Source organism: Plectropomus leopardus, chromosome 7, assembly GCF_008729295.1.
Source record: "Plectropomus leopardus isolate mb chromosome 7, YSFRI_Pleo_2.0, whole genome shotgun sequence".
Taxonomy (NCBI): Eukaryota; Metazoa; Chordata; class Actinopteri; order Perciformes; family Serranidae; genus Plectropomus; species Plectropomus leopardus.
The window spans coordinates 26,752,437-26,824,525 of record NC_056469.1 but is presented as its reverse complement, the minus strand read 5'-3'; the positions used below and the strand labels follow the sequence as shown (position 1 = coordinate 26,824,525).

The following is a 72,089-nucleotide window of genomic DNA, read 5'->3' as shown; positions in this document are numbered from 1 at the left end:
TCGGGACAAAGCCTGAGGTCAGTCAGTGCCAAACCTGTTACACACTTCAGTCTAATGGTTGCTTATTAAATCAAAGTTTCTCCAGATACCTAGGACTGTCATAGTGAGGGGACAAGGTGGACTGATTACCACAATCAGAGGGGGTCCGTTGAAAAGCCTAGAATAAAAGGTTTAGTTAGTTAGGTTAGTGCCATTGCTAAATTAATGGCTGAATCCACTTGTAGAAAGACTGAACTTCATATTGAAATAATAGCTCTCTAAGAGCCCTCTCACCCCTTAAATAGAAAATAGTACAAAATAGTTTAGTCTGCCCCTGGGCTGGGGTTTGTCTCCAAACTAAAGTCGAGACAGTAATAGACATGCCATAGACATAGCTAAATGGATGAACACTAGACTACACTGATACACTGATATCTTTTCGACAGAGTTGTTTCGCCTCTGAGCCGGCAGCGGACCTAGTAGCAGCTTTGCCAAAGAAGGCGAAATCGGGGTTCCAGAAAAGAAAAAGTAGGAAAGGAATGGGAGAGAAAGCAAACTTGACTTCGTAAAAAAAAGTTCAAAGGTGCATTAGAGACATGGCTCAAGAAAGGATGGTTGGCAGACCCATAGAGCCTGCTTTTACATAGGGTCCCAGAATTCAGTGTATGGCCGTGCTTATACATCATTGTAAATCTAAATATTGACAGCAACATCAAGTGTAATATTTCCCTACAAGCTGTTTTCTAAAAGCACTAAACACTCACAATAGCATCCGTTCAGTTCCCTGTCTGTAATTATGGCTGTCACATTTTCTGCTGGAATTATAATTTAGCGTGCTCTTCTGTCGTCTCGTTTGCTGCGGATCAAAAGATGCACTTCTGCTGATGCTTCCTTTTTGCTCTGGGCTTCAGGGTGCTGTTGGCATGCTGGTCACATATGAAATAGAAGTCTTTATACACGAGTGAAGTGGGGACTGTGTCTGCAAAAGCAGATATTTATTCTGCCTGTACACATGCCGTATTATTAGAGTTGTTATGATTGCTCAACCACTGCAATTTCACAATCAAATATAAATAATGCGTGTGCTTTCATAACACATATAGACTCTTCAAAAACACATAATCCTTCACAAAATACTTTCACCAGCGGATACATGTACCATGTTCGAATATGAGGCAATTCTTACTAATATTTCTTATCTACAGCTGCTGACAGGACATGTAAGGATGTCGCCTTTCATAGCTTTCCAGAAGGCAGCAGCTGAAGGACAGGTATTCACTTCTAATCTGCAACCTTTGATTTGTAATGCACAGTTATGTTTGCCTCATCCAATGTTTGTCTTATAAAAACAGCACCAGGCTTTTGCAAAAATAAAACAAAAAAAGATGCACTAAATACAGAAAAGGTCTTTTGGCAGTTTTTAATTTTGACAAGGTGATATCCATGGGTCACACTGGACCAAAGGTGTAGGTTTCGTATCCACGTGTGAGGGGATACATACAAATTGGGGAGAGGTTGGGAGTCCTTTGCTAGAAAATTTTGAGCACCAAATACTTCATTTCCTGCATACTGGTGAATTTTCATGCTCTTATTTATGCCCTTTCTGCTTCTAAACGTCTTAAGTATTGCATACAATGTGATTTGGGCTGTCTCAGAAGAAAGATGACCAACGTTAAAGAAATGTGGCGATATCTTAAGTCATGGCTCTGAAACAGTGATCCTACGTCGCACAGTGGAAGAGGTTCACGGATGGCTGTTGTCATGGTCTTGCGATCAAAGACAGCCGGGGATAAAATTCTGACAGTGTCAGATATTAGGAATGGGGAGCTCATCGTGTGACTGCTGTTATGACCTTTGTCAACTAATCAACCAGTAGAAATGCAGCATATAATGATGCAGCTTGACACCGCTAAATGCTGGTAGATGATAATAAATATTCTAAATTTTGCATGCCACGTTTTCCCCAGCCACGACCACATCCACATTATCCTCCTCCTCCTCTTCTTCAGACTTAGTCGACACACATAAATGCAACAACAGCATGGCCTAGATCATGTTTGTTTGTATTTTTCTCTGACCTCTACAGTGGCGTAGATGGATGACCCATGTTGACGATGTTTTGTTATTGCGTACTGATGTCGATAGACGTACGTCGTAGCCTACGATTCTGTGGTTGATGTTATCATACAGTCTACATACATCAAACCTTATATCATACCCAAGCTTATTTGATCCATGTTGCACAGTTTAGCTTGCAATACATTTATAAGATTGCTGAAATTACACAGTCTGTAGGAGGCTTTAGGTTTTGTCAAACCAGAACTCCTTTGCTCCTATTATTTTTATAATTGCAAGGAAAAAATGCAAATGTTGTAAATATTAAGGGGGATATGTCCCCTGAATCTCCCTTGAAATTTATGCCAATGCACTGGGCACTGGACAGCATGTTTCCATTCATTCTTACGCCTTCCTGATGCAAAAATTCTGACTCACTGAAAGTGCATTTGCTCAACAAACCATCTCCTCCTTTAAACATACTCCAAAACACCAGCCTCCCTCAAACTCATTGCACTAAGGTCCATGGCTGCTATGAACAGCAGGCTGCAGTAGCCCAGAATTTCCTCTGTTCTCTATACAAAACAAAAATAATTACTTCAGTCATGCAAGCAGGAGGATTACTGTATGTTGAATTGCCAGTTTATGCAATCATTTAAAGTGCATAATCAGCTTATTACCTTTGTTTTGCCAGTAGTCATGTAATTGTGCATATTAATGTAAACAAAGACATCAATCAAAATGCAGCCATTTTAATCAGGTTCATTACATAAATCATAAATTGCAAAATAATGGAACTGTATTTTGTGGTGCTGCCACATGGCACTACACATCTGGTTTCTGACACTGTTTTTGACTAAAATCCCAATGATGTGTATCATTTTAAACATAATGATAAATATTTTAGCGTTGCCAGGAATTTGATATCAGAAGGGTGAGATCTTCCCTCAGGATATAGTCTGAGAGCATGTATATTTATGTTTTGGACTTTGTATATTTACATTTTTTAAATATGTAGTTTCATTTTTAAATGAAAGTGATAACTGAACTGCCATTTTATTAGGTACACCCATGTAGGTAAACATTTGAGAGCCTCTGCATTAGAAAATGTGATTATGAGGCATATAATGGTTTATTGTTGCTGTGTCAGAGTGGTGTTGATTCACTGTTGTTGTTTCCAGTCTCTCAAGTGGTGTGGCTCTTCAGATGACAATATTGGTCCTTCACTTCGGGCCAGACTGAAATATCTCACCAACTATATACTGGATTGCAATTACAACCCAGCTCAAAGGTTGTAACAAAGATTGGAGACGAGTATGCATAGAGAAAAAGCATATTTATTTATAAATAAATCATGAATAACAAAATAAATATGAAAGTCAGTCATCAGTCATGCATGTGTGAAAAGAGAAACAGCGGCTATGCAGAAGAGGGAAGAGAGAATGATTACAAAAGGAGGGGAGGTAATTATGGGCAGAGCACAACAGGCCAAGGTGAAGCTCATCCAGCTCACGACCCTTCATTCTCGCATCTGAGCCGCGAACAGAAGTAGTAACAGACCCAAAATGAGTCTCCTGGAGGGCTCGTCACAGACTGCATTGATCGGTCCATGTGCATGTGAGTGGGGGTGAAAACAGTACATTAGAAACAGTAAGAATGCTGGAAACGCATACAATATAATGCTGTCCAATGCAAACAGGTGGCGCCGACTATAAACCTCTATCGCCCTTATATTAGTTTTGGCATAAATTGCTAGCTTTCTTCTCACAGTGATATAGAACAAACAGAACACACACCTAGCAGCTGTTTTATGTCTTAAATGTTACACAGCAAGCACTTCAATTGTTTTAAAATGTTGTAGGATTTCTTATTATTGTTGTCTGTCATTTATTCTTATTTATACATAGTTTCAAGGGCTGAGAGAGCCACGGCAGCTCCATCTCATTACATTCAAATATATTTAGTGTGTCATGTGGTGTGGAGCAGGTGGAACCAAGCGCAGGAAACTGCAGGGAACAGGAACTTAAATAGATCACTCTTTATTCAAGGATCCCAGAAAGACTGAAGTGAAAACTGAAATTCAAACTAGTCTGACGATGGGATGAAGTGCAGGTGGAGAAAAGGGCAAAGAAGCCCAGGTGAGGGGAATAAGGTGATTAGGCAGAGAAGCAGGCTGGAAGCTGATTGGCTAAGAAAAACTCTGCAGCAGGGACTAATGAGGCTGATGCAGGGCAGGTGTGTAGACGGGCAAATAAGAGAAAGGCAGCACAGAAACACAGGAGGGAAAGAACACACTAAAGAGAAACTTAAGACCCAATCCTCTCTTTAACAAACTGACAGAGTGAAACCAAAGCAGACTAACTAATGTAGGCAACTTAAATGAGCCTATTAAAGATAGTGAGTCCAGTCTCTCCAATAAAGTCTGAAGGCAACAGTATACATCAGACTTTGACTCCTGCCACAGTTACTCACACACTAATATTTCCATGGTGTTTATAAAGTAAGACGATTTTCTAAATCTGATGTGAGTCATAAAAGCAGCATATTATGTTAAAAATTTTAGAATTAGGCTGTTTTTCAGATAGCATTTAAGATGTGTAATGTGTCAGTGTTATTCAGGTTTTTATAGCATTATTTGGACATGTATAGAGCCAATGTGGAATAGGCGTCTCAACTGGGGTTTTTACCATAGTTTGTGACACGTGGCCTCTTGTCTATATACGATCGGCTCCGTGTGTCGTCATGGATACGTTGAGCACAAATCGACCTGCCAACAGTTTGTAAGGTCGGTGTAGAAATGCATGCAGAAAAGCTCACATTTCCAGTCGAAGCACATCTCCTTTTAAACATTATGAAAGATTTGGATATCGACTTGTTTTTGAATTTGTGCAAATATCGCATCACAGACCATTTCATGAAGGTGAAGGAAGGAAAGAGAGAGGCCAGCAAGCCCACCACTGGGAGGAAACTGAGGAAAAAAAATCCTATTTTAATGCAAAAAAGCAAAAATGACATGCAGCTGCAGCTGTTCTAGGCTACTTTTCACATGTTGATATAATAAACATGTTAGGGTGCATTAATCAGAGAAGGCATGTAAACAGAAATATTAGTAGAACATTCATTTTCATTAACCATGTAAATAGCTTAATAGGAATATAGTATTTTTTGGAATAAGGGTAAGAACAGGACTGTTTTGTGCATGTAAATGTTCTCAACTGAACACTGCTACAAAATGCAGTCTCAAAATTTACTAGAGAATCAACATCTTTCCAACAGTGTTAAAATAAACTTTGTAAGCTACCCAATTGCAGAATTTAATATATTAGAGCACAGATGTCCATCTAATAAACTGTTAACTGAATACTCCCACCTGACTGCGAATGAATGTGGACTGCAGTAACTGTGCTGCATAACAGATAATATACTGCTTTTTAAGGGAGCTGATTTGATTTTCTGTTATTGAAGCCTGCCCTTATTGCATCTTTTGCTAATGATTTCCTCCCCGTCAAGTAAACCACTGCCACAATTTTGGTAATTAAATTAGCAAAATAACTCACACAGAGACATTGTGCCTTCTCCTCATGTTGCATATCATTTGGTTATTGAAATTAGTCCCTAAACTTTAAACTTAGTTTTATCTGGAGCACATGATAGTCATTTGGAAACATCTATTTTGGGCGGTGAATAAAGAACAGGTTAATTATACAGAACATCTTGATGTGATTTAATGCACCAAGGGCGATTTGATCCCATGTTCTCCCCCAGGTCTTCACTAAGGACGAACATATTAGTTTGTATAACAGCCTCCCATAGACAGACCCAGATAAAACAACACAGAGCCAACACACACACTCGTGTGTACACTGACACACATAGTACATTAGAATGAATTCAAACGCCTCATTAACACACATCCTGCAGGCTGTCCTTGATTCATTTTGGCATCAACAGCATATTAACACACGTCTATTGGGGGGTTATGCCATTCTAGTTTACAGGCTATAAATACACTCTCGCCCTCCGCAGATGACATGACAAGTTCAGAAATACCACTCATATCGGAGATGAGATTAAATGGTAAGAGTGATGGATTGACAAATGCATGATGAAGACATGGCCGAGGGGGAGAGAGAGAAAGGAGATAAAAGGTGGGGATTACACAAATCAACAGCAGTAAGTCAGTGGGGCGGGACAGAAGGGCGAAGGATGATGGATGGTAGAGGAATGGGGGGATATAGAGAGAGGAAAATAACAATCTGGGAACATCTGGACAAGCCGGCACAGAGGTGGTGTCTTACACTCACAATCGTGTACTCATCCAGTGCACAACAACACACTATCCCTTTTCTTCCTACAGAGAATAAATCATTTTTATCAGGCTACATGAGCCCAAAGGAAGTTTTTAGCTCTCCTTCTTGCAGTACTATACTGGGTATTGTTCTTAACTGTTGTTTTGTGTGTTAAATCTTTGTCCTTCAACCCCAGTAAGGGATTTCCTACATTTCCCAGAACCACTTTCACCACCCCTCATCTAACATGCCTAGACATATCCAGCAATTGTTTATAAGTAGGTGTATACCAATGGGTGATAGCAGAGGTGTTAGTGATAGTAACAGCAAGAGTTCCCTGGTGGGAAGAAATGAAAGTTGTTGTGTCCATTAATCAAAACACAACATGTGTTTTGGTTGTATTGCATCATGGTCTTCTGAGGTTACTGCTGGCAAAGAAGTAGATATTTATGCATCTTCTTCTTCTTCTTCTTCTCCACAGAGGATTTCTTCCTGTTTGACAGCATTGAAAGTCAGTGCAAAACGGTAAGTTATCTGAATCTTTAGTTCTGAGAAGGGAACACCGACAACTGATCTTACTGGGTTTTTTTTTTTGTCTTCTTTGTTTGGCACATTAATCTCCATCCACATGTGGTGTTTTTGATGGTTATAAACCTTTTTTATAGGAGACATTTTGGCTTTTCACAATAGGAAAAGCACAGGTGATTCGAAAAAGGACATATTTTGAAAGGATAATCGGGCCACTGTTAGTAAGAGCTGCTGTTGTATAGTGTTTGCATGTGTTCCTACAAAAAGCAATGGATCAGAATTGGTATATATACTACGTAACGTAAAACCAGTAACTCATGAACAATTCATGTAATCGTGAGGGCTGCAATAACATGACAAATGTAATTATAAGTAAATTTAAGGTACATCGTCACATCACAATGTTACGCTGAGTGTGTAACCATGATTCTTTTCTCACCTATCTTTACTTTCCTAAACCTAGACTATGTAACTTTACATTGTATATGATGCTTTATGTTAATTACATAACGTTACGATACCTTCAGACTTTTGGGAAGACAGAACGAGACAGAACGAGTCTGTCTTCTTCAGACTTTTGGGAAGACAGAACGAAGTGTCTGTAAAATACTCATTTAAGTTGCCTTTACTAGTAAGTCTGCCTTTGTTTCCACTCGGTCGGTTAAATTTTAAGAAGATTGTGTTTTCTTGGGTTTCTCGTACTGCCCTTTCCCTCATTTTTCCACATCAAGACACCTGTTCTGCATCAGCGTTGTTAGTCCTTCCTCAGTTTTACACAGCCAATCAGCTTCTTACCTGTTCTTCTGCCTGATCAGTTTATTCCTCACCAGAGCTTCTCTGCCCTTTTTCCTCTCCTGCACTTTATCCCCTCGTCAGACCAGTTTGTATTTAAGACCTGATTTTGAGTTTAGTCTTTGTTGGATCCTTGATTTGGTTATGTCACGTTCAGTTGCTGTTTCCCTGCGTACACTTGGAATAAAAATGAGTTATTGTCGCCAGCAGCTCAGGCATTTGGGTCCGCCTGCTTCACACCACATAACATTCTTTTCCTAAACCTAACCTAACTAACTAACTAACTAACTAACTAAAGGGCAATTATTTATTTGCCACTAATTCGTTAGATATCTTGTGAACAGCTGTATAGTATGTGCATTTTTATAAGATGTCAACTATTGTTTGAGGAAATCTTGATTAGTAACTGTGCTTTTCCTAAAATGACAAGTCAGAATATCTGCTGTAAGAAAGGCCTTTTACAAGATACTGGCCTGTTTCATAGGTGATATTTTTGACTTGGCACAGTAGGAAAAGCACAGTTGTTACTATTAACAAAAAGACCGCATTGCTCAATAGATGAGTTTTCCATCTACAAACAGTACACAGCACAGGGGTAGAAAATTATGCACATTTTCCGCATTTACATTTGAATAATTACTGACTACTGCTGTAAATGTGCAATATTTTCCTCTGAAATGTGTCGCTCAAAACGGCACTGGTGCATTTATAGTACCATAAAATTGTACTTATGTACAGTATGTGAGTAAAAGTACTTAATTCTTATCCACCGCTGCAAACTAATATCAAACAACATCGATCAATTCATCTAAAAGCCATAACATCATAAACATTATGAGTTGTCTCACCTTAAAACAAGTGTTTCTTCCTCTTTGCAAAACTCGCCCACCTTCCAGTACTTTGCACCGGTGTATGTAAAATCCCGAGCCCAGGACTATTAGCTAATAGCAAATTCTGCACTCTGAGCTAACCTGTTGTGGGTGTTTCATGATTATTCTGCCTACTCTGTTCAGCTTTGGCTGCTGCAGCAGCACCTGTGACTGGCAGGCAAATCGCTTCCTCCATTATCTAGAGAGACTCTGGACAGGATGCACAGACTTACAGTCTCCATCATATCATGTTATTCTGATATCTTATGAGGGAAATATCATAAAACTCACTGTTGAGTAGCCATAAAAGAAAGTATAGGCCTATCTTTATATGACAATCAATAATTAATACTGAGATAATATTGGGTATGCCATATAGTAAGGGAGGTTTAAATGCAACAGAGCAAATATGGATATTTATCTATTATTTATTTATATGAATATTTTAAAATGGTATTAGAAGTTACATTCTAGATTATGATATGCTCCTGAACAAAAATAAATCTTTTCCACTTAACTGTAGTGCTATTTATCAATCTAAATTGTTTTGCTGTGATTTGCCGAGTATAAGAGATAACGGCCGTAGAGATGTCTGCCTTCTTTCCAATATAACAGAACAAAAGACAAACATACAAAAAACAACATTTGAATGTAACTGAGATTCTTGTTGAGGTAAAGAGACAGTTCAAAATCAAAAATACATATTTTTCATTTGACTTCTGCTTTTTGTTAGTTCAGATTGTTTGGGTGTAAATTGCAGGCTGTTATCAGCCGTAGAGATGTCTGCCTTCACTCTTATACTGTGAAACCAGATGTCACTCAGTTTGTGGTGCTCAAAGCGCCAAAAAATACATTAAAAAACCTCAACAGCAATGTCTCTTTGGTCTCTGTGTAGGAACTATTTTCTCTCTACTGAACTACACCTGCCGTATTGTAGTACAGAGGGAAGCGTGCATCTACTGTCAGCTTCCCTAGCACCACTGAGCTAGCTAATGTTAGCTCAGCTGAGGAAGACGCCATTAATGTTTACATCTCATGCCGTCATGAGCACGACCCTCTCGTCCATCAGTGAGTATGCACGCTTCCTTCTGTGCTGTGATGTGGTTGGTAGATGTAGTTTTGCTGAAATTAAACAGTTTCTGCATGAAACTGCTCACAACAAGGTCTGTAGATTATCTTTAGTAATGTAGTAGTCATGATTTCTGGAGACATTGCTGTTGAGTTTTTCAAATTTATTTTTTTGGCACTTTTTTAGCACCACAAGCCGAGTGCCGTAGCCGTAATTCCATTATATTAGAGAGAAGGCAAAAAAAAACAAAACACACTGCAAATCACACTAAAACAATCTCGACAGATAAATAGCACTACAGATGAGAGGAAAAATATGTATTTTTGATTTGGGTGAATTCTCCTCTAAAAATGATAAGCTGTGAACTGCTGGTTTCAGTAGGCCTACTTATGGCAATGACAATACTGTGTTTATGAACAATAATATTCCAGACTGTATTATTCACTGACTCTGGCGTAGGCCCCATGAAAGAAGTTCCCTCGGTTGCCCTTCCCCGCCCCTGCTGTTGTCACAGTTCATTTGACAATGACATGGTGTGAAAGGATTTAATTAGTGCTATCACTCCCATCGTGTGTAACATCACATGCATGTCATTTGTCATAATAGGCGGCATGCTGTCACATGTGAGTCCGAGTGTGTGCTTGCAGCCACTGTGATTACTGACTCAAAAGATAGCAATTTTCAAACTGACCGCTGATCATCAGTCATTAAACCCAAAACAAACTTTCGCCTTTTTTGTGTTTTGAATTCCTCCCTCGTTTTGTTTCTCCCACATTTGTCTCAGATCTTTCTCCATTCTGCCTTCTCTTCTTTATATCTTGTTTGGTCCTGTCTCGGCCCTAACAAATGGTCGGTTAATGAGTTTGCTCAGTGACGGCCTTGAACGCCTGCTTTTCTCACATTGGTGCACACACCCGCCAACCCAAGTGCACAAACACACAGAAAAACACACATGCACACACACACACACACACTGAACTAATTGTTTCCCTTTGGACACAAACAGAGTTCTGCTCAGATCCATCACTGCGCAGAGACAAACAGAGTTTTGACAGACACAGAGAGCTCTGTGATACGAGGAAGTGGCGGCGAAGCCAAACAGAGATTGTGTGATTGATGCGAGCGTGAAATGATGGGGAGGACGGGGAAGAGACAAGCAGAGCCTTTGATCTCCTCTGACCTAGAATCAAGAGCTGGGCCACACTGGTTCCCGTGGTGTCACACTTACAGTACATAGGTGTAGTACAATTCCTTATTTATACCCAAAAATTAAACTTAATGTTTTTTACCATATGTATCATATATTCAAAGGAAAAGTTTGACATTTTGGAAATATTCTTGTTCACTTTTTTGCTGAGGGTTAGATTTAAAGATTGTTTAATCGTGTCTGTACACTAAACAGGAAGCTACCGCCAGCTGCTGGTTAGCTAAAGACTGGAATCAAGGGGAAACAGACTGACTGCTAATTAGTGAACTTTAAAGCTGCCAGCAGGCAGATGTTGTTAGTTTTAAGTCTTTATGCTGGGGTAATATGGATGCTGGCGATTACTGAATTTTTAGAATACAGTCATGAGCATGCTGGGAGGTTACAGATTACAAGTTACCCCGTTAAAAATGTAATAAGCAGGGACGGAGCACCAAAATCTGAGACCTTTGTATTTGTAGTCTCTGTGCCTCCCCATCCTCTCTTGATCCATGTCTCTCTCATGCATTTTTTAAATTTGTGTTACACAAGTCAGTTTTCTTTCTTTCTTTATTCCGTATCACTTTTCAGGTGTTTTAGCTGACTAGCTGGCTTTTTAAAAAAATGTTAGTCTACATACAAGTTTTTACCGAAAACAATATAATTTATATATGGATGTAACCCCTTTGTAATCTCCAACATAATGATTTGCAACAGTAATTGCTTTCTTTTTTTCACCAATTGTAACAAATTACAATTACACTGATTTACAATTTAATCATTTTTGACACTAAACACAAGAGTTTTATCAATCCTCTCATTTAACTATTGGCAAGAAAATCAGTAAACATATTTTCAAACTTTCAAACCTTTTCTTTAATCAGGTTGGCAATGGATCGTGCTTCACAAAAGGCAGAGTCATAAAATGAGACTACAAGTGAGAAACCTTGGCTGTGCTTTCAATGCAAAATATAGAAAAAAAGTTTCATAATTGAAATGTTTGGACGAGAAGAGTTCTTCTGTGCTGCAAAAGCACCAAGTCATTTTCTGTGGCCTTGGGTATTATGGCAAAAAGATACAGTACGATAAAAGATACTCTCACTTCTCTGAAGGATTCCTAGCACCAAATGCTTCATAGATTTACTGCATTTCACTGTGTACTCAGCTCAGTCTTCTTGTCTCCTGAAACCAAATCAAACCTCCTTAACAAAGTCTAAGCTAACAAGAACAGACAAGCTACAATTTGCATGTATAGTAGAAACCAGGTATGGTTAAAACACTTTTTTGTCTCAGCATCTATAAGTTACTAAAAATGTGTGTTAGACCTCTCAAATTTGACACAGAGTATCCCTATTTATCTACAAAAAGCAATGTTTCCAACTACATCACAAAATTAACCATTTAATGTCAGATGCAAGATGTCCATTGCTCTAATACAGTCATTAAAAACTGATACATACACCACAGTCAATTTCTACTAAGGTCTAACTTGCTAACCTGTACCTGTCAGATGGAGAGAGTCCAAACTACAAGTCTGTTGCCTCAGTCAAGTAACTAGTCAAGACATCCTCTTGCTGCATATTGAAGACTTTTTGACTGCTGTGAAAGCCCACACAAGGCAGCTGTGTTGATCCTTTTTCTCTGAGGTTTTGTAATTTCTTGCAGAATCCGCTCAGTGCCAGTTGGCAGATAGAATAGTCTTTGGGGATTTTACTCTCTTTTCTTACCTTGGCCAATCTAAAGCAGACTTTAGTATGTGTGCAAGAACACCGCTATTAGTTTTTCTTACAAACTCTTCTGGAATACCCACCCCCAGCATGGTTGTTTGAAATAAGCAAAGATGAAATGCCTCGTGATTTATCCAAGAGTCTTCTCTCTAATCTAAAACAAGTTACAAAGTACTGATTTAAACAGTTTAAGGATTTATCAAAATATAAACTTGGTCCAAAAAAAACATTTTCACATTATGAAAGTCTGTGTTTTAGTTGTAAAATCTGCACACGTCACACAGCTATGAAATTCCACATGCAATGTTGGGAATAAAGTTGTCATGCAATAAAAATATTACATGATACGTAGGTCATCCCCTCTTGGATAAAGTGGTGTTACAATCATCCCGTTGTTGCAACCATATCCTGTCTTCCCTAATCGAGTGGTATTACTAAACAGGTATCATCACAGGCTGAAGTGCTCAGCAGAGGGTTTTAAGTTTCAGTGCCTGGAATAATGCTGACAACATTATAGCATCACGTAGGAGTGGACAGATGAGGGAACACAGAGCAGGTAGTGAGGTAAACAGGAGTAGTGTTTCTGGATGATGTAAACAGTGTAGTATCAGTGAACCGCCTTACCAGCAGGCATGATGTCACCTTGTTTAATTTGTGATAAGACAAAGAGTCACAAGGATCCTTGCCTAGTTCGTTCTTTTTTTTCTTTGTTTCTGACGTTCTCTCGTCTTTGGTATTATAGGAATAATATTTAGCCAGACTGAACTGTTTAAGTTCTGATTGTCTTGTTTTTACATGGATTTTTAACATTTTTTGCTGGCCCTATCAACAGCAATTCATTGGAAAATATTTGCTTTAATGTTTTCTTCCATTGTTACTCTTTTTCTAGCTTCACACTCTCTCCGTCTCCATTTTCACATCAATGCATGCGTATTTTTTAGTCTACCAATCCCAAAGTCCAAGAGCTTGCTCTCCTAAAACATTCTGGCATGCCATCATGCATGCACACATAAACCCACATGCTTATATACACTAGCAGATACCTTCCACACACTGGTGCACAAGGCAATAACTATGCACATGCATGCACACACAGAGACAATGGTGGTCTGAGGAAGGGACAATAGTGCCTGTGTGAGCCTTAGTGAGTATTGCTGTGCCTGTCTCTGTGGGAGTTAAGTGGATTCCAGCCAGACACACAGAAAGAAAGGTTTTCAGAGCCGAGTTTACAGTTTATATTGTCTGCTTGGCCAAAACAGCACAACTTTCAAAGTCCGTTCCTGAGAAACGGGCGAACTTTGCACGTACACTTATAAGATAAAAGTTTTATTGAGTTATGATAACAAGCATGGCCACACAGGCTCTCCCTCTCTTGTTTTATATCTCTTTCTCTATAGCTTTCTTATCTGTCCTGGAGCAAGGTGCACACACACCTGGGTAATGGTTCTCACAAACACGGAGCTGGCCATGACCTAACGCACGTACGCTGACACGTGGCCCTCAGCATGGCAATACATCATGTTCACGTGATCATGCAGCGAGCGACTGTTCACGTACGTGCTTACTCCTGTTAATCCTGCAATGTTATATTCATTGGCATCTTTCGGTTGTATCCTCATGAGTGTTGTGTGTGTTGGCAGCTTATACTATGTGAGTAAATCGCCACTTCTACCTCCAATATATCCCATAATACCACCCAGCTGTGTCCGTTGTTGCCAAGGTAACCTAGCCGGACCAACCATTCGGAAGCAGGACCTAATTACAATCTGCCACCCTCCACTGTCTCCCCCTTTTTCCATCACTACATCCGTCCTACTCTGCCTGCACAAACCTCTCCTATCCTTTCATCTCTGCGCTCCTCCGGCTCGACAGAAACAAGAGAAATGTGGCTTTTTGATAGATGTGTGAGACAGAGTGCTTACTGTCTGCTCGTTTAAATTCAGTCTGTCTGAATCCGTCTGATCCTCCTGACCCGCAGACTCCAAGCAGGCCGATCCAGGTTCGACTGTAATAAAGTCCAGAGACTCTAGTGGACTGCTGCATGCATTAAGGACACAGGGATCAGGGCTGAATGTCTGGGAAAACTGCCCTAAATACAGTTAGTCCTCTGACCATCTTTTCTGCTTAATTCACACTAGCAAATGCGCAGCCTTCATTTTCTCCGACAGCTGTATTAACACTGTACTAATGGCAGCGGACCAGGATCCTTTAAGCTGTAATAGGTGTCTGTAATGTTGTTCATAAGTAGGGATTAGCCTACTGTTAGCTGTCTGAAACTATATGGACTGCAAGATATAGGTCAGAGCAGTCCCTCTAGATGGACACTGATGAGTTGGACATACCGTATATGTGCACACACCCTTCTTTTTCATCCTGTGTTTTCTTAAGAGGGTCAGACAGACAATCTGAGTGATGCTGGTCTTGTTTAGACTGCCGTATGTCCACACATTAAGTCATTCTCTGCAGAAAAGTCAACACCAATCCTAATAAAACATTGACAGCGCCAACAGTGGATCAACAAGAGTCAAACACCTCATTGCTCAAGCTCCAAAGCACATGCGCCGCACCCAAACACTCAGAAATAGCCCACCCAGTCCCCAGAGACCCACGCAGAACTGTGTTTGCTTTGGGTGGACACGGCAAATACCAAGTGATATCATCGACTTGGCTTTTTGAATTGACATCACTCGTTTTTTTTTTTTTCATGTGAGTGTGATTTCTGTTTTTGTTAGCTGCCATGTTGATTTCCGAACAACAGCTGCTTGTGTACATTTTCTGTTGTCTCGCTGTCAGTCATTCGGGCTCATGTGGCAGAGCAGTAATTGGTGCTGTATTTGACTTCAGCTAACCTCTTCAAGCGTCAAGCCAGCAGGCTATCTTAGTCCTCTGTTCATTCAGTCCCCTCCTCTTTCACGGCTCTCTTCTTTCCTCTTTTCAGCACCAAGTTTAATCTTGTCATTTATTTCTAATCTCACCATTTCTTTTCTCTTGTATCTCCCGAACCCAATCTACATATTTCTACCTCATTTACTCTCTCAGACGGTAACAGACCCCTCTTCTCCCCAGTGCTGTAGATCTGCGTAGTGACACTGAGCTGTTTCTGTTACCCTCAAAAATAAATTTGGCTTTATCAGGAAGGAGATCAGGTTACCCCCCCTTCACCCTACCCCTTTTTTTCCCTACCCTCCACGCTCTTTCTCTCTGTCTCCCTCTTTTTTTAAATCTCCCAATTTCCTTGTATCTCTGGAAACATTTCCTCTCTTACCTGTTTTCACCAGTTTTATTTCTGCCTTAAAATTCACCCTCACGCTCATTTCCTGCACTCTCCGGTTCCCTTGTGGACTGCAGCGCAGTAAAATGAATGGCATAATTAGAATCACACACTCTTAATTGGCTCTTTCCCAGCTCCATTCATAACAACTCTATTTAAAATCACACCCCTCTCAGGGTGCCTGCGTCTGTGTGTGTGCCACTGGAGGCAAAAGTGTGAAATTAAGCTCGCCAGAACGCAGTAAAAGCACTGAACTCTGGACACGTGTGTGTGTCTGTGTGTGTTCCCAGTGTATGTGTGTGGAGTGCACTCATTAGCCCATGTCCTCTAATGAGAGCCACGGGTGGTTTAACACCTCGGCCCTATAGACAGAGCCCAGCTATGCCAGGCCGAATCCAGTCTGATTGTAATTATGGCAGTCAGTCTGAAGAGACAACGCTGCTTTAAAAGCCCTCTCTGCACTGCGTCCTGTTCTGTAATTAGAAATGTCAGAGCTGACCTATTGCGTATCTTTTCCCATTTCTCTGCCCTGCCTCTACAGAGACATTCAAGACAAACAGCTGGAGAGGGAATTGAACCGGCAACCCTGTTGGCATGCATTTGTAATCAGGGAATAATTTCCAGTGTGGTCATGATGGAGTGGAGGCCAGCAAAGAGGTGATGCAAAACTACAGGGATCGGTCCCATGACCATGTGTGCATGTGTGTGTGTAAGAGGAGGAGAGTAGTGTGAGCACGAGTGCAGCCTTGAACCACAGCGAGCTAACCGCAGTGAAGGACTACAATTAAGCTTCTTCCGAGAATAGTGAGAAAACAGCCGAGAAAACAGCCAACTTCTAAACTGACCATACAGCTTAAACAAACACACATCACATTGTGTGCAGCACATGCCCAAGCTACACTCAGTCTGTCTTTCTAGATATATAAAAAAAGCCACTTCAAATGTCTCTGCGAAATCTGCAATTGCAAAGGCAGTTTACCGTTGATTCGCTTATCAGCAGAGCTACACACCTCACAGAATATGACAACCTTGAGAGAGCTTGACTTGAGAGCTTTTTCGAGTCGTCAAGGTTCACTGATTAATTTGGCATTCATATCATCCGCCGAGCTTATTTTAATGAAATTTCAAGTTTGCTACATTTTTATGCGCGCCGAGTGGAGGCCGGCAGTACAAATCAATTTCAAAAGTTGACATTTTATTGAAATCCATATCAGTGTTGCTCGGTGGATCACATGAATGCTAAATGCACCTGTGGCTCCCAATGATTTTGAAATCCTCTGAAGTCAAAAAGGGTAACATTAAACAGTAATATTTTGCTGTGGAGAATCATAATTTTCTTTAACACAAAGAGAGGCAGAATGGCACAAAGATAAAATAGTGTTGAGACATCTTCACACAATCTGAGAGCCATTAATAAGAAAAAACATTACATAATAACTTGATATACACAATCTGAAAGACCCCAAATCTAAGAAAGAAAAGAAAGACTAACAGTGTGTGTATAAAATGCGCATACACATGATGCAAATGCAAACATACTCAAGCGTCAAGACAATCTGTCTGATGCGATGTTAATAAGGGCATAAGCTGTTTTTTTGTTTGCAGTAATCATTTCCAAATTTGACATCTGTCTTTGACTGATTCAGGCCAATGCACCGACATACTCCATAGTGTTTTCACACTACGACACACTGCAGAGTTTGCTGAATGTACACACATATTCACAAACACGAACACATCCCTGTCATAGGCATAGCTACTGACGTTAACCCACTTAAGTATAATATCCAATAAAGGGATTAGAGCCTTTATTCCATTGACGGAGAAGAGTAAAGAAAGTAGGGTCCCACATGCACTGAGACGACCATAAAATCAATCCTCTGTAACGCTACAGAATTCATTCTACTACTCGATCTCTCCTTCTCTATATCCTCGCCAGTTCAAGTTAAACCAGCAACAGATGTGAGATTTTTTAGAAGTGAGGTGCTGCACAGATTAGATGACAAATATTGAGAGATCAGAAAGATGATGCATAGTGCTTTGAAGCTCACAGCCCCTTAACCTTAAGCCTGTTAGAACCAGACTAACCACGCCTCCTCTTCATACCTTATCTCCCTGCATAGACGTGGACACAGTAATGCGATTGGTTTTAATCGTGTAAGAGTAACAATTGAGACTTTGAGGAGGTGAGTAATCCTGTCCGGTACTGTTCTTTGGCTGTTCATTGTGTAACCCCCTGACCTGTCCTCTAATAGTATTCCAGCTGACCTCCGGCTGCAGGGCTGTATTACATAACATGCTTCCACTGGGCAGACGTTGTTTATCAGGAGGAAGAGTGTAGGTGTAGGCTCCAACTGGACTGGAGGCTTCACAAAGTCTTTCATTTCCTTTTAAAGTTTCTCAAAATGCAAGTTAAAGTTCAAAATGTTCTGCCGTGTCCCAAATCGTACTCTTCTGTACATATACTTGCCATTTTGAGTGCATTCACGCCGAGAACAATGGCAGAATGCAGTGCACTACGCAGATGGTGCACTCATTATGGTCAAAAAATTGAGTGTGGAACGTTGGACACTTTTCACTCTCAGTGGTCACCACGTTGTCTACATAGTGCAAGAGGGTTGAACCCAAAATACATGTGAAATGTCACACTTAACACAAAAGCATTGTGCAAATATGTACTTAACAAAAGATTTAAATGCAACACTTTTTCTTGCTCCCATTTTTCATAGGTTTGGGGAAAGATCTAAGACTTTTTTTCATGTACTCAATGGATATATTTCGGTCACATTTGGTCAAAGATTTGTTCAAATCTGTAGTGAGAACTTCTCCTTTTCCATTTTGGAAAACGCGGTGGTCCTGTGCTGGTGTGGGCACATGGTTGTGAGGCCAGTTGGATGTACTGCCAGATTAACAGAAATGGTATTGGAGATGGCTTATGGTAGTGACATGAATATTAATTCAAGATGGATTTTAAGAAATTTGCAACCAAAACTTGACAGAAATATATCTGTTGAGTGCATAAGAAAAGTCTTAGATTTCTTACGTAACCCTGTGAAAAATGGGATGTTTATCATTTCATTAGGTCTACATGTGTATTTTTCACTACCACTATACTGTTGACGGATATAAGCCATCAGTTTGTTTTTTTGGGTTGATTCTTGAGTAACTTGAATGATGAACGCTAGCTAGCTTGCTAGCTAACTAACAACAACACTTTTTTATCATCAGGCATTGGTTACAGTGTTGTGTCGTAAGCCACAGGTTTACACTTTATGCCCCACCTTTGCGGGGCCCTTTGAGGCAAACAACACTCAACACTGACTCAAAATGATCACATAAAACACTTTTAAAACAAACAAACAAAAACATGCAAATAAGACTAAAAAATCCCAGGCAGACAGGCAGTAAGACCAGCAGTCCCAGCACCAGAAGCCTCTACTTTCTGCTGTACTTTTAAAGCACCTCCCTCCTCAGCCAGGTGCAATGCATCTCGTTAGATGATGCCGCACACTTAGGCAGATCTACAGATGGAAAAGGGACGACAGCACAAAACACACACAGTTGAACAATACGATCTTGGAGCACAAGTTAAGTTTGAGGGATGTGCATACTAAACTGTTGTCTTCACGGATTTTTGGTCAGATGCTTAAAAGGTAAAGTAAATATTTGCAAAATGAGGTAGCTATCACAAACTTAATAGATCAGCTGGAGATAGAATCAGCAAGTATCAGTCACCAACATTCCTAATGTGCCGACAAAGTGTACTCATTTTTAATACAAGAAATAAATGAATACTTAAGAAGACAAGTGAGCAAACTAGCAGATATAGCAAGCATATATTTTAGCGAGTGACAGTTGTTTTTCAAATGTTGGTAATAATGCTCCAACCAGTTGCAATTCACTGAGCAGAAGAAAAGCTTTTAAAATCTTGTCAGTGCACAACAGCCATGTTTGATAAGAGACAACACTACCCTGTCAAAAATCATGCACTACGCAAGGAGTGTTCACAGTATTACTGTCAAAAAGTACAGGATATGGGACTACTACCAGCAGATAATCATTCAATATCTCAAGTCTTAGGTCAGTGTTACACCCAAATCTGGCACCTGGCAGATTCTGTGATTCCATGTGTGAAAACTATGCAAAAGTTTTGACAGGTTTGGCCAGCCAGGCTACGCAGATGGCAGTAATCAAAGCCAAATCTGACCATAAAGTTTTCATTTTGCATGCTTGCACCCATCCAATTTTGACTTTGTTTGTAGTTCTCTTTCAGTCTTACTGTCTTTGTCAAAACCCGGTTTGATCAAGGGACATGTAATCTGCAAAATTTATTATGATGCATCACATTCATTTTTGAGGCTGCACTGGTTGTGCATCATGCCACAGCGACTAAGACGTCTTGGTCGTGAGCATATTCCCTCTCTGACAGTCCCATAAAAGCCCACATCAGAAAAGAACATTTTATTTGAATGAGCAGAGTCCCAGATGAAAAGGCTTCTCCAAAAGAACCTCCCTTTCCTTACAACTGAATGATCTTAAAAACATCCATCAGGTCCCCGTGAGCCTCTTTCCTTGCAAGATCAATGTGCGTGCGTCTTACTGAATCGGGGTATTTTATTCCATTAGTTCGTTCTGGTAGAGGACACCATCTGTTAGCTATTAAGAGCTTGGGAGGAGACCACCGCCCCAACTGAACTTTCATTCACTGCCTGTTTTAACTCCCCCAGTAACCTCCAAAATGTGACCCGACCTTCCTTCAACCCATCACCTGCTGTCAACACAAAACTGGACGCACAACCTGTCTACACTTAGCTAACTTGGATGATTTCAGTGCCTGTGCGTCCATAAATCAGTCAACCAAAACATTCCTACCTGTGTGTGTGTGTGTGTGTGTGTGTGTGTGTGTGTGTGTGTGTGTGTGTGTGTGTGAGACCCTCGTGCTGATCAGTTTTGGCAGCAATGTGATAGGATGTTGTCCTGCACACTTGTGAGGACTGACTAGACAGCTCACTGATGTAAGGACATTTTGGTTTATAAGGACATTTTAGTAAGTCCCCATACTGACTTTTGGGTTTATTATCTGAAATAAGGGCTTGAGTAAAGCTGTGTCCGGATTCAGCATGTAGCTGTTTTGGTTAAAGGCAAAAATCTCTTTACTTTATGCTAAAATTTCACTGACCAAATTAATTCCTGAAATCTGAGGACATAAAAACATCACTTGAAGGCGTCCACAGGGCAAGGGAGGTCAAGTTGTAAACAAAAGCTTAAAATTCACCAAAACAAAATAAAGAAACAAAACAAAGGCAAACATTTAAATCTTCACCCATCTGTGCATTACAAACAGGGATTAGATTTTGCAGGGCTCTTGTACTAAATTTGACCTTCCCTTTTTATACAAAATTTAAGCTTGGATTTGTTTTTCTGTGCATAAAAAAAAATTCATTGTAACTAAGATTTTGGGAGTGTTAAAGGGACACTTCAACTCAAAATAAAAAAATTGCTTATTTTTTCTCTTTCCTGTTATGCTGTTTGTCAGTCTAGATTGTTTTGGTTTGAGTTATCAAGTGTTGGAGATATTGGCTGTAGAGATGTCTGCCTTCTCTCTAATGTAATTGAACTAGACGTTGCTGTGCTTGTGGTGCTCAAAGTACCAAAAAATACATTTGAAAAACTCAGCAATGTCTCATGACCTAGTTACTCAAGATAATCCACAGACCTTCTTTATGAGCAGTTTCATGTAGGAACTATTTTCTTTTTTTCAAACTGAACCCACCAACTGTATCGCTGCAAAAAAAGAAGAGTGCATTTTCTCACGAACAAGAGAATTTTGCTTGTGACAGAAAGAGATGTAAACATCCTCCTCGGCTGTAACATTAGTTAACTCAGTAGTGCTAGGTGAACTAGCAGTAGATGCACACGTTCTTCTGTGTGGTGATACGGTTGGTGGGTGTAGTTTAGTAAATAGAAAATAGTTTTTACATGAAACTGGTCACAATAGGTCTGTGGATTATCTTGAGTAACCAGATTAGGATTTCTAAAAGGACACATTGCTGTTGAGTTTTTTTATATATATTTTTTGGCACTTTGAGCACCACAAGCTGAATGCCATCTATTTCCATTATATTAAAGAGAAGGCGGACTACGGCCAGCATCTCCAACATTCGGCAACTCACACCAAAACAATGTAGAGTGTAATATGTATTTTTAATTTGGGGATAATCTGTTCTTTTAACTCTCACATCAGAAAATACTTGGTGTAGGTAACATGGCTAAACTTGACCCTCTGCTTAGGGCTGCAGCCAGGATTGTAGAAATACTGAGGTCATGAGTGCAAATTTTCCCCCAGCAAAACTATATCATGGTAATTAGTGTTCTTTTTGTTTGTTTGTTTTTTGATTAACCACCAATCAAACTCTATTTTTTAGAGCTTTGCCAAAAAAAAGAAATAAAAAGTACATTTCACGAATTCATTTAACTGTTAGATTATATTATTTTCTGAATTTTATCAAAATGTTGATTAAAGCCTACTCTACGGGGTATGTAAATCTTTCTTTTTTCTCAGAAAATTACACATTTCATCTTAAAAGCATCAGAAACCCAACAAATCTGTTATTTGTGTTAAAGTAGGATTTAAACTCTCTTATTAAACAGCCCAAATTTCCAGAATTATTACCACAGAAATGACCTACCGGTCCTCATTAGTAACTTTTGCCCAGGTATGATCACTCATGTCTCTTGCCCTGTTGGACTGTTGCAGTGTTTTTGCCACATCTGCACATTGACTCAACTAACAGTGTGTAAACTAATATAATAAACAACAGGACTGATTATAAAGATAAGACACTAAATTTGGCTTCAAGAACTCCAGTGAATCATTCTGCTGTAATACATTTTCAACACAAAGCTCTCAGATGTATAGAAAAGCTGATGTTTGTGTACATGTGTGTTTGCCTTTGTTTGTGATCTGGATTAGACACTGCTGCCACCCACTCCTGTCATTTAGGAGACCCTGGTTTAGGAGATCACCATGGTGACCAATCTTTGGCAAGAGGTGCACACACAAAAACACACAAACAAACACACATCTCCTGTTTGACTAGAGAGTGCATCTATTATTAATGGACTGTGTTCACTAAATTCATTTCCAGTCTCTCATTAGGCAATCTCTTCAAGGATCACATCTGTGCTCCCGTTCTGAGTGACTCCTCTTTGTGCTCATTATCATCAGCAGTATTTGCACAATGTGATCTCAGGGATCTTTTACAGAATGTGTGAAGCACAAAAGCTTAGAAACAAAAATCTAGCACACAGAAGGGCATATTAAGTCTGGATGTGCGGCTGAGTGGATGAGTGTGGGTGGATCTGCTGGTGTTATATTGGAAGTCGCTTTTTGCAATTACATCTACAGGTGTTTTTTTTTTTTTTTCTACTGGCACATTAGCATTGTGTCAGGCTTCTGCTCAACAGGAGAAAAACAGGAGATGCAGAGATGATGGGTTAGATAAAGACAGTGATTGATTTCGTGTGTGTGTGTGTGTGTGTGAGCTCCTGGGTTGAGTGTGTTTACGTGCAGAAGGGAACAGGGACAGCCCCCCTGACATGGCGAGTGCCAGACTGAGTGTTCTTGATAATTAAGCGACTGTGCGATTATGCAATGAGCGTGACCGTGCCAATGAGAGACAAAGAAAGAACAGAGAGACAGAACAGGAGGCAGAGAGAGAGAAAGACGTGACTGGGTTGGATGGATTCATGAGAAAAGAAAAGAGCTACCACTGAGAGAAAAAAAAAGACTTATTTCAAAGGATTAAGAGATAAAGTTCGTTTTTTTTGTTGGTTGGAAACTTTTATGGAGTGTAAGTTAGGATTTATGCTACTAGTGAGTATGCAGTAAACTATATTTGGAGGGGTTCAAGCAATGTGTGTATGCATTCAGAGAATGCTAACGTATCCATGACACACATACATGCACTTTGCCCTTGCACCTGTAACATTGTAACCTTAGCAGACGGTGAGTGTTTATGTGTGTGTCAGTGTGCACCATCGGACCTTAACTTGGTTAGCTGCAGGCTATTAACTTCTTGCCTTCTCTAACTTGTTGATCCTTTGAGCTTGGCCACAGACACATTCAGCATAGCGTACATGTCATGAGCCTTAGGGTCAATTTGCCAAAGGCGATCATATTTTTAAATCACTCATATATCGATATTGATTCTAACATTTGCTACACAAGCTATATTGCCAAAAGTATGTGGATGTGACGTTCCAGTCCAGTTGGGCAAGGTTGAGGTCAAGCCAGTCAAGGTCTTACACACCATTGCTGTATGGCCTTTGCTTTCTGCATGGAGGCATTGTCATGTTGAAAATCTTGCCACAAAGTTGGAAACACACTGCTGTCTAAAATATCATTGCATGCTGTAGCATTTAGATTTCCCTTAATAGGAACTATACTGGCCAAGGACAAACCATTGAAGGATTAGTTCGACATTTTGAGAAATATGCTTTCTTGTGGATAGTTAAACAAGTATTTCACTGCCGGAAAGATGGTCTTTTTATATAACTGAGCTGTATATGCAGAAAAAAAGGCACGAATACTTTCAAAATTGCTATATGACCAAAAAGAAAACAGAGAAAGGGGGCTGTGGCATTTGCTTTTCCTCAAGCAGTAGAAAACGTACAACTACCAGAATGCAATGCAATGCACCGGATGAATAAACTCTCCCTACGTGGGTAATGTAAGCTAGTCAGAAAACAATATGTTGGCCAGCAGGTAACAAATGATCTTGTATTTAAGTTAAACAGTAATCTAAAATGTGTTTCTGTAATTTTTTAGGCAGAAAATAGGCAATGCAGTTACAGAATCTTGGTTTATATTTGACCAGCACTGCTTAGTTTTACCGTTTTATCACATTTTTTTTTAGCCTCCGTTTTCAGAATACAAGGGAAAAGTGAATCCACTCTGAAGGGTTCTCTGTGGAGTTCTTGTCCTCTAGTAGCATTATGAAGCTCTATGCGAGGGTCCCTGCTTAATTTATCTTGTGCATGTACCCATGGTTGACACAATACTCAGTCCCTCAAATGGTGTCATACTATTCCATCCATGTTTACTAGCTAGCAGGTGGTTACTACCACCTGCTAGCTAGTAAACATGGATGTAAACAATTCTCGATTTAGTGTGCTTTAAAAATCAGCTTTGCATGTTTTACAAGAAAGGAAATGCATTCAACAGGCTTGTTAGAGCTCAAGGACACGCACAGTGTGCTTTGGTGAGTAACGCTAAATGTACTGTAAACATTGTTTTTGGTTGTTATAAGAAAACGCCACAGGGCACCTTTAAGTTTGTGCTGTAAATATGAAGCTGGAGCCAGCATCTTGCTAACATAGTTTAGCATAAAAACAAATTGTTTGAAATTGGAAATAAGGGGAAACAACCCACAGGGTAGCAAAATACGGCTTCTATCCTCTAAAGCTCCCTAATTATCAAGTTATTGCTCGTTTGTTTGATGTGTAATAAAGAGGGTACAAAAATTATAATTGGTGATTTTACAGAAATTTTACAGCAATTATGAATGGAGCAGTGTCACAACCCATTGGCTAGTGCCTCACAATAATAAAGCCTCTGGGGCGATGGCCACCATTTCGGGGTGATCTGGTGTAGCCAGTGGATATCTGGGCCAAGGCTTTTTTTTCCACACAGCTCATTTCGGCTAATCTCTATAAAGATATCTTTATATGAATGCAGGTAAAAGCTAACATAAAGATAGCTTCGCCAATGGGTTCCGATATTGCATTTGGGTAAATGTGCTCCACCTCTCCACACGAACGGTTCGCCTGCCTCTTTAACATGATTGTTCAGTACTTCTGGGACTGTAATTGGACTAACAGAAACCAGAACACTTCTGATTCTAAAATGTTGTTTTATTGCCTATCCAGATGTGAGTCTAAAGAGATTATTGGCATAGTGAGTTCTTGGAAGTGAATTTGTGAATCCTAGGATGGAAAAGGAATGTAATCTGCCTTTCTTTGCCTTGCAATGCCTCTAATTGGCTTGTCCTAACATTCTTACCCTAAACTTATCCTACTCCTCTTGCCTAAACCTAACCAAGCCAACCAACAAAGGCAACAAGTGCTCTCCACTCATAGGCAAAGTAGAGTGGGTGATTCCTTTGCTATCCTAGGATTTGCCAATTTGCTTCATGGAGTCCTGTTTTCAGCATGAGGCTGTCAGGCAACCTGCAGAAACTTCATATTTTATTTTGCAAAATGTCAAAGTATTCTTATAAAAGCAGCCTCAGAATAGAAAAGACATCTTTCCCTTTGCTTCTGGCCAGTGATGTCGCTCATATTGGGATGTAAAGCCTCCTGCAGACTGTGAGATTTTTGCAATCTGATCGGTTTAGTGGGAGCTACACTCTGCTGTCGTGGTGAGGGAAAAGGAGCCAACATGGTACGCCAATTTTGCAGTGAGGGCTAGAAGTAAGTATTAGCATCAAATAGCATTTAGCGGTTTTGCGCCTTTCATTGAGTCATTTTATGCTGCATTTCTTTTGGTTGGTTAGAGGAAGTAACAGCAGTCACACGGTGAGATTATCCCAAATTTCTGACACTGTCAGAATCTTATCCCAGGCTGTCTTTGATCACAGGACCTTAACAATGGCCATCCTTGAACCTCTCTCACTGTGCGACGTAGGACCACCGTTTTGGACTTAAAATATTGTCACATTTCATGATGCAGTGTATACTGGGCTTAAGTTAGATTGGACTTGTAGAACTAAACAATGAATTTTTTTGAGGTTACAAAAGTCAGTAATATAATCTATGACAGGATCGTCTGTCAACAAACAACATGGCTCTTTAGTGTTTTTGATACAACTTACTGAGTGGTGTTGTTTTGGTTTATGTTTCTAAAATCCTGCAGCAGCTCTTCCTAAATTAGGAATTCCTCAGGTGTCCCCGTATAACAAAAATAAGGAAACACTGGTATGAAAGGTGGTGAAATCTCAATAAGCAATATGCAAGCTAAAACCATTGTCCTCTACTAAAGTGATGAAACATTAAGTCGTTTCTTTCCGAGCTGCTTATTTTGAGTTCAGCTTGTCACAATGACTCATGTTAAATTAAAGTACAGGAGCCTCGCAACTCACTCACTTTATATTCACAGGCAGAGCATTTTCCTTGTGAACTTACATCCCTCCTCGGCTGCAGTCTGATCAATTCTATTGTTGGCTTCCTGAAAAAAGGGCAAAAAAGATGCATATCATCATAGCAGAGCAACAGAGTGCCGCGAGAGAAGCAAGCAATGTCTTTCTTACTCAAATGCTGATATGAACACATGTACCCACACGTGTGCACACATGTAGACACGTATGTACACACAATTATGCACACATGTAGCCAAAAACAGTGCGTGTGCACACACACACACACACACACACACAAACACACACACAGCCACCCACGCACACCCTTGGAAGAAGCCACTCACACTTCGCCCCCATAGAGTACATGTCAGTCCATCTGGGATCATTAACACTATGTTAATGAATATAGGGCTGGGGCCAGGAGCATGTGAGGAGAGGAGAGAGAGAGAGATACAGAGAGAGATGGAGGGAGAGAGAGATAAAAGACGACAGAAGGTGGGAGGATGGAGGAGGATAATGGATTCTCTCCTAACAAATGCACTGCCTGAGGTACTTGTAGGGGAGAAAAAACAGGGATAAGAAAAGATGGAAAGTGAGGGGAGCGGGGGGGGAGTAGCAAGAAAAAAACTGGACTACACCAAGACAGGGGAAAAAAGGAACTGAAAGGGAGCAACATAGCATAAAAGAGGGTAACAGGGAGACGTTAGTCAATGTGACAAAGAAAACGAGAAAGTAAAGTAATCGGTAAGAGATGTACCCAGTGCGTTCTGGCCAGGGGCTGATGAGAGCTCTGTGGAAATAACTGAACAGATGAACAGAAGAAAGGGAAGGAAGGAAAGACAGCAGAGACAACAGATGAGCTGCGAGAACAGGCAGGGAGACAGACAAGGAGATACAGTATGACAAATGATGGCAGGGGCGATGCACGATGAGAAGCGTGGTTAAATATTTCACCGGGGTTTGTTTGTGCTTTTGTGTGCCAGTGTGTGTGTGTGTGTGTGTGTGCATGTGTGTGCATGGGCATGGGAGTGAGAGTCCCTGGGAGACAGAAAGGAGGACAGAGCGGCTGGGAGGGAGCAAACGAGTGGAGTGTGCCTGTTGACTGGGCGAGTTAATGATTCCTGCAGTCTGAATAGTGAGACAGTGTTAGTCCAGGAGGGAGGGAGGAGGCTCATTTACCCCCTACTGACACACACATGCAACATTGTTTTAGTTTGTTTGTATGCACGTCCTTGGCTTGTTTTGATACCCTGTTAGTTTATGTGTTGCACGTTTGGACGCAGCCCAGCCTCTGTGGCGACTTTCCAGAAGATGCTCTGAGCAGAAACACCACCTCATTACGTGTTTGTCATTGCAAGAATCACTATTCTCCCCCCAGCCGACTGAATCTAGCCACATGGAGCGCTATTAAGCAGAAGTGTGCCTGCCTGTGTTTGAATGGGGGCGACCACCTGTATGCAGATGAATGGGTGTGAATAGTGGCCGGGAGACATGCCTTTGTGGTGCAGGAGAAGGAGCAGCTTGTCGGAGTGTGCTGCTATGAGCCAGAGGGCCAAGGGCCCACAGGAGGCCGGGGATAAAGGGACAGAGGGCAGCAGGGTGACAAGCTGTCCATGTGTAGATGAAACAATGCCAAGTGTTAACAAGCCTAAGCTAGCGGTAATGACAGAGGTTGGGTGAACAAAAGGCAACTATTTGAAATGCAATCTGTGATCAACTAGAGTCAATAAGCAGCATATTACAGTGATTTAGCCCCTTTAAGCCCCTTTATACCCTTTTTATTGTATCATAACGTTGTTGTTCCCTATGACCCTTTTGTCCAATAACAGCGAAGGTTATTCTCAGTGGGAGAGAAATATCAGCAGCTGAGGCTCGAGGGCACGCCAAGTGACGACCTGATGAAGTCAAGACAAAATCTGAAAACTCATTTCCTACAACATCATATTATTTTATAAAACATTATACATTATAAATGAAAGCTACTACTCTCTACATAACTTACACATGCAGGCCAAAATCAATGATTTACACTTTACTCAGACTTCCACAAGTGACTGTAGGCTATTTGTGTGCTATTTCACAAATATAACATTATAAAGATTTACCATTACTTGAATACCCCTGTGAGTCATGTTCTGCTGGTGTTCGGCAACACTGCGTGGACAAATCACAGGATTCATTTCATCACACATTCATTTCTTTGTGGCAGCCGGCCACAATTAAAACACCTACCACCACTAATAGATCTATTTTTGGAGCTGAAACGTTCATTAGGAGCACTGTTGAAATGTACATACCGTTCAATTCTGCTTTGCACCTCTCAGAGCACAGAGTATACTCTGGGCACAGATGGAGCAGCAGAATGCAAGTCATAAACTTGAAAAGAAATCATGGAGAGCTCCACCTGCGTTCATCAATTTGCAAAAACCTCACTGCCAACATTGAAATGCTTGCAATGTGTAATACTAGAACCGATAGTAATAGTAATCAGAATGTGTTACATTTACTTATGTGTACATTTGCTAATTTTGGACAGCAGTTTGTGGTTGCCTGCTGTAGAATAGCACACTTCCCCCTCAATATTTAGGAAATGTGTATTTGTCCACTCTAATAAAAAACAGGAAAATAGCAGAGGACTTATACTTTGACAATTTACAGTATAAATTGATACAGAAAAGGCACAAACTGATGCCTAAAAATTCATCAGAATGCAGGAAAGTGTTTGCTGCTCAGATTTTCTGGCTTAATGTGTCCACACCAGTGTTTAAACGAAAGCTATGGCCTTGAGAATAACATCTTGCTCCTTCTATACAGAACAATAGAGACAGAGCAGGGATCAGAGAGCACTCCTACACAGCTTTAAACTCCAATAAAAACTGTGCAAGCACATGCATGTATTCATACACACGCCAGAAGAGTTACCAAACAGTTTCTCTGTTTGGCTCCTTTCTATGTTTCGGTGTGGCTGACGCCCACTGTTTGCCTTTTATCCATAACGTGCAACTTTTCAAAGTTTCACTCCGCCTCATTTTGATTTATTCTCTCGTCCCTATTTAACACCCCTGCTTCATATTTCTGTGTGTCTCAGGAAACCTCTTCAAATCTCGAGACAGAGATCCCTGACCAACTCTGATCCCCGCCTGAGGCCGACAGGATGAGCGGAGAGGAAGAAGTGGAAGAGAGAGGCAAGACTGAAAATTTAATAGATTGAGGGGGACTCTGTCTTCTTTTCCAAATAGCTGTCTCCCACATATCCTTAACCCCTCTTATCAAAACATTTATTCTATCTGGGCTGATACTTTTAATCTTCCTCTGACACCATCATGTTTGTGTTATATGTATCTCTTCACTCCCCAAAACTCCTCTACACGTTCCCCTCTGATAATCTAAGGCTGAGAGAGAGGAAATCAGGCATTGGCAGGTACAGGTAGCAGCACACGCTCTCTGTGTTTCACCTACTTAATTACGTAAGTTATGTAATTGTGGGATTTCCATAGCATGTTAAACAACTTGTAGCAGATACTGCGACGCCTGGAGACAAGTCCCTTGGAGATAAACAAGGCGGTTTCCGCTTGCTGAGAGGTTTGTATGCCTGTCAGGTCTTCCCCCAGACTTCCTTTAATCCACTTTTAGAGCTGTCGAGCTTTCCATCATCTCAAACACGTTTTTTACTCCTTGTGAGTTTCTTTTTTGAGGCATCAAGTTTTCTCTGTCATTCTCAGAAGCCCTGGTCCTCCCTGTGTGTGTGTATCTGTGTGTGCCTGTACGGGCTGTGGGAGGATTAAGTCTGTCTCTGAGAATCATCAGTCGTTTCCACTAGCTACAACACATATCACAAAAGGCTGCAGAGAAGACTTAAATGTTTGTTTGCACGCGTGTTTCTCTCTGTGTTTTTGTGCACATGTATCCCGTACTTCTGACTCTTGGCCGCAGCAGCAGAGAGGAGGTGTGTTTGTGGGTTGTGGATTTCTAAATTTAAGTTTCTGTCTTGCTACACAGTTGGTTTCTTCATGTGTTACATGAATGTATCATGAGAAGATCCCATGTTTGAGCAGCGGAAGTCTTGCTGGCAGCGCCGAGCACTATGAGAGTCACTCCTACAGTGGTGTTGTGTGAGAGTGAGAACTGGGCCCGTGAATCATTGGCTGGTTTCGGAACAGTATTTGCATTTCAGTCATTCCTTTGAGGAAATCAATACATATAGTAGCTTGTAGCGTCAGTAGAGCCAAGAGAAGGGCATTACAGGAATAGCTGCTTGCATGTATGAAATCATCCAGAGGTTTTGCATAAGAATTCATCATGAACTGGACTTGCATCCATTATTCTTCTTCATATGAGTTCACTTCCTCAGCCCTCCTCCTTTTCCCCTCATTTTTTGGGAGACATTGTAGAATGGAAAAGCACCCTCAGCCATGATTAACCCCCCACTGCCTATGGGATCTGCAGTCAGTGTGTGTGTGTGCGCGTCTGTGTGTGTTTGATCCTTTCAGTGCCTGGACTCTGCCTCCTGTATGTTATTAACTCTTTAAAACCTGAGCAAAATTAGCTTGGTTTATTTCAAAAACATCGGAGGAGGGCGATGAGCAACAAAACAAGAAATAACCCCAAAATACACTTTTCATATTTATATCTCATACTTTTTTGTGAGTTTGTTTTTTTTCTGACAGTTCTATGCTTCCATATAAAGGATTTGGTTTAAAAGTCTACCCTCCTTTCATAATTTTAAAGATGCTGATTTTAAAACGTACTTGATCACTGTTAAAAATTTAAAACACAAACATTATAAATTGGCAAAAACTATGAGATTAGAGACATTTCTGTTTTATTCCAACTGTTTAATAGACCCTGAAGGATTTTGTTGTTTGATTTGCAATTGAAATTATTTTGTTACGTTATGAAATATATTTTCTTCAACTTTTCAAATCTGGGATGTACATCCCCCATGTGCTGAAAATATTCAAGAAAGAAAGATTTGAAAAAATCTGAGAGAAAACTGTTCACTTTTAATGTGAAATTATCTGAAAGACTGTAATACAAATGTGAGACATCTGATGTGTGCACGTGCGTGCGTGTGTGCGCGCACATGTGTGTGTGTGTGTGTGTGTGTGTGTGTGTGTGTTTGATCCTTTCAGTGCCAGGACGTGTGCCTGCTTGCCCAGCCAAGCCTTGGGACAGTCAGACACTCAGCTTGTCTGCACATAGAAATACACACACACTCTCTCACACACACACACACACACATGCACGCACACACTTCCCCTGCAGCTCTGGAGCTCTGAACCAGCTAACCCAGGCTGAGCTCCATCCCTGCCCGAGGGAAGCCCTCTCCTGCTGGGGCCACAATCCCGCTGACACCCTACGGTCTGGATTTTATCCACTCCATCTGTGAGGTTGTTTTCTAAAGTTACCTGTCTGGGGACGTAAGCTAAGCGGAGACCACAAGATTAGGCTGGCTGATAAGACGGTAATAATTCTTTACTATCTGACAAAACGTAATCAGTACAGCAGCGTGCCTAGACAACAACAGCCTGCATGAACACCTCTCTGCAGAGGGTTCTCGAATAACCACAACCAGAGCCAAAATCTTGTCAGTGTATGATGTATAAAAGTAATCTGTCTGCAGCTGTAGTGCAGCAACATACTTACAGCTCAAAGTTCACAACAACAAACAGTGAAAAACCAGGAAATTTTGCACCACACAAAAAATACAAGTTGACAAACTTGTATAACAATGTTATAACAACCCAACAAGTCAAGTGATACAATTTCAACATACAAAACATCAGAACATAATTGCAACACGGCTGAAGTGCAACATGTGACAGTGTTACAACATAACAAACACCACTCCAACAACAACAGAAATCAGCATACACACAATGACTGCAGAAACTTGAACAATTTGGGTTTTTTTTTAGTTCTCATTTTCAGTAGTCTACATTATTTTGGTATTTCTGTTTTATGTTAACATGTACTTCTACACTAAATTTCAGGGAGTAATAATGCACCTTTACTTCATTGCATTTATTTAAAAGGTATTTTAACCTGTCAGGTTAAGATTTTACAATAAAAAACATGATCAGTGTATGATATGATGCATTATTAAAGATTAAACTACCCTGAAGTATATAAAGCAGTTCAAATTAGCATTAACACTGAAGATCTGCTGACTAGATAATGCATCAGTAATTATGATTGGATAATAACACTTGATGGTACTGGCATTCTGAATAATGACTCTGATTAATAGTAGTAATGATACTAAAGTGCAGGTCAATAGGATTTTTTATTTCTTATTTTTTATTGCAGGGCCTTTGCTTATAATAAAGTATTTATTATTTTCCTTTTCCTTTTTTTAAATTGTGTGATATTAGTTACCTAAATGATCCTCTGACATTTAAAAAAAGAAAAAAAATCTATTTTTATTCTCATTTTTTCCTCTAAATTGATTTTATTTAAAAGCCCTTGACAGCTAACTTGACACATTTTTAATTAAGTCACTGTTACTGTAAGACATAGTAATAATGTTCTGTAGAAAGGTGATCCAAATGTTTATTTTACTCACATTTCATTTTTTGTTGTTTACAATTTCTTATCTTATCAGCCCAATGTTATACTCTGACTTATATTCGTTTATTGAGCTCCTACGCTGTTATTGTGGCTCTAGTAGAGTTGTTTTTGTGTTTTGTGGTGTGAAGTGTGAGCAGCTGGAGGGAGCGTTTCTCGTGGCTGTGGTGGGCGGGGTTTCATTTCATCTCACTGCTATTGGCTGGCACCGCGTAGAAAGGTGGAGCCACTGCTCCACAAAACAGACAAGTGGCGCTACTGCGAACCAGACAAGAGTTGCAACAGTGATTGGCGAGACACGTTAGTTTGAGCTGCTTTGATTACTGCTCTAGGTGCGTAAAGTCCTCTGTTGGGTTCCGTGCGCTTTTACGCATCGAAATCTCCAACAACAGAAGCATTTCTTTTAATTACTGACTTGTTGAAGTTGGTGAGGTTCCTTTGGAGAAGAGGAGATATGGATTTGGTGTATCTGGTGTGTTTAGCGCTGAGCATCGGTGCCTGGTTCGCGTGTGCGGAGAGACACAGCGTCTACTGGAACAGCTCGAACCCACTGTAAGTGCTGATGTTTCATTTTTGTGCGCAAAAATGTTGCGTGTGTGAGTTTGTGTGCCTGAAGTTAATGCATGACCAGTAGTGAGGTGTCACTGCTCTGTCTGAGTGCATGAAGTCTCCAGAGACAAGTGAATGTCATTTTTGGACTTTGTTATGATTTCATACATAAAGTCTGCTCATTGTCCCCTGTGTCATTACTAAAGGGCCCCCAGGCTGTGCACGCTCCTTAACGGCTACAACTTAACCATGTTGTTGTTTTCATTCATGTTGCAATTAAAGGTTCGTGTGAGGTTTAAGGTGTGTGTTCTACCTTTTTAACCCGCCTAACAGGATTGCGATCAGGGTATTAGACTATACAGCAGCAGCGGGGCGTAAAAGCAGAGGATTGTGAGCGGATGCCCAGACAGATGGACAGATTCACCACTATATTTAACCGCAACAGACATAGTCTAATAGTAGAAAATAGACTGACGAGTATGAACTTGGCCAGTGACGCTTGTCTGTTGGGGTCTGCACCTGTGTGTGTGTCATGGAAAGTCTATAAATGAAATCCAGTGGGGTAATTGCACAATCAGGTTAATAGATAAGTGTTTTTTTTTCATTTGGGAAGATAGTGTTGCCGTGTGTGTTTGTGTGTGTGTGTGTGAGGCATATATTGCTGATTATTTTGTTCTGAGGTCAGAATTGTAACGCTATCCGACCACTCAGTGGGATCGATGGAGCTTGACAGACGCACAATATCGCAGCGCGATTTATTGAGCTTTTAGCGTGGAGCGAGTGATCCCTCTCCACGCTTGAAAGACAGTATTATCTTATAACCGAGCTGAAACAGAAGGACGGTCCCCTCAGCTGCTCTGCCGCCCAAGAGAGGTCGATTAAAACCCCGCCACCGAGACTAAACAAGGGCAAAAGCCATTATGGCCTTCTGAGTCTTGTCTTGATTACATTACTGGCTCTCTAATTGCCCTTTAAGGATGACAATAGACGGGAGGCTAAAAAAGAGCCCCCGAAACAAGGAAAACAATTGTCCTGATAATTGGATAAGGAGTCTAATGGAAAGTCCTGTCGTCATGAGCAAGTGCTTGTGTCATGGGTTAGTCCATGCGTGACTCACTTGACTGGGTTTGACCCACCTGAGTGTTTCACCTGAGTCACCACACACAGAGGAGGGGTGGTTTAGGTGAAAGGAAAGGTAAGAGAGGGAATTTGAGAGGTTTTGGGGGGTCGGGGTGAAAGCTGGAGAATTTTTAGTTTAACCCTTTAAAACTTGAGCAATTTGGCTTAATTTCTTTCAAAAACATGGGAAGAGGGTGATGAGCAACTAAACAAAAGATGGCCCAAAAATTTGCAAGAAATTAGTAAAAAAGTTAGAAGGGGAAAAAAAGAAAGAAAATGACCAAGAAAGTGCTAAAAATTGATAATACTCTAATACCCCCCCTCCCCCCTCAGCTAATTTCCACATAATTCCTTGTCACATTTAACTTTTTTTTTCAGATTTCTGGACATTTATTGCCAAGTCATTCATTATGTTTTTTTCCCCATGTTTTTGAAAGAAATCAAACCAATTTCCCCAGGTTTCGGACGTTTAGATGCTAGGAAAATGCGTCTGAATGCAGCACAAGAAAACTGATGTCAATCCGGATATAAAGGGGTTAAATAAGACCAGAAAAAAGAAGAACGGGGGTGGACTGCTGTCTCTAATCCGGACTATTTTTTGCTGTCAAATGGAAGTTGTGTAACCAGAAGAAAAATCATAATATAACTCTAATCCCTTTTGCTGGATGTCTAAACATAGACACAGACAGACAGAAACTTCACACAACACAAACATGCGGCTATTCTGCTCTCATTTCTGTCTTCTGTTGAAGCAAAACCATTCTCGTTCACTCGAAGTACTTGGAAATACTTTCACAGTGACAGGAATTTGTCAGGAGGATAATGGTGGCTAAAAGCCAAAATGACACCATTATCGTCTGACCCCCACATGCCACCAGTATTCTTTTTTTTTTGCCACATTTCACAGCCTAATCTCCATTATTCCTCTATAATCCTTCATTTTGAACCCTCTCGCTCTTCTCTTCTCCTGCACTTTTCCATCATCTCTCTTGTCTTCTGCTTTCATGCGCCTTCCCCCGATTCCCCAATGATCAATCAGTCACCTGTTTCGGAGGATCACGTTGATCCATCAGCTTCGACGGCAGCGGGGCCGTGGATAATCGATGCTAATTGATTCTTGGTCTGATTTTGAGCAGCAGTGATTTGTCATAGGTGGAGGACACTGACCAGATGGCAGCAGTCTGCCCATTCATGGTGAGGAGTGTAGAGGAAGTGGAGCACACTGGCAGCAGTTTAGGTGTGTTTTTCTCTGAACACGATGTTTGAAGGAGTGATTATCACCAGCTTGTCCGTGCAAATGTGTAAGTGTAGGGATTTGATACTGTGTGTGTGTTTGTGTGTGTACATGACAGGTGGAGAGTTTTCCCTACTCTGGTCCGGTCTTGTTTTTAGGCAACGAGTCTCTGCCTGCGTCGACCATATGAGTGTGTGTTTGTGCGAGAGATAAGAGTTTGAACTTTTGCTGCCCTTTACCAGCATTTAATGGGAAGTGATTTTGTTTTTGTTGTGGAGTGCGAGTACGTGATTGTTAGAGTGTGTTTGCCCCAACGTCAGAGTGAAAAAAGGAGTGGCTCTTACCGGAGGCAGTCTTACCGAGACATGATAAATGTGTGACTCACACTTACACACACTGGGGGGCAAGAGGGAGGACTGGGATGTTAATATTAGCTACAGCCAGCATTCCTCCATGCTGTTACTATACTCAACTCCGTCAGCTGTGTGTGTGTGTGTGTGTGTGTGTGTGTGTGTGTGTGTGTGTGTGTGTGTTTCTCTCACTGTACCTGCCTGTTCCTCTCCCCATCTTTACTCCTCTTTCTCCCTTAACCCTTTGAAACCTGGATCGACATCACTTTTCTTGTGCTGCATTCAGACGACTTCACAAGTATTTGAACCTTCAAAATCTAAGCAGATTGGTTTGCTTTCTTTTGAAAACACAACGGAAAAAATGCAGTGAGCAGCTTTGCAAGAAATTCTCTACAAAATGCAAAAAAATACTAGCTCTGGAAAAAACATTTTTAAAAACTTTTTTAAAGATAGAGAAAATGACTAAAAACGATATCGAGAATTATGTATATAAAAATATTTTTATTTTTTAATTAGTATTTTTCAAGCATTTTTTTTAGACTTTTTTTTAATTTTTTCTTCTACATTTTAGTTTTCTTTATTTTATTTATTATTTTTTTTACTTTTTTGTTATTTTTTTTGATAATTAATTCTGAAGTTGCTTATTGCCCATCTCCCATGTTTTGGAAAGAAATCAAAATCAATTTGTTCAGGTTTCAAAGGGTTAATGGCTGGGTCTCCTCCCAGACTGGCCACTGGCTCTGAGCCCTCCATCTCTTTCTGCACTAACCCGAACCCTACTTACAGATTCATTCAAGATCTCTACTTTCCCGTCTCCTTTATATCCGTTATCTCCTGTGTTATTTGGCTGCTTTCATCCGTCAAGAGTGCCCTGACTTTATTTCCCATGCTCCCCGCTATCTGTGCAAATATCTTTATCAGGACTTTGGTGTAATGTAATATTCTGTTTATCTCCATCGGTGTCTGTCTCCGTCTGCCTTTGCTGTTATCCAAGCAGCCGGGCCTGCCTTAACACGTTCAGTACATGTGGCCTGGAGGATGCATCCCCCCTCAACTTGTACATTTTATACATTTTGTTCTCTCTCTCTCTCTCTCCACTCATTATTTACCCCTCCCTGCCCTGTGTCCCGTCTGGTTGCTGGCCTCTAATCTCACCAGAATGAGAACACACACGCGTACACACACACTAACATAGATTACAGACGGCTTGTAATCTGACCATCTGACCCATAGACACAAACCCATCATCCCGCTGCCATCATTCTATATATATATATGTGTGCGTTTATGATCCTGTGATGTAACTTTTGTTTCATTTTGTCCTCGTTCGTCTGTGTGTATCTGGGTTATTGTGTAATCGTGACAAGTTCTGTATAAGTTAATAAACGGGTCGACGTCAGAGTGGTCCGATCGTAATCGCCCAGATGTCCTATAGAGCACGTAATTGATTGTTGTGATGTGAGATGGATCGGTACATCAGAACAATCAATTTCGAGCGCTCTTGGACACTTACCTAACAGGCTCACACACATTTATGCATCAAACTATACTTCTGAGGTCTGAAGCGACCCTCCTCCCCCATCACAGTATCCATGCACCTCTGTTTTCTCTTTGCTCTTCCTCTCGCTTCCTTATCTGTGGTCCAGACTTCCTCCCCTCCCTCCCATCGATCCCCCTCTTTCTCACAGACCTTCCTCTGTTTAGGCCCTCAGTAGTTTTCCACCGCTGAGGACAGAGCACCTCTCAGCCCCTCGGAGAGGCCTGCTTTTCGCCCATCGTAGTATGTGTGGGCAAGCATGTGTGCGTATGTGTGCACTGCTCATTCATAGCATTTCAGGCATTCCTTGCTGTCCAGTCGTAGCCCACCGTCGCCCTCTAAAGGGCATAACTGGCAACAGATGGACTTCAGTTGGAGTATTTTGAGCATGTTTTGACTTTAAAACTTTTTCAAATCGGACAAGTTGTATATTTCATGTGAATTCTTTTACTGAACTTGTTCCCTCTCTCTCAGCCAGACAGACACAGGCGAAATAGATTAACTCTCCGTGACCCCAAAACATATTAAACCAAGCATGATACCATTTGGCCTTCTTCTATTCATTGCTGACAGAATGGGAGGCTACAGAAAGGGAGGCCGGGTGAAAAGATTTTGGGGAGGAGGGGGAGGAGGGGAGGCCGGGGTGCAGGGTGAGAGAAGGGTGAACTAGAGAAAGGGATTTGTGTTGAGAAATTAGCCTAGATGAAGAGCGCTGGTATATTATGTCAGCGTTAAGAGACAGGAGCAAATAGAGGATAGGGAGAAGGGGGGATGGGCCTTTTTTTGGAAGAATAAAGGAGAGGCAGACGGAGGGAGGAGAGAGTGGACAGTGATGAATGAAGGGAGGGGAGACGTTTGGAATTGAATAAGTGAGAAACGGCAGGGTTGACAATTTTAAAAGCTCATCTTGCAAGAGCCAAAAGGACTTTTAGTATCTTAACTATATCATGCATATGAACCGATTTGCATCTAGTGGAAACTATAGAGTTGAGGATTTACGTAGAGACAGAAGATCCTGTTGGTGCCTAACAGAGGAGAAATTCCTGCTGGGTTTCTTATTGCAAGACAATGAGACAGAGGAAGAATGAGGGTAGATTACATTGGAAGCTAATATAGAAAGACTTTTCAGTGTATATTAGATCAGCTTTAATAGAGTATCCCACCAGTGAGCAGCTAAACCCATTAGAACCACTGACAGCTCCTCGGCCCGTGTGAGAGGAGGTGTGAATCTGCCATACCACAGCAAATTAATAGGGTATTAAGTGTACACGTCAAAGTAAAAGTGTGTGAGAGTGCGCCTGGAAATTTGATGAGTGCGCCTTGCGAGAACATCGTAAACCATCCAAACCGCAGCACCCCCAACCCACCACCGTCGTGACATTCCAGCGTGTGCACACTTACTACTGATTACCTGCAGAGCAGAAGGAGGAGGAGGGGGGTGCATCTGTTTGGTGTTTCAGTGGCGCTGACTCGGTAGTACGTTGTGTGAAACGAATATCTTCAGCGCTGACTCAGATGTGTAAGCAAGTTGCGACCCTGAACTCTAACCTCTCGACCCAGCTGCCAGTTTGAAACGCTCCCCAGAGGGAAGGTGAAAGACAGAGTTCCTGTGTCAGTAGTTTGACCAAAACCAGGGAGAGCTCAGGGGACAAATTGCGGGGAGAAAAGGAAAAGGAAGGAGGGATGGCAGAGAAAAAAAGGAAGTGAACAAGGTGGTAAAGCAGTGAAAGGACAATGGCAACACTTCAAAGCTTTAGTGAAGTGTTGAGGAACTCACCTACTGTCATAACCGCAGCCCCTTTTACACAAACTGTTCAAGGTGGTAGTGTCATGCTGTTATTTTGCCTCGTCAAAAGGTTTGATCACGGAATAGGGTGACAGAGCTGTCTCACATTTAAGCTGGCAGCGGTGTTCGTAACAGCGCTGAATCAAGGTCTGTGTAAAAGGGACATTCGGGACAGGACCACGTATGGGATGTGTGTGATGTTTTGGCGATGTGTTATGTGTGCGACCCACCTCTGGCAGATTTAAACAGCAGTTAGCAGCTAGCTCAACAATTAAAAGCAGCCAAAATTGTCTGCATATTGGGAATATAATGAGGTCTGAGAACTCCTCATTCTCCGAGGTGAGGGTGAGATCAGCCGCCAGGCAAAGTAAATTAATGTTTTTGCCATGATATGCCATTGTTGTTTATAATGTTATACTACTGTTATACTTTACTATACCAGAGGCTGCCGCAGTTGTCAAACATCGCGTCTGTTTTGAATCAGCAATGCCGGCATGCTGTCTAAAATCAAACACCTGAGCGGCATGATGCTGCTGTTTCTCAGTGTAAAAAAGCAAAGGTAGGAAAAAAGAAGGGACTTTTTCATGGCCCTAAAACAAAATATCTGTGTATAAAGGGTTTCCAGTGCTGTAGTTATTACCCTCATAACACACACTCTCTCTTACACACATACACTCACACACACCTTGTCCACTGACGCAAAAGTAAGAGTAGCTCCATGGTGAGAGTTGACCTGTTTACAGCAGAGAGGAAGAAAGACTACAGCCACCTTCAACCCTTGCTGTTTACCCATACCTCAGTCACATGCAAGAAAGCACACACACACACACACACACACACACACACACACACACACACTGAAACACACAAGAGGCTTCAGTAGGCACTGATAAACAGATGTGCTCATGAGCCCGGGGCATGAGACGCCCTGAATAAGTGTCTTCAGAGAATCCCTCCCCCTTGAAAACTCACACACAGACAAACCAACACACGGGAAGAAGAAGCTGTTTGAAAAGTAGGTTTGCAACTACTCACACACACCTGGCTCTCACTCTCACATACGACATAGCTATCACGTTAATGCGACTCTCACTCTCCCGAGAGCTGTCAGTCAGGGGCGAGAGCAGACGCGGGGAGATACGAGAGTCTCCAGGAGAGGAGAGCTTTGATGAGTGAAACACGGAGGGACACGGACTTTGCTCAGTAAAACTCTGGCTTGGTTCAACAGGCATCCATAGTTTTCCTACAAAGAAATAAGACGTAGAAGGAGCATAAACAAATCTGGACAATTCAAGTGCAGCTGTGACAGTCATATGAGCACACAAATAACACACCTCCACACCAGGCGGGGCAGTTAAAGCTCCACATGGGGTAAGGAACAGGGGTTGCAGGGGCCCTGTAGCCTTCAGGCATTCTGTCTTTAGGGAGGGAAAGGGTTTAATTACACCCCATTCATTCCCTTTCCCCTCCTTTTCTAGAGAACATGTTGGCCCCAGACCCCTAACAGCTTTTAATTAGCAAGACCAATGATGGAGCGGAGGAGGAAGGGGCCGAATGAGGAGGTGAAGAGAAGGATAAAAGGAGAGTTTTCCTAAAAGCACGAGTTGTGATTGAAATTAGCAACAGAATTTGCCTGTTTTGTTGGCTTTTGACAAGCCCGTGTTTTCACCCGGAGGTCGGCCGGGCCGCTAACAAGGATGCCGTGCTGGGATAAAAGGTGTATCCCATGCAATTTAAAACTACTCTTCACTTCAGAGGGAACAACTCAAGATCTCCAAGTGCCTTGTTTTCTCCAGCTCTGTTATTACTGGTCGAGCTTGGAGAAAACAGAGCAGAGAGGAACAAAATGAGAGCAGAGATTATTTAGCCAATTAGGCTGCTACAGGCTGTGTCTCTTTCCCTTTCGCTGAAACACTTGCACTCAAAAACACACAAACAAAGGCGTGCACCTACGCAGGAGTGTACACAAAGAGCCTTTTTTGGGAGAGAGCAGTGATTGCATGTGGAGGGTAGTGATCAGCCTGTTAGCCCTGGATAACAAGTGAAGAGTTGTGCTCGGCTAACAAAGCATGTTTTGACAGGTAGGTTAGGGCTAACTGATACACACACACACACACACACAGGCAGGAAGGAGGGGTTATAGAGGCCCACGTTTGGAGCCAGTGTGTCTGTGACTTGGCCAGGGGGGTCCTAACAGGAGCCACAACAACAGGACAAGGGGGGCCAGGGGCCACCATGTCCCATGCTTTGATGCCGGGGCTCACAAGCATAAACAATGGCAGACACACAGGAGCTGTTTTCTTGTCACTTTCACTCTCAGCAACACGCTAAACACAAACATCTACAAGCAGTCATTCAGTTTAAACACAGATTAGATTTGAGGATTAGAGACCTGTAACCATGAAGGATGTAATCACAGTGATGCGCACGTATCAATCTTTCCTCACCTCCTGGCTTCTCTCAGCAGCAGCAACATGCCAGACAGCTGCACAGCACGTATTGTAGCATCGCACTGCCCGACCTGTATCATGTTTGCTTTAAAGGAAACACTTAGTTATGTGGAACTGAAAGTGAAGGTTAAAGTTACACATTCATTCTTTCCCTCTTTGCAGAAACAAATCACTCCCTTGCTGAGGCATAGCTACTTATTAACAGTAAGTAAAAGTTCTACTAGGGTTAAAATTGAACACAACTTCCTGAAAACCGCCTCCGACTGAACATCATCGCTACAAATGCCAAATGCAGGATTTGTAATTATTTTTCACCTCATTTCTGTGCTTCATTAGGACACCAAACAAGCACAGGAAGTAAGCAAAGAGGAGACAGGGAGGCTTAAAAAGAGCCATAAAACTAAATGAAGGGTAAGGATGAAAAGGGGGAAAGACAGCGACAGCCTGACTGTCTCCACCCACTCTGTTTCTGTCTTTGAAGAAATCAGAGAGAAATTGAGAGACAGAGCTTCAGGTAGAGACGGCAAATTAGTGTGAGGAGGCACAACAGGAGCCTCGGCACTGATGGACAAACATCCAGGTGAAAAACAAGTGATACATAAACAGTTTGAAAATGGTTAATAGTAAGAACACTGTGTTGTAGCGACGTCAAAACTATCGATTTATTAACATATTAATTCTGAATATATTGGAAACATTTTTAATACTCATTTTCACGCTGGTTTAGAACAAAAGTAATTAAAACATTGCAAGAAAAATTATAAAAGGCACTTTAAAATGAAAAAAAAATGCCAAAAATCCATTGTAATCCAAAGTGAAGTGTGTTTTCTTCACATTTAACACGTTCACAAGTCACTGGCGGCCCATTTAGAATGGATTTGTGACCACTTTTGGACTGTGACCCATTTGTTGGGTACCACCGGTATGAAATATGAAAGTCTTTCAGTGTATTGTATCAGAGTTTCCAGTATGTCGTGACAAGACAACTGAGTTGAACAGAAAAGTGAACTGGCAGGAGGTGAAAAGAGAGATTTGGGAGGGCTCGTTTTAAGCAGGTGAGAAGTGAACCTCTGCTGTGGGCTAAATGACGCAAGAAAGCAGGAAGGTGTGTGTGTGAGTGGGATGGTGTTCGGGCTTTCTGAGATTCTAGGCGTGTTTTCTCATCTGTAAACAAAGTGAACAAGTCCGGCCTGATCAGGCTCTTTCTAATTCTGTCATAGTGACGGGTTTGCACAAGCACACCGAAACACTTCAACACAAACACCCTCACATGGTACCTGACGGTCGCTCTGCCTGTGTGTCAGCGTCTGAGTAAGCCTGTTGTCTGGTGCTGCGCGCGTCTACGTGTTATTAGCCGTCATTGTTATTCTCAACACGTGTGCTGTACGAGCCAACGTGTCAGGGTGTGTTGTGTCTGAATTCCTAACAGACAATATCTGTCTGTTATTCATGTCATCATTTGTGCAAAATAAAAAACACTTCGATGGGTGAGGACATTTGTGACTAACCTCTTTTCTTCGTGTCTCCCCGCAGCTTTCTTTGGGACGAGTACACCGTGAACGTGCGCATCAATGACTATCTGGACATCATCTGCCCCCACTACACCCACGGCGAGGTGCCGTCGCATGCAGCCGAGCGCTACGTGCTGTATATGGTTGAGAAGGAGGACTACGACGTGTGCAAGCCTCAGTCCTTCGACCAGCTCCGTTGGGAGTGCTCGCGGCCATTCGCTCCCCACGCTCCCGAGAAATTCTCTGAGAAATTCCAGCGTTTTACTCCTTTCACCCTGGGAAAGGAGTTCAGACAGGGAGAGAGCTATTATTATATCTGTAAGTATCAATAGTAGCATTTTTAGCGACCTATTGTGATGCTGAGATGTTTTTTTGTGCTAAAACTTTCCCCTTTTTCTGACTCTCTGCAGCCAAGCCAATGCATAACCACGGCCAGGAGTGTCTAAGGCTGAGAGTGGATGTTGTCGGGCATAAAGGCTCCGGAAAGGCCAATCTAGATAAATCCAAGGCCGAACATACAGGAAGAGGCTTGGATGGAGGAAAAGTAAAGTTTCCTGCTGATGGAGGAGTTCACAACTCCTTGAACCGGCTCCCAGCAGGTGAGGATTCTTCTCACAAAATACCAGACAGATGCAAAATAGTCACAGCAGTTTCATGTCTGAGAGGAGCTCAGCTGGGTGTGTTTATCATGCCTCAATGATGAAATCTAATACGTCTTCCCCTTTTCTTTCCTCAGATGACCCCGCTGTGATGGAGCCAAACGTCCAGAGGAGCATCGGCAGTTCAGGAGCACAGCTGGTCTCCTTTTCGCTCTTCTTCACCATGATCCCAGTCCTATTAGCCCTGATGCTCCACTAAAGCTGAGCGTCACTACACAGACAATGCTAACCAATGCGGGTCATTGGGACCACAAAGAACACTCAAAAGACTTTTTTTTATACAGAGTTTTTATATGAAAAATGTGTGTTTGCGTGTTTGTTTGTGTGAATGTGGAATGTGGATCGTTCCAAAGAAGAGGACCTTTTTTTTTTGTTTAACTTTATTATGAGGATGAAAGTTCTCATTTTTTAAGATGCACTCTTTTTTTCAGTCATTACGAACAAAACTGCGAGCAATCTCATCAAAAATACTTAATGGACTGATATCAGATTTGAAATAGACAAGAAGATTACATTATCTTCATTAATCCGTGTTTTCACCGTGGTACAAATTTGCATTACTCGTCTCCAGGTGTTAGTGTCATTTTTTTTCTTCCTCTACATGTAGAGAAATTATAAAATCTGTGTATTGGAAATGTTGTTGTCTACTGCCAAAGTGGTATGCATTATGTAGGATTTTGTCATGTTGTTGTGTAGCACTCAGCTCCCTGATAAATCTCCCCGAGTCTGTTATAATCTGCAAGTCTGTCAAAGCATCCGCACTGACAAAAAAAGCAGTCGCTGTGGTTTCGATGAACACCACTGAAGCATCTGACATCACTTTGAGTTCAGTTATAAAATCACAAGAAAGCAAATGGTCTAATGTGGACCTGTGGTTCTCAGCTTTTCTTTTTCTTCCTTTTTTTAGCACATGGGCCCTTAAAGTGATGCCTACAGCTGCTCGTGCAAATTAAACAGTAAAAATAGTTAATTTTTCTTATATGTCTCAGAAAAAAATGAAAAAATGCATCCAAAGTAATTCAGATCCAGCTCAGAGACAATTGATTCATTTTGGCCGTTTACAAACTCTAACTCTTATTTTTAATAATCTTACTGTACCTTCAAAAATGCACACTAAAGTATTTTTAAAGTCCTATAGCTGATGACACTTTCTCATGAGCAGTTGTGACGTGGGGTTGAGAGCCACTCATCAAAAGACAGATACATTTTACAACTAGCAGGGGTGTCAGGGAGCTGAGCTTCATCAGTACTTACGGTAATTCGCTCATTTCTGCTGTACATGGTACACTGGCTGATGTGCAGATGTGGTTCCACTCGCACATTGTCAAACCTCAAACTGAAGGGATTTCCCAGAACACACATCCAATTGTTTTCTTCTGTCATTTTTTAAATGTTTATATGTAAATGTGTACATAAAGAAAACTATAAGAAACTGTTTTATGATGTGAACAAAATCTTTAGTGAAATAAAAAAAATTGTGATGTAATGAAAATTTCCATCTGGTTTTTATTAACTATTTAAAGTGAGATTTATTTTGGGTTTTAGAACCGCACTGACATCATCATGAAATTTTGATGGATGACACAATATTTTAAAGCTATCCATCTCCCCGTCCAATGACATCTCTCCATCCTCCTCCACATTTCTACCCCCGGGTCTTTCCCAACCTCTATTCTCCTCCCCTCCTCTCTGCCCTCTCCCCTCTTTCATCCCCGTTGACACGACTCGCCCTGGCTAAGATTTCACAGTCTGAAAACCAAACACGAGAACCGAGTGGGGGACGATGAATGAGCGAGAGAGTGGGATAGTGCAGCGAGAGAGGCCCACAAGCAAACTGACAACTGGGTGTGAAGGTGTCACTCTCGCCTCCTCACTCACACCATTTTTTTTCTTTTTTTTGACCTTTCTTTTACTGCTCTGAACACACTCTTTAGAGGATCCATCTGCACGCTGGTGTGTTGGAATGAAGAGGAGCACAGTGCACACACACACCTTCATACCTGCAAACCTCAGAGCTGACTGAAAACTGTTAAAAGTCACCATCTCCTGTAAAACCACGCAACATATACATTCAAAACCAGGGCAAAAAACTGAGCTGTTTGTTTTTCCATCATCACGTCATAGTTTAAATTTACTGCAGATGATCACACACTCACAGAAATCTTACAACCATGTAACTGTGTAGGTCTGTGGAGCAGTGCTTTCACTGTACCTCATGAAACACACTAAACATGTTAGTACTGACGGTAACGTAGTGTGTCACGATGTCATACAGCAATGAGCAAATATTATGAAATCCAGATTGTAACTCTAAGATTTACAATTATTAACCTATAACCTATTCATGCTCTCTAAGGTGATATTGGGAACTCTGAAAGGTGCCTATTATGTAAAATGTATTATCATTATTACAAGGGCGTAGGTTTTGTGTAACCGTTGGGGGTCGTTAAATATAAAACAAGAGGTTTGAGGGTCCTCAGTCAAAAACCTTTGAGCACTGAACACTGAATTTTCTACATTCTGGTGATTTTTTATGCACCAATATGTGCCTTCTCTGCGATCAGTTTATGGTGTGAACTTCTTTATCTGGCAAAAATTAAAGTCCACCACTTCTTTATTATTGGGGGGGACTACTGCACATGCACTAAATATTGAGGAGGACACTGTGTACCCCCTGAAATCTACACTTATGCCTGTAAAACCCACAATTGCAAAGTTATGATGACATATTCAAAGTAAAAGCAGCCACTGTGATATATTGTACCAGCCAGTGTCATGTTATTGATTCATATGGTATATCTACATGAATCACAAATAAAAACACACAAATTGGAGATACCAAATTTGCAACAGTCCCTAAAATCAGAACACACAATTACCAAAACTGTAAATCCAGAAAAACGCCTTCCTCCAGTTTAGGAGGATTTACTTGCTTCCATATCACTTTGAGGTCTGCAATCTCTAAAACTCTGCAATATTTTCATGACTGTACATTAATGTTGCATATTAAACCTTTACTTTACTATATTGCTATCAGATAGTTGCAGAGAAACAAGCACAACACTGTTTGCAATGTAGTGAAGTGAAAGTATATCACAAAAAAATGCATCTCAAAATTGCACTGAAGTTGAGTAAATATACAGTATTTTTCATCTCTGACCGATGAAAACTAAAAATTAAGTGTACTTTTAGAAAAATACTTGAATATCTTAAAGATCTGGAAATAAAGATCATTTGTTATCGGGTTACATTTGAAATATGTTTGAAAAGACAAAACTGGGGTATCTAAATATCAAGGCTACAAAGTTTTGTATGAGAGAACTTGTGCATTTAAAGGGCCTCAAGGAACTTCAGGAATCGCAATTAAGTAACGGAAACGAGAGACAAAAGAGCATCTATGTAAAAATGACATTCAAAATAATGACATAAAAGATTAAGTGGGTAAAAACTAAATGTCAAACTTTAAAAAAAAACACAGAACTGAAAGAAAATGAAGGAGAAGATGGGAGAAAATTATACATCAAAGACTGTTTTGAAAGGTCAAGTTTGAGAGATTTTTGAAAAGAGTAAGTGAAAAGGGTTTTGTGTTAAGAGCTTCACAGTGACGAGGCTGCTCCGCTGAAAGGCTCGCCCACCCTCTGATGTCCTGACAGCTGGTCACAGGGAGGAGGAGTCGGCTGATGAGTAACAGAGGTGAGGAGGGACAAATAAGGTTAATAAGCACTTTTTATGTGATTAGCATGAAATTCTAATGAACTTTGGTAAGTGGGACGGTGGTGGCAATTAAATGATCTAATTCACGGCCTAAGATGTGACTCCTTATTTTAAATACTGGATGTAATATCCGTGAAATAACACTCTGCAGCCTGAATGGAGAGTTAAAAAATGATGTAGTGAATCAAATAAATCAAATTACAGTGGTGCACCCCGGTGGACTGTGTTTTAAATTGTTATTTTAAACAATAAAAACATTGCATTGATAATTTTTAAAACCCACAGTTAATGCTTGTAAAAGTTGCGTACAAACTTGAAGAAAGGCTTAAATAAGATTCTTCTATAAAAAGAAGAAATGATATTAAAAAGTGTTTACCAGATTTTTTAGCCTGTGATTCCTCATCACAAGCTGCATGGTGGCCAAATTTAAGGATGATGTTTTTTTCTTCTCACTTTGCTTTATTTGAAAACTTCACAGGCGCCTTAAGATGTAAAAATATCCAGTTATGCACAAGGAAAAAAGGAAAGACTAGAAAAAGTCAGAAATATGTTTCTTCTGGTTTCCTGTGGTTTTAAAGGGTTACTCCTGCAATTTATTAGCCTGTTGCACTTCCTCACAAAAGACATGGATGTATTACTGAAAGGACTTACTGGGCACAGACCCAGAGACCCAAAGCATCAGGGGCCCCACTGGCCTTCACCTGCAAAATGTCTCTCAAATTAACACACACTGACCAGAAGTAGTCAAAAAAGACAGATACAGAAATGACCATAAAGAGACAGAAATTGACTACAAAGAGATACAAAATGACCAAGAAAGACACAAAAATGACTACGCCAAGACACAAAATTACTACAGAGAGACAAACCGAACAAAGACGTCACAAAAATCACCATGAAGAGACAAAAAATGACTACAGAGAGACACAAAATGACCCCAAAAAGACACAAACATGACCATAAAGAGACAAAAAATGACTACAGAGAGAAACAAAACAACCAAAAAAGACACAGAAATTACTATTAAGAGACAAAACAACAAAAAATGCATGAAGACTACAAAGATAAAAGATACAATAAAGAAAAGGCAAAACTACCACAGAGTTTTTGTGTATTGTTCCTGAGGTGGTGGGGCCTTTTACATATTTATATTCTATTTATATATCTCCAGTTTTTGTCAGGTTAATGCTTATTTACCCTGCATAAAATAAAAACGTTTTGCATGATGAATAAAGTGTCATTAATTTGAACTCCCAGACATCCCAGCACAGTGCCTCTCTGTTAGTCCTCCATCCGTCGGGTCAAAATGAATGAATGAATGAATGAATGAATGAATGAATGAATGAATAAAATCCATCAAACAGCTCACTTTGCTGAAACCTTGCAAATCAACGTGATGACGCAACACACGACGTCCGCTATCGTTTCAGCACCCCATTGGAGCAAATTCACCCCGCCTGCTTCGTTGCACAGCCAATGAGAGCGCAGAAACATTGTGTACACTGATTGCAAACACGGAAATACAGTGAGATAGAGAAAACGGCCGCGTAGTTTTATCCCGTCTGTAATTGCGTGCAGTTTGCGCGTCAGTGATAAAAAGCAGACAGTGCATTCAAACACAAAAGCAGGAAGTGTGTTATTTTATTCTGCTCTTGTTCTATGGATTTGCTGCAGCTTCTGTCATGGGCCTGCATCGTGTTCACCGTCGGGATGTTCTCGACTGGACTGTGAGTTTCTCATTAATGGGATCATGCTGTTAATGCATTTTTTAAATTTTCATTTTCTTACGTAAATTGTTGGCAAATAACACGAGGGCAGTAAAATGAACCCGCGTCCTTTACAGTGATGGCCACGTGTGAAGGAATGCGCGAGACTGTGTTGACTCAGTTTTTCTCTCTTTGTGTACTTATTTGTTTGTTTGTTTGTTTGTGTGTTCCTATAGGACCGACCTGAAGAAAATGAGAGAATCCAAAAGTGCTGACAATATCCAGTTTCTCCCTTTCCTTACCACATGTCTTAAGTGAGTGTGTGTGTGTGTGTGTGTGTATGTGTGTGTGTAACATTATCCTCCTGGTCTGCACCAAGCAAAGTAGTAAAGGTCATGTGTCAGTGACAGCGTGCCAGGAGCCAGACTATTGGAGTCTATGGGGCCAGCATGGCAAAACACACTATAACCCATCATATCTGCGTTGTTTCAAAAAACTAGGGGTCAACAGATTATCGGCCTGGTCGATTATTGGGTCGATATTTGGCATTTTGATGATTATCTGTATTGGCGTTTTATTTCAATGAACACCAATAAATTAATCAATTAAAAAGTGTAAACAAAGTATCTGCAAGGGAGGAGATTTTTCTTTGTGAAAACTATTTTTATTTAAATTTTCACATGACTTTATTAAAAAATGTTGTTTGTACTTGCTGTATACAATGTTTAAAAGTTTCAGTTTTTATTACACATTTGCTAAAGGCATTTAAGCATCGTTTTGTGTTGGAGTTTGTTATATTCCAAATTGTAAATATTTACTGAAAGATTTTAATTTTTATTGTAAATATCGGTTTCATCAGTTATCGGTCTAAAAACTACTAAAAAAACAGTCACTAAAATAATCAGTGTCAGTCTCGTCCCTAATATTGGTCAACCTCAATAAAAAAAACACACACTACGTGATGCATACTGATGTTTTTAATCTAAATACGTATTTTAATGTAACGCTATCATGGACCAAACACAGGCTTGAGATGCAGCTGCTGGACAGAGCGATGCTCTGCGACCAATAACAAGGAAAACAAACATGCATATGTAATAAAAAAATAAAATCAGTAAGCATCTTGCAACATGTTTTTTAATCTGGTATTAGGATTTTTCAGTCAAAGTTGAAGCTGTGATCCTGCCGGTGGCTGCGCCTGGATCGTGGGTTGTGGTTCCACTGATGCTGTGATTCTACTCGATGCCAAACTACAACTGCTGTATTATAAGTCATGCCTTTACTATTAATATACATATATAACTGTTATTGGCACATACATAAACTACAATATTTGCATGTAATATTAGATGCTATAATAAATTACATTTATTTATGTTTATGTCTATTACTATTGTTATATGTTATGTTATTGTCACTATTATTTTTGCCGTGCATCTTTCTCCCTCCCTATGTTCTCTCTCTCTTGCTGTCTTTCCTATGTATCATTTTGTAATCTGCTATAATTTTACTGTTCTTTGCGACATCTATTGCACGTCAGTCCAGGGATCCCTCCTCAGTCGTTCTTCCTGAGGTTTTTACCCGTTTTTTCCCTGTTATAGGGTTTTTGGGGGGAGTTTTTCTTGTGAGAGTCTAAGGACAGAGAGATGTCATATGCTGTAAAGCCCTCTGAGACAAATTGTGATTTGTAACAATGGACTTTATAAATAAAATTGAAACAACACAGATATGACGGGTTATAATGTGATTTGCCGTGCTTGCCCCATTGACTCCAATAGTCTGGCTTTCGAACACTGTCACTGACTCATGACCTTTTCTTCTTTTTACTTTCCTTGCTCTGCACATCTAATACTCCTCCTGTTTCCATAGTAACCTGGGCTGGTTGTATTATGGGATTCTGAAGAAAGATCAGACGATCATCCTGGTCAACGTTATCGGAGCTCTTCTCCAGATCCTCTACATCATTGTGTACCTCCACTACACGAAACAAAAGGTCAGCGAGGCCTCAGGTGTACACCGAGGGCGGATCCAACTGTACTTTAGTGTGTTATTTGTTCACACAACTGTCTCTGAGCGTCTCTTTGTGTGTGTGTGTTTGTTTTAGAGGCTGGTGATGTCCCAGATCCTCGCAGCAGGGGCGGTGCTGACCTGCGGATGGTTTTACTTCACCAAGTTTCTTCCCGAGGGAGAAACCCGGCTCAGCCAGCTCGGCCTCACCTGCAGCGTGGTCACCGTCAGCATGTACATGTCCCCGCTCATCGACCTGGTATGTCCTCACATGCATGTCCAACACAACATACAGACAGCATTTACAGATTAAAGATATAAGATCTAACAACATCTACTCATCAGTCAACGGAAGTAACTGAGTACATTTACTCAAGTACTCTTTAGTAAAAATTTTGAGGTGTTTGTGTTTTACTTGAGTGTTTCCACTTTTGTCTGCTTTATACTTCTCCACTATATTTATTTGATCTTTTCAATTACTTGTTAATCAGCAGATTGGGATTAAATAGGGTCACACAAATAAATGATGTTTCAAAGTACAGCAAAGTATAGCGGCAATGAAGTTTGAATGTTGCGTAGCCTGCGTCTCGGCCAAAACGTGACACGATCAACCAGCCCGTACACTCTCTATACCAGCAGGTGGCGGTAGTTTGTATTACGAAAGATTTCTGCTAAAGAATTGACAAAATGTTAAAAAAAAACTTACCTCGTATAACAAATTTGTTTTGACATGACTTCCTCTTGACTTTTTTAGTTTTACTTTCTCCACTTCTGTTTCTCTTCTTGTACGCCGAGCCGAACTCATCCTTTACTTAAGTAAAATTAGAAATATCTCTGTCCCAAGTAAAAGTCCTGCATTCTCAATTTTGCTTTAGTAAAAGTACAAATGTTTTAGCATCAAAATATATTTAATATACCAAAACTTGTGTCCATTAAGTCCCCTCTAAAGCTAAAATGCAAAACATTGACAGATGTCAGCCTTTCAAAATATGAAGATTAAATACTTTTTTTTAAATATCACAGTTAATCTGAGGATAAAACTAGCAAGTTTACTTCATCAATCAGTCGTTTATGAGCATATTAGTTACAACCCTCATATATCAAATCGATGTTCGTGGCATGTTGATAGACAGTTTTTGATTTTATTGTAATGGTTCCCTAATTAGTGTCACATCTTAATATTTGAGATGTTTTTTTAATGTTGATATCTTTCGTTTATCACAGTAACTTTTCTAGTTATTTGTCACGCAATGATTCTTTTGAAAGAGGATAAAAAACGAGGTCAGTGAGTTATTGCTCGGCTCAGAGTGTAGGCAGTCATTCATGGTAAGTAGACATCATGGCTGCTTTTCCACCCATTAAAATCCAGAAAAACCAGCCAAAGACAGCTGTTTACATTTCTGACTGCAGACCTCTGAACTGTGTCGTTCGTGCTCAGGAGCACTTAAGAAAAAATGGGGCAATGTGTGCCACTGGGCTGTACAGTTAACCTACAATGGAGAAAAGTTGACTCCCAATCATTTGTCAGCGCAGTTTCATCTGTAAAAACCCCTCAAAGAAAAATGCGTCCAATGAGCGTGCAAGCTGCAAATTAAGTGTTTCGGCAGGCTGTTATTTCTACGCACCAAGTGTGTTGTGAAAGCCGTTTTCTACATGTGTCACAGTTCATATAAACTTCACAATATTCACTTTAAGCTGTAAACAGCACATCCACTCTTCTTTTCTGACCATATGCTCAGCTGATGGTCTGCTCAGGCAGCAGGCAGCATCTGTTCAGTTCAGGGTCCAAGTGTCTCCTCATGTCACCTCTGCACGTGCAGCTATTTACCGCTGAAGAAACAAATCCCCTGTTCTCTCTCTTTCCTTTTGTCTTTATGTCTCATCATTTAGCTCCGTCTACTATCCTGTTTGTCTCCTTCCCTCCATCTGCCTCAGAGCCCCGAATGACCCTCAGTCAGTTTCCTGCCTTTCTTTCCCTCATCTGTGTCTTCCTGTTATTCTCCGTCTCTGTCTGTTTGTGCTTCATCCCCTCGGTAACATTTTGTTTTCTCCGCACAGTTCACATTTATTAATCTTGGCACTTATTATTTGAAATATGGAGATTATGGCACACATTGTCAGACTGTCTCTCCTAGAAGGAATTGATAATGTCGCACTCAGCTGTTCAAAATGACAGAAATAGAAAAAGTGTACTGGGTATGAATGCAGGGTCTCCACGGATCCTTAAAAAGTCTTAAAAGGCATTGAATTCATCAATATAAAAATAGGTCCTTAATTGGTCTTAAAATGTCTTTATTTTGCAAAAGTCTTAAAAGTGCTTAGACATAAAAGGTACGATTTTATGATTTTTTTTCTGACATTGCATTGTTAAATATCAAAATAATAGGCAACTTTAAAAAAAAAAAAAAAAAAAGGGAAAAAAAAGAAAAATGTACAGAAAACCACTTGCATTGCTGTCACCCAAAAGTCATGTTTTATATTAAAGTGAATATTTGGGAAAAACATCTCCCTAACCCTAAGTAATTGGTGTCACGTCTGCTTTTTTCATTTTCCCCCCAATTTTGGTTTGTAGTGAAATCTGTCTGAAATTTAATTTTGAGTGGCATTGAAAAAGTCTTAAATTCCACTTGCTGTAGGAGCCCTGGAATGAGGGAAGATTTTGGAAAGTTACGGAAATTTTCAGAAACAGACCCCCAAATTGTGAAGTGTATGTTGGGGGGAAGGATTTCCAAAGCAATTTAATAAAAACATCTTAATGCTGCTTGTATTAAAGCAGCTTTATTTATTTATTTATGGCAACTTGAATGCAGTGGGACAGCAAACGTTTTAGTAAACACTTGCCGATTTACGCATCCAGCTGATCGGGAGCAACATTAGCATTCATTTGGAGCTGTGTCTCTGGCAACCTGACAAAGTCTCTGATATTTACTCTCTTTTTAGCTCTATTTTTGGTCTCCACCAACTTCTGATGGAAATACACCTTTAGCTACTAAATGCTCCATTATGCTCACTTGCTAGCTGCTAACTTTGAGTATTTGTTGTTATAAGCTGAGCAGGTATTGACAGTTGGTTTATCAGAGGTTTTATGTGGTACTGAATGCAAGTATAACAATGGGAGTGAACTAAAACAATTCAGGTTGCTAAAATACTCCATAGAGCTGGCTGTAACTGCAGAAATGGGGACAATTGTTTTTGTTTCACAATGCTCATAGTAAAATATTCCCTTGTAATTAAAAGTTTTTTGCTTTTTTACTGACTTTGTTAACCGATAAGTGTGTCCTCCTCTGTCTCTCTCTGTTTTTAGGTGGAGATAGTGCGCAGTGGAAACGTGCAGTGCTTGTCCTTCCCTCTGACTGTAGCCACCTTCTTCACTTCCACCTCCTGGGTCCTTTACGGCCTCCAGCTGGACGATTACTATATTGTGGTAAGACACAGTGAATGTACACCTGAATTACACCTTTAAACACAGCCGTCAGTATTTTTTATTGAGTGAAAACAGGCAATTTTTCTAATATTTCCGAGTGGTGTTTTTGTTAGCACCACTGTCGCACTGGCAATCAGATCTAGGGACGGAAATTAATAAGGTTTTTTGATAATTTAGCTTATTGGTCCGATTCCTTATAAATTCCCTCAGTGACTATTAATTTGTAAAAAAAAAAAAAAAAGTGTGAAAAATCTTCTATACATATGTATTAAGTACATTTCTATTAGATACACAGCAACAGTTAAAACACCAGCTTTAGATGAATACGATTTACTTCTAAATATAGTGACACATTACAGAAAAAAAATCACATCATAGTCTGTTTTAAGTCCTGACAGAGTTCTCAGACGATCCAATATTGATCCCAATATTAGCAAGACATCCAAATTACCTCCGCTTGCTGGGTGTGTAGAGTGTCAAATTCATGGCATTCCTGGAATTTAAGCCCCTTTTGTTGTGTAGAAAGATGTTTCAGCTTATTGCAGGCGTTTCTTGAAATGATCATTTTACAGACATTTCAAGCAGCACTGTTGTCATTCTTCTTTGTGAAATGAAGCCAAACTTTGGACCATTTCTTCCTCTTCACCACGGCTCCTTCTGGTCGCAAGCAGAGATACGTGAGTTTGATGCCATTGCTTTGCGATGTGCAATGGTCAGAAAAATATACATAATAAAAGAAAATTGCATTTATTTCATTTTATTTTATTTTTATTTAACAAAAAAACCTTCTTGAGATTAAAAACATCTTTTTCAAGAGTGTCCTGGCCAAGACAGGCAGGAACAAAAATATTTAAAAAATTGATAAAGTTGAAGCAATATGATTACAGTGGACAAGACAATTTTGAACCTGTTATCAACTGGAGCTGGTTTTCGGTTCCCATCAATAAGCTGATTATTTTCTGTTTTACTCAGAAAGAAGCAATGACCACAGTTTCCACACTTCAGTTGGTCCGCTGTTTGCATTTTCGCTACTTGTGGATAATAACTGCTGCTGATAGCTGCTGTTTTCGTTGTGCAATGACTGAAGCACTTCTTTTGTGCCACTAATTAAGCCTTAATTTTCCTGGGAGATGTTGCCCAGTGGCAGACAAACCTGCATGAGTGAGGCTTATAGGGAACCAATCTGAAAGTCTGTATCTACTATAGTTAAATTAAAAGCTATCACTCTAAATTATTATTGTTTTTTTTTGTTTATGATCCTTGTAGGTTCCGAACACGCCTGGCATCTTCACCAGCCTCATCAGATTTTATCTGTTTCAGAGATTCGCTTCCACCAGTCAAAGCTCACCTTCCTATAAGTCTCTGCAGATGTGAGGACATGAGGGACGGGCAGTTATGAAAAGAGGTGACACATCTGTTGACACGTTGAGGGCTGCAGCCAATATCTCCCATCACTGTATTTCTAATCATACAGAGAGATAGTGGAGAGAAACTGTCAGCGCGCAACACCGCTGATGACATGGAGATAATGTCTTTTGTTTGTTGTCATTTCGGGAACGTATATCAGTTAACTCAGTTTTTTTTTTTTTTAAGTCTTTGATTCAACAGTTTTTTGTCCGCAGCTTTTTGTTAAACCTGTGTCTCCTCTCTGTGTCCTTTAAGTGCCTTCTGCTAGATCCTGTTTACTGTGAAAGATTAATGGCATTCAGTGATCTACCAACATGTCAGGAGACTTCAGTCTCTCCACAGTCCAGTGATGTGGACTGAATCGTCCTCACCTCAAACTAGCCAAAGATTTTATGTAAGTTGTAACTTACTGGCTGCTATTTTAATATCACATATAGTTACTCTCTTCCCTGATACTCATGTATGGAGTAATGTAGTATATTGTTTCATATTTTTCCCTGGTGAGACAATGTTAATTAAATATTCCTTTTCGAATTGGTACTGATGCTTCTGCATTGCCGTGCAGGCTAAATATCGAGTCATATCTGTGGCAGTGAGGTATGTTTACTATATATTTTACGTCTTTTTGATACAGAATATGTATGTTTGCTTATGTCCAAGATGAGATATTGTCTACTTATATTGTTATTGCTATTTTTGTATTTGTTATTTAGTATTTGTTTATGAGATAAAATAAGATAAAAGAAAAAATTAACACCATAGGGTTTATTTACAAGAACGAATGATGTTTATATTTCTGGTGCCTGGTCGTCATGGATAATAGAGTCTCGCTTGTCTCCTCATTATTATTTGTAATAAGGACATGTTTTATGCAAATGAAACAGCTGAGTTTCAGTGATGAGTCACTCACTTCTAAAGGATGTAAGATCATTAAATTAAAAAAAAACAACACTACATTTATTTTACCACAAGCATCAATGAGTTTTATTCGCTGATTGTTTGCTCTGTTGTGAACATGACAGATTTTTTTTTGGGCTCAGCAAAGTGAGAAAGCTGCACTTGACCCTTTGAAGTAGGAAGATTTGTGCTGGAGGTTTTGTTTTGGATGCAGTAATGAGCGTGTGCATGCTGATGTGTGGAGATAAGCGCGCGCGCGTGTGTGTGTGTGTGTGTGTGTGTGTGTGTGTGTGTGTGTGAGATTGGGGTGGTTGTGCATGGAGAGACAAAAGCCTGTTTGATGGTGCAGCAGTGCGAATGAGCTTGTTTGTGTCAGTGCGTTGATACAGAGAGGGCAGTGGTGGGAAAGGCCACGCCAGAGGTTCTCATCCCGTGTGTGTGTGTGTGTGTGTGTGTGTGTGTGTGTGTGTGTGTAACATTGGCCTCTCTTCCTGAGCTCAAAGAGCCTGCCCCTGACAGAAAGCACACAGACACAACACAGTATTGTGCTGGAATGGAGTGTTATGTAGAAAAAAACTAAGCAGAGAGGACTGGAGGTGGGAGATAAATGAGCTGCAGTTGAAAGAGGGAACAAGAAAGAAAAGGGGAAACATTTGAGCAGAAGATGAGGAAGGAGAGAGGGAGAATGTAAACATGAGACAGAAGTAGGAAACAGTAAAACCTGGGACAAGAAGAAAAGAAATCCAAGTTTATTTCTGTTCTAAAATGACAAAAGTTTATTGAAACGAGTGTCTACAGCAGGGATACTCACCTGGCTTCACTCGGGGGCGACTTTTGCAGAATGACAGGAGGCCAGGGGTCAGTTCATAAACAAACTAATATTTATCAGATTAAATTAATAAACAAGGTAAATCCAGTCACAGCAGTCCTGCAGGTGTATGCAGGGGTGTGTCCAGGAGTGTTTTGATTATATCCCGGGTTTTGCCTGGACCCCAGATCCTCCCTTTGCACTTTTTTTTTCTTTTTATGAGCGAGCGCTTTTTTAATGCATTCAAAGTTTTTAAAAAATCCTTTATAAATCTGTTTTTTTCAATGACACTTTATTTGTATAGCACTTTTCATACAAATTGACAGTAACACAAAGTGCTTCATATAGTAAAACCAGAATTGTGTAGCCTATACATGAAATTCAAATGTGCTTTTTCTCTAATGTGTGTTATTCCTGGTGCCTTTTCCTCTAAATTTTGCCATTCCACAGTAGCAGTGGCTGGTCTTTATTCACCACAGCTAGGCTAGCTATAGATTACAAGTCCAAAAATAAAATTAAAGTACCAAATGACAATAAACAGCTCACAGCAAAGGAGTCACCTTGGGGAAAAAAACATCATACTAAATGCTCATTTAGGCCTATTAGTAATGTTGATAGGCTTATTTAGACTTAATAAGCTTAATTAGCTGTTACCTTCATTATAAGGCCATAATGTGTTCGTTCAGCGCCAGACATTTTTTCAAAAATGTCCCTTTTGACATTAAAGGCTGTGATCCCTGCTCTAAATTGAACTTTATGGTAGCGCTAGAGGAAAAGTCAGTTGGTAGATTACATCATCTGAGGGACCATGTATGTGTAGAAAATGTGAGATTTATTCACATATTTCTGTCTTAAGCTTTATTAACTATCCACTGACTGACACCGTCATCCTTAGAGAAAGCACTAAAAGATGAGCATGATACGAGAAAGCAGAAAAGAAGGACGTGTAAAGAGAAAAAAAAGAAAAACTTGGGACAAGAATGAGGAAATGATATGGATTTGGCTTGTTCTGTAACAAAGTTATGACATGATGGAAGTTTAATTTTAAAAAAAGTATTAAAAACTGGGGGCTAGGAAAGTGCAGATGAGTGAGTCAGACTCATCAGATCTGATCAACAGTGCAGATAAATTGGTGGCTTTGTGAAAAGGAATTAGTCATTTAAGGTGGAAAAGGAAGGTGGAGGGAAGTTTAGCGGTAAGAAAATGAGTAAATGATGAGTCTGGGAGAAAGATAAGGGTGCACTGGGTGTTGTCCAATCTTCTGGTGAAAAGAGACAGACATCAATGAGGCTGGAGGGACAATGCATGGAGTCAGCTAGACTGGCTGCACACACCCCTCATTACAAACTTTATTGTGGGCAGGAAATCAAAGCATGGTCCTTATGGTAATGTGTACATGGCTTTGTTCAACAGCCAAACAGTGACACAGGACCTATGCTTTGTATATGAGTGCGAGTGGAGGAGTAGGGGGTGATGAGGGGGTTAATCAGCTGAACAATGAGTACAACTCACAAACAGGATCCCTCTGTTTCCTGAAGTAGAAAACTGTCTCCTTAAACAACACACACAAGCTGACTCTTGTACTTTTTCACATGTCCTTAAGGCACGCGCACACACACACACACACACATACACACACACACACACACACACACACTGTATGTACGCTCACACAGACACTCCCACAGTGGCTCCCCCACAAACACCATGTGTGCATCCACATGTCTATTTTTGTCATTATGGGCGAATTCTGATCTATGGGTTTTGTTTCCCCCTCCGTAATTACACACAACAAAGTCTCTGCTAACATGCAGCGTGCAGCCAGACAGTGTGCAAACTCAGCATATAAACACACGGCATACACTCGGCACACTGGGGGGCAGTCAGCAGCCTGTGCACTTTCTACCATCAGTAAAAGCACACCTGTCCCAGCTGCTGTTTTGAAGAGAACAAGAGGGAAAGAAGGAATGTGCTTCTCTCAGTTTCCCTGTCAGCCCCTCATCCTGCCCAGCTGACTTGTTTGTCTAATTATTCCCACGGCCAGCTCCTCTTCTCACACACTGTCACATCAGTTCTTTCTTTTTACTATTTTTCCTTTTCCCAAGTCATCTCCATGTGCATATTATGACATTATGTAACTCTGGGCAAAGATATGCAAAGGGCCACCTCTACTGCATAGGGCACAAAATGACCCCAAAGAGGCACAAAGCACCACAAAATCTTTGTGTCTTTTTTTGGTCGTTTTGTGTCACTGTTTACTCATTTTGTGTCTCCTTGTGGTGTTTGTCTTCCTTTGTAGTTGTTTTGTCTCTCTTCTAGGTAACTTTATGTATTTTTTAGTTGTTAATTTTTGTAGTTGGAGTTACTTTGTGTCTATTTGCAGTTCCCTTCATCTCTTTGTGGTCTTCTTGTGTCTTTTTGTTTCCCTTCAGGGTAATTCTAAGTCCTTTTTTTTGGTTATTTGTATCACTTTGTAGTCATTTCATGTCTCTTGTGGCTGTTTTGTGCCTGTTTTTAAATGTTTTGTGTCCCTTGGAGGTAATTTTCTTTTGTTGTTTTGTGTTGTTTCGCAGTCATTTTGTGACTCTTTGAAGATGTTTTGTGTCTTTTCAAGGTAATTATATGTCTTGTTTTTTGTGTCGCTTTGTAGTCATTTTATGTCTCCTTGTGACTGTTGTGTTTCTCCTTGTCATCGTTTTGTGCCTCCTTGACATAGTTGGGTTCCTTTGGTTGTTTTGTGTGACTTAAGTAATTTTGTGTCTCTTTGCAGTTCCTTTACATCTTTTTGTGTCTCTTGAGGGACTTTTTTGTCTTTCTTGGTTGTTTTTTTTCTCCATGTGTATTTTTTTTGTGTCTTTTTGTTGTCGTTTTTGGTCTTTGATGTAATTTTGTGTCTTATTGGTGGTTTTGCATCACTTTTTGGTAATTTTGTGTCTCCTTGTGGTTGTTTTGTGTCTCTTTGCTGTTCTTTTTAACTCACTGTGGTCTTTTTGTTTCTCTTTGTTGCCATTGTGAGCCTCTTTCTGGTCGGTATGTGTTAATTTGAATGACATTTTGCAGCAGGGGCCCTGACTCTCTGGGCCCCTGTTCGTTAATCCATCCATGATCAAATCTCTCACTCGTATCTCACACCTTCTCCTTCTCAATTCATCAGTCTCCTCTTTCACCTTTCAATAAAACGACTTGGTGGTCCTGCAGTCTTGCTCCCATGTTTATGAAATAGTGACACAGCTGATGTTCTGTAAACTCAGATCATCTGCAGTGATAATCAGCTCTGTCTTGTGAAACTGTCAGCCAGTCTAAGATTTATATAGATTTTAAGTGCAGAGGAGAGCGAAGAGTGACACGAGCTTTCTAACTTCAAGCTCTTTTGATATGCAGCAGATTTCATTCACTGGCTGCACATAAAAATCCCCAATCAGCAGTCATACTGAAGCTTTCTAATATAGCTTTTTATTGGTGTGCATGTATATGCGTGCACTGCCTTGTTTGTAAATGCATTTGCTGCTGTAGGTATTTACGGGGAGCCGTGTGTGTGCAGGGAGTAGCAAGTGGCTTTCTATTCCCAGTTTCACCAGCTTCTCCACCTTTTGTTTTGATTTTATAATCAGCATTTTCCTCCTCTGAGCCTGGTGGCTGCACAGCTGAGGGGCTGCGTGCAACGTAGGTAACACACAAAGACCACCTTCCCTTTTTCTCATAAACACAGTCGCACATGCAAAAAAATGTGACTCTTCAGCTTTTTTACTGTTAGCAGTTGGTGCTGAAAGACCTTTGCTCTGTACGGAAATAGATATACAGGCAGCCCTCCGGTGTTTCTTTAGGGTCGGTTTAGTATGTCCTGTCTCCCAGATTCCTCCTCCTTCCTCCTCTTCCTCCCGCCCTCTGCCTCTGCCGCCCCTCAGAATGGGAACAGTGAGTGAAGTGATATGTGGACAGCTAGTCATTAAACTGTCAGCGGACGGCCTGTGGACCAAAACACTGTCAGCACCAAAACACACATTTCACCTTTGATATAAATCATTTGTCAGGTATCCTCATATCACAGATTCAATATCTGTGCTTGACAGCACTGGACCCAACAACATTACATGTGTCAAGCACAAAGTCTCATTTAGCTTGCTTCAAAAGTTAAATAAATACATATGCATTTAACTTAGAAACCTTTTCTAAATGTTCTGTAAATCATGCCTAATATTTTCTTGGTGAATACAGACACAAAGCAGGTTAAAGTTGAAAAGAATACAATTAAAAGTCAAGCCCAACAGGTGGCTCAGTAAAGGACTTTATGGAGAGTTAATGTTTTTCCAGTCTAAAAATGACACGCACTCGTACATAAAGACTCAGAGCCTGAGGGGCTTTGGTCCTGTCTGAGCACGCTTTCTCACTTTGGCGTCCATCCAGAACACACACACGTGCAGCAGATTTGAGTGTGTAAGTGTTTAAGTGTGGATTTGGAAGTGTTTTTGAGTGGCAACCATGTAAAGTTGAGATGGACATGATTGCATGGCAGTGTGTGAAAGCCTCACGAATCTCTGCGAGTGGTGAAGATCAATTTTGTTTGACAGTTTTACAGACTTGTTTTCTTTTGGAAAAGGTGTTGACTGTAGTTGGAACTTGTATAGCTACTCGGGGGCTGAAATGTAAAGGGAGGAGTGTGTGTGCGTGTGTGATTTAGTGTGTGTGTGTGTGTGTGTGTGTGTGTGCAGGACATACACGTCTGCCGTGATGTGCAGAGGTGCTGAGGAAAGACAGGAGACACAGCTGTTCGGGGGATTTGGAGTCTGTGCTTGCATTAGCAAACATTTCTGCAGCTTCCTGCACTGTTTGCACATTTGGAAGTTTGCTACATCTCATTGTGTGTGGAACTTATTCTGCATGGCACTCAGCATTTTTTGCTTCAGTCAACTCTGGCACATGAAACAAATCTTTTTTGGCAAATTAAATACAGTAATTTCATCCATATAACAGACAATCTCAACCAGTGACAGCAGGGTTTTATCCACGAAAAACTAAATCTTAATGCTGAGATATATGCAGTGGTGGAGGAAGTAATTGGACCCTTTACCCAAGTACAAATACTGAAACCATACTGTGAAAATACAAGTAAAAGTCCTGCATTGAAAATGTTATTTAAATACAAATAAGTGTGTATATTAGGGATCATGTACATAAAGTATTTAAAATAAAAGTACCCAATGCAGAAAAATAAAAAAAAACAGAAATTATTTTATTTTATTTTTTAAAGTTCATGAAAAATAATTGCCATTTCTTTTCCATTGATCGGCTAATCGACTGTTAGATTCAGGTGCATTTGTATAAACTGTTAGGTAGTTTAATTTTTCACAAAACATGTTTTATAAACTTTTCTTAGGTTTTTTATGTAAAAACTTGATTTGTGAAATAACTAGTAACTAAATCATTCAGATAAAAGTAGTAAAGTAAAAAACAGTATTTACAGTACCAGTATTTCCCTCTGAAATGCAGTGGAGTAGAAGTATAAAGTGGCATGAAAAGAATAGAATTGAGTAAATTAGTAGTATCTCGCCCTTCAATTTGCACTCAAGTACAATACTTTAGTGTATGTACTCAGTTACTTTCCACTTCTGGATGTATTAGATATTTTAGAGGCAGCATGGGGAAAATGACTTTAATTTCATTATCATCTCTATTCTGAAATTCCAAGCTACCAGGTTTTTCCCAGCATTGCTATAAACAGACGTTGAGTTGCTTAGTCATCTTTTATCATCAGACTATTAGACACGAATATTTCAAAACATAATTCAACCGGAAATTCAGGTGAATTTCACACCAATGTGCTTGCGTGCAAACACACAGACAAAAAACAGGCTTAACTCATGTAGGGAGGAGTTCTGTCAGGTAAACAAGTGTCGACTAAACTGAGCTGTAACTAAGAAATGATGCAACCACTAAACCCCTGAGGAGCTGGAATCATGACTAACAGTTCATTAAAACACTTTAATGAACTGCTTTTTTTAAAAGTGCTTGTATTGAAGTTTGACTGTGTTTAGAGTGGTTGGACATACTGCCAGATTCATGGAAGTGACACTTGATCTCTTACGGTGGTGAAATGAATTTTCAGTTTTTCGTGTGGTGTAATTAAACTTCACATTTTGAAGTGGCCTTTTATAATGACCACTGCAAGGCACACCTGTGTACTAACGACGCTGTTAATCAGCATCGTGATGTGCCACACCTGACGGGTGAACGGATTATATTGGAAAAAGAGGATTGCTCACAAACACAGATTTTTAACAAATTTGTGACAAAAATTGAGAGAAATATATCTAGTGAGTGAAAAAAATTAATCATAGATCTTCAACTTACACCTGTGGGGTAATGAGGTAATTTTATGTTTTTTATTTGGTCGTTTTGTAGTCATTTTGTGTCTCTTTGTGGCTGTTTTGTGTCTCTGTAGTCTTTTTGTGTCTAGTTGTGACTGTTTTGTGTCCCTTTGTAGTTGTTTTGTCTCTCCTTGTGGCTGTTTTGCTTCTCTGTAGTCATTTTGTTTCTCTTTATGACTGTTATGTGTCTCTTTGTGGTTGTTTTGCGTCTGTTTATGGTTTGTTTTGCGTCTCTTTATGGTTGTTTTGTGTCTTCTTTTGGTAGTTTTCTGTCTGTTTTTTGCAGTCGTTTGTGTCTCTTTGAGATGGTTTGTGTCTCTTTATGGGTGTTTTTTGTGTGTCTTTGTAGACATTTAACTTACACCTTTTGAAAAATGGAGGCAAAATGGAGTGTTGTATTAAAATTAAGCGCAAATCTGTATGGGAGGTTTTGGGTTTGTTTTTTTCTCTCTCTGTTTTATTTTGTCAATTTTTTAGAATGTGTGTGTCGTGTAAATTCAATGTAGCAAAGTGTAATTATATGTGACACTCTCCAGAAATTTGCAGGTGCATTCTGTCTGCAGATGAAAAATTTCAATCTTAGCTAATTGTAGCACATGTATGTTTTAATTGTTGATGTATATGCATTGTCGCTAACAAATAAGGTAGAAAATCTGGATAAAATAGAGCGAGGAACACAGAGAGGGAGATGAATATTCTTCCAGGTGTAACACAAGGTTTGGCTCTGCAGAGGAACCAATCAGAAGCTCAAAGCTTTTAACCTCTATCTGACCTGTCATCATACATTTTGTGACCAGACAAGTCGGTGTTGACACATCATACACCTGTTTGCTGACTAAACCCTTTGTTTCACAGAAGACAGGAGAAATCAGCAAAGCACGAGCAATGTCGCCTCCTAATGGTGAGTTTTATGATCGCATGCTGCTGCAGCAGTCAAAACTCCAACACTGTTTGATTGTAAAAGCTCCCTGATGATGCAAAAACACAATCTCCAATGCACAACAATTCTGCTGTTACACAATATTTACACAGTTTCACCTTTGTCCCTGTTTGTCACTCTGTCTGGGTGGTAATAACCTGTTGAAATAATGTTCTACTTCCAGTCCAACTGGCTCACCTGCTGAACCGCCCCCCATTTCTCACCTTGCCTTCTGCTCACGCACACTACAGCTGTTTGTCTGAGCGTGCCTCTTTCTGTTGCTGTCATTCTGTATCAGGTGTCCTAAGGTGCGCCTTGGCTCTGTGCAAAAAAGGTTGATTATATTTTAAACCCTGTGGCGCAAAAGATCCACTTTACCTGCTCATGCAGATCTGGCACACTCGAGTGATTAAGGGTACGCTTGCCATTACATGCAGGCGTGCCCCACGCACTCATGAAGAGCTTTTTCATGACATTTAAACAAAGAGTCTGTTTTCATTAATCCCTTATGGAGTACTGCTGTTTACTGTCAATCAACATGTGACAAGTTTATAGCAAACTGACTGATGCATTTGACTGAAAACATGTTTATTATTTTGGCAGTAGGGTGTGAAAATGACAGGCGGTGATGAAAATAAAAGAAGTTTCCAACCAAGAGAGTTCAATCAGAAAATCAAAACAGTTAGACATACACTCAAGAAAGTTTTCTGTCTTAAAGGTACAGTATGTAGGAGTTAGGGGGATATATGGGCAGGCGTTGATTATAAGTATGTTTACTTTAGCATGTAATCTCCTTAAAAAAAAGGAAAAAAAGAAGAATCATAGTGTTTTTGTTTCTTTAGACTGAGCTGCTAAGATCTATATAAGGAGCAGGTCCTTATCTGTGGAGTCCGCTATGTTGCAATGCCATGTTTTTATAGTAGCCCAGAAAAATACAAATCAAACACTGGCTCTAGATAGGGCAATTCCCGGGCAAATCCCCCTAAATCTTACACACTGCTCCTTTAACTGTATCACGGGAAGTAAGTGATGACTGGCATTACTATGAAAGATTACTCCTGTACAATAACCTCTATGTTTGCGACATCATCAGCATCATTCGACACAAACGGACTCCATGTTCAAGTTATGCGTCATTTATTGTTTTTCTCATGACATGATAGAAACATTCTGCCAGCCAAGGCTAAGTCTAAATTAAGAGATTTCCGGGATGCTACAGTCTAAAGTCATTCAAGTGCTGTGCTGTAACACAAGTAGAGGAGTCTAGACACGTCATTCAAGACGGGACACAGTGAGCATCAAAGTCAAAGCTGCAGTTCACATACACGCACATACACACACCAGAAAATCATATCATATATCAAAATACAGTCGGAGCCAGTCGATTTTGAAATATTACAATATAGACAATCTTTTGCACTGAAATGAAACATATTCGGGCTCTTACATTCCCCCAGCAGAACTCTGAATCAGCTTAGTCGATAAGTAAATGAGCTACCGTCAGTTGCAGTGAGAAAAACTAAATTAAAGTCAACCAGAGCTCATAAAATAGACCTTTTTCTCATTAGCCCACTTCATCCATCCACTTCCTTAAGCATGTCATCATTAATATGTATGTGCAAATCACTCAAACACCACAGTTTAATACTGGACAAGCAGGCCCTCGGCTTTTATCGCTTTTGTCAAAATGTAAAACATTGAAATGTATCCCACATGTACAGAAGACATTGAGGCAACTGTGAGCATGTTTACCCAGCCGAAATGCCACACAAATCCTTTTTGAAATGCAAAACTATATAAAATACATCCTGGGACTGTTTAGAGACACGTGATCCTGACGTCTGTGACGTGAGCCAGCTGAACTTTACGATCCGACAACCGAAGAATATTGACATTCTCTAATTCTGAACTATATGCACATTGTTAACATTTCTTGAGGCTACATAAAAAAATGAAGATATAAAATTAGACATACAGTACATCTGAGGTGCTTTTACAAGGTGACAGTCAGTTATCTGCATATAGGAATCCTAGTTACACTTGCATGCGACTTTTGTTGTCCAGTTATTCTGGACAAATTAAGACAAGTGTAACAGGAGGGCAGATTTTTTTCGAACATTGCAAACAGATTACTTTTCACCTGTTTTAAAGTTTTTTTACTAACAGAATTCTGCATAGTCTAAAATCACTTCAGCCACAATGTCTGTAGGAGCATTGCAAAATCGAGAAGAAAGAAAGCAAGAAAAACAAAAAGCCAAGAGATTTGATATTCAGGCCAAGTGCAAATGCAAAAAAACACCAGATATTTTATGTTTATATCTCAATCAAACTGAGAGAAAAAACTTCAGCAGACAGTTCAGCCAAGTGTCAAAGTTTCACAGGAACAAGGCAATTAATTATCACATTAAGCGGTGAATATAAACCACCCTTACAGACATGAGAGAAACTTTGATCGCTGAGCGAACTGTGCCTATAAATCGTTGTCTTATTTGCTGAGATTTGTCGCTCGTGTTTGGATGGTTACCCTCCGTGGCGGCGGCTCCTCGATGCTCCGATTGGCCACAAGGTCCTGCAGCTGCAGCGCCCCCCCGCCAATGAAGCAGAAAGCCGGACACACTGGAGCTGAACAGTCTACGTGTCCCTCCCACAGGATCCGCAACGAGTGGGCATCGTAGAAGGTGACTCGTCCTTTGTCACAGTCCAGACACACGCCCAGTCGGGGCGGCAGAGGAGCCGTGTGAGGGTGTGGCAGGTTGCTGTGGCTGCTACTGTGGGAGTGCACCCCCCCCTGACTCTGACTGTCCCCCTGGCTCTGAGTGTGACCATGTCCTTGAGGAAGAAGGATCTTGCCCATGCCCATTGTGAGGAAGCAGAAGGGAGGAGAGTCCTGGCCGTCCTCTGCCCCGCTGTCATGGCCGCTATCTGGGTCGCAGCTATGTGGAGACAGAAGAGAGGAGAAGATTAAGTTGGTGAGGCTGAAAATCAATCTAAAAGTTTAAATCCCGTACGACCTGAAGATGTGATTTTTAAAGTTTTTGCAACTGCAAAAAAAAGAAATCATACCAAGCCAACAAAAATGTTGCACACAGTAATGCACTGATATTATCAGAGACTGGTCTGTGTCTGTTCCATAAAAACATACAAATTGTGACCTTACTCCTAACCACAGCTCTGTTGGAAATGCTCGAACTACACACATAGATTGTACGTTTGCGGAGCTGTTATGCAATTTAGTGTGTGAAGACTATGATGATTATAGGGATGTAGAGCTCGTGTAGTCATGAGACACTCAAAACTTTCTCAAAAAGGGTAACAGCAGTGAACGTGAGTTAAAAATAAAAATATATATTTTTAGTTTACACTACACTACTATAATAATATACACAGGGTATGTAGTGGTTCACTAGACATTGCTGCCTTTCCTGCTAGGATTAGTGCCACGAAATGTGGTTGTTTTTCACAGAGATACTGGTGCATTTACAGACAGGATAGTTCCACAAAAATCGGTTTATTTTTAAGAGAAATGTTGCTGCGTTTCCAGGCGGGATAGTGCTGCAAGACTTGATTGATTTTTTACAGACATTGCTGGGTTTCCATGTCAAGATAGTGCCAAGAATAGCAGTTGTTGTTTTTCACTGAGACATCGCTGTGTTTCCAGGCAAAGTGGAGCCATAAGGTGCAGTTGTTTCTTACCAAGATATTACTGCATTTCCAGATGAGATAGTGCCGTAAATAGTCATCGATAGAGCCATGAAAAAAGGAGTTTTTTGCACAGATATCACTGCATTTCCAGCCAGGATAGCACCACAAAAAGCAGTTGTTTCTTACGAAAGCATTTGTGAGCTTCCAGCTGGCATTTTGTGACAGAAATGTGTTGTTTTTTTACCATGACATCACTGCATTTAAAGCTCGGATGGTACCATGAAAAGAAATCCCTGCTTTTCCAGGAACATACATGTATTTGAAGCCAAAACATGATATTTTCCAAACTATAAGCAATTGTTTTTATGTGCCTATAGGCACAAAACATCTGCTTCTTAATACTATATGAGTGTTACTTATCTTTGATTTACAGAAATGTACAATACCAACATTTTGTTCTGGCACTTTGGTTGGTCTCGCCACTGTCATCAACCCTGTTTCTAGCAGCTGCGAGTAATACTTTGTCATGTGTTTTGTTTACACGTTGTTCCACTGCCCTGAGCAGGTAAACAAACTATTAACATCCATCAATTAATGCTGCTTAAGAGTGTAGAAAGTAACATTTTTGGCATAGCTCAATTCCATATAAATACATTATATTATATTTGTTTGTTACCGAGGGCTGGCCATGTCCTGAGGGAGATGAAACCACTCTTGTAGTTTAGTCTCCTGCCCGACTCCCACCTGCAGGAGAGAGAACAAGAAATCTTTGGTGACATCCGTTTTGAATACGCAGGTAAGGCAACGCTGATCTCATATTTATGCAGCAATGAGCTGCATAAATACCTTACCAAACTAACTAACCAACAAGCACCCCTCTCACCTTTACCACATAGGAACCCGGCTCCACCGAGCATGCCCAGTAGTGTTTGCCTTGAGCAACAGCCAAGTCGGCCACCAGGAGGTCAGAGGTCAAGTGGCAGGAGGTAAGTGTGCGGTCGGCGGCGTGCAGGAGGGAGAGGCCCGGCACGCTGCGGGCGTAGGTTTGGCCTTTACCCAGTGCCAGCCTGTCGGCGTGCAACCCCCAGCGTGAGTCCAAGGAGAAACTCAACACTGACAGGATGGGAAGAAGAGGCACAGAGGGAGGGGTGAGGAGGGAGAGAGATGGCGAGGAAGGTAACGAAAGGAGTCAGGAGGGAGGAGGGGTTAAAACCTGAAGCTGGGAGAGTCCGGCTACAGCAAGTCTGAGCACATAACAGAATAAGAGCTTAGGAAAGAGTGGGAGGAGAACATATAATAAGAGGCAGATCAAGTGGAAAAGGAGGATGAAGTGGCTTAAGCAGGAGGAGGAAACGTGAGAAACAGAGTAAAGGTAACATTCACTCTATCCACATATTACTTCAGCACATCGGATATCAAATAACTGCTTCTTGGTAAAGGAATGGCTGTGTAGAATAACACCATCTAGAGGAACACAGATTATATTAAGGAACTATACATCGTTTTTAAAAGTGCAGAAAGACAGACCTGTAGCATGAAAGACAGCAGTAGAAAGAGTCTGACTGGGATGAAACTGGCATGCAGAGTAAAAAAAGGAAGGTTTGGTGCAGAAGCTAAAATAAAAGATAAAGTGGGAATAGAGGAAATGAAGGGATGGAGAGAAAAGAAATATCAAGTTTAGTTAGTCAATGGAAGAAATGTCAATGCTGGAAAAATATCCAACTTAAAATACTGTATCTGCTACCAGTTTTTTCTTTGTTACCAATGCAAATCAACTTGTTTTTAGGAATTTAACCCTTTGAAACCTGAAGCGACATCACTATCCTTGTGCTGCTTTCAGATGCATTTCATCAGTATTTAAACCTTTTGAACTCTGAGCACATTGGTGCGATGTATTTTGAACATATGGGAAAAAGGCAAAAAACAACTTGGTAATAAATGTTTCAAAAATTGCAAGAATTTAGTAGATTTAAAAAAAAATGTTTTAATGCTATCGAAAATATCTAGGGACAAAAGAAAAAAGCTAGGGAAAAAACACATTTTTAATTATCATATTTAGTTTATTATTATTATTATTAATTTATTTTTGTTTGTTTACTAATTATTAGGTATTATTAGGTTTCACCATTCTTCTTCTTATTTTTTTAAACTACTTATGAGGTATTTTTTATGTATTTTTCAATAATTCCTTGCTAAGTTTTGGTTCATTTCCTCGTCAATTGTTCATTGTCTATGGTTTTCTTTTTGTTTTTTTGTTATTTAAGAAATCAAATCAATTTGCCCAGGTTCCAAAGGGTTAAGTAAAGATAAGTACATTTCTTTGTTGTCAATATCGTGAATCTGCATTGGAAACAAGGAACAACCTCATGTTTTTAAAAGAATGGAAAGATGAGTTTTTGTAGTGACAGAAATGTAAAAATCAAAAAGATTGAGCACAAATGTTCATATTTTACCAGGTGCTGGTGGAGTGTGGAGGTAAACTTCTTCGCTGTACTCTCCAAACCCAGCCTTGTTGCAGCCTCTCACCCTGAGCACGTA

The 72,089-nt window shown here is 40.4% G+C and overlaps 3 protein-coding genes across 4 annotated transcripts in view; 2 read left to right on the top strand and 1 right to left on the bottom strand.

Moving 5' to 3' along the window:
* The first annotated feature begins 33,755 nt into the window (after positions 1–33,755).
* efna1b (ephrin-A1b) lies at positions 33,756–46,154 on the top strand. The gene is made up of 4 exons (XM_042489772.1): positions 33,756–34,019; positions 44,026–44,321; positions 44,414–44,602; positions 44,740–46,154. The coding sequence occupies exons 1-4, from the start codon at positions 33,922–33,924 to the stop codon at positions 44,859–44,861; spliced, it is 705 nt and encodes a 234-aa protein (XP_042345706.1). The 5' UTR covers positions 33,756–33,921; the 3' UTR covers positions 44,862–46,154.
* A 3,734-nt stretch (positions 46,155–49,888) lies between these two features.
* slc50a1 (solute carrier family 50 member 1) lies at positions 49,889–57,885 on the top strand. 2 transcript variants are annotated; one of them, XM_042490272.1, is made up of 7 exons: positions 49,889–50,103; positions 50,319–50,396; positions 51,952–52,075; positions 52,187–52,348; positions 55,394–55,513; positions 56,780–56,918; positions 57,176–57,885. In XM_042490272.1, the coding sequence occupies exons 1-6, from the start codon at positions 50,036–50,038 to the stop codon at positions 56,885–56,887; spliced, it is 660 nt and encodes a 219-aa protein (XP_042346206.1). In that variant the 5' UTR covers positions 49,889–50,035; the 3' UTR covers positions 56,888–56,918; positions 57,176–57,885. The 2 variants fall into 2 exon arrangements, with proteins under 2 accessions (XP_042346206.1, XP_042346205.1); XM_042490271.1 differs by having other exon boundaries at positions 56,780–57,885.
* A 10,509-nt stretch (positions 57,886–68,394) lies between these two features.
* trim46a (tripartite motif containing 46a) overlaps positions 68,395–72,089 on the bottom strand; it is a 9,126-nt gene continuing 5,431 nt past the window's right edge. The window contains exons 8-11 of the mRNA XM_042490452.1: positions 72,005–72,089; positions 70,435–70,664; positions 70,228–70,295; positions 68,395–68,842 (exon numbers count right to left, since the gene is read on the bottom strand). The exon at positions 72,005–72,089 is cut by the window's right edge and continues 245 nt beyond it. Coding sequence (XP_042346386.1) covers positions 68,395–68,842; positions 70,228–70,295; positions 70,435–70,664; positions 72,005–72,089 — 831 coding nt within the window. The remainder of the gene's footprint in view (positions 68,843–70,227; positions 70,296–70,434; positions 70,665–72,004) is intronic.

What these genes read in the sequence shown, in the direction of transcription:
- efna1b (XM_042489772.1), top strand. Translation starts at nt 33,922, where the DNA reads ATGGATTTGGTGTATCTGGTGTGTTTAGCGCTGAGCATCGGTGCCTGG. An exon ending in AGAGAGCTATTATTATATCT is followed by an intron (nt 44,322 to 44,413) that starts GTAAGTATCAAT and finishes GACTCTCTGCAG; the next exon opens with CCAAGCCAATGCATAACCAC. An exon ending in CTTGAACCGGCTCCCAGCAG is followed by an intron (nt 44,603 to 44,739) that starts GTGAGGATTCTT and finishes TTCTTTCCTCAG; the next exon opens with ATGACCCCGCTGTGATGGAG.
- slc50a1 (XM_042490272.1), top strand. Translation starts at nt 50,036, where the DNA reads ATGGATTTGCTGCAGCTTCTGTCATGGGCCTGCATCGTGTTCACCGTC. An exon ending in TTCCTTACCACATGTCTTAA is followed by an intron (nt 50,397 to 51,951) that starts GTGAGTGTGTGT and finishes CTGTTTCCATAG; the next exon opens with TAACCTGGGCTGGTTGTATT. An exon ending in TGGACGATTACTATATTGTG is followed by an intron (nt 55,514 to 56,779) that starts GTAAGACACAGT and finishes TGATCCTTGTAG; the next exon opens with GTTCCGAACACGCCTGGCAT.